The sequence below is a fragment of the Coregonus clupeaformis genome, chromosome 21 (assembly GCF_020615455.1).
Source record: "Coregonus clupeaformis isolate EN_2021a chromosome 21, ASM2061545v1, whole genome shotgun sequence".
Taxonomy (NCBI): Eukaryota; Metazoa; Chordata; class Actinopteri; order Salmoniformes; family Salmonidae; genus Coregonus; species Coregonus clupeaformis.
Window position 1 is genome coordinate 17,180,987 of NC_059212.1, and position 59,479 is coordinate 17,240,465.

General features: G+C 41.6%; 1 protein-coding gene across 1 annotated transcript; it reads left to right on the forward strand.

Annotated features, from left to right (window-relative positions):
• Positions 1-410: 410 nt before the first annotated feature.
• Positions 411-57,435, forward strand: LOC121535252 (sickle tail protein homolog). The gene is made up of 20 exons (XM_041842131.2): positions 411-513; positions 6,248-6,534; positions 10,200-10,395; positions 10,662-10,860; positions 12,030-12,126; positions 21,417-22,213; positions 22,970-23,097; positions 23,243-23,403; positions 24,075-24,259; positions 32,821-32,957; positions 35,983-36,130; positions 36,222-36,747; positions 37,093-37,387; positions 50,962-51,218; positions 51,509-51,691; positions 52,013-52,132; positions 52,816-52,896; positions 53,007-54,719; positions 55,567-55,704; positions 56,344-57,435. Exons 1-20 carry the CDS (start codon positions 468-470, stop codon positions 56,890-56,892), a joined length of 6,243 nt encoding a protein of 2,080 aa, XP_041698065.2. The 5' UTR covers positions 411-467; the 3' UTR covers positions 56,893-57,435.
• The last annotated feature ends 2,044 nt before the right edge of the window (positions 57,436-59,479 follow it).

Below are 59,479 nucleotides of genomic sequence, written 5' to 3' on the forward strand. Positions count from 1 at the left end.
ACAAAGGGTGGCTATTTTAATATATTGATTTGTTTATCACTTTTTTTGGTTACTACATTATTCCATATGTGTTATTTCATAGTTTTGATGTCTTCACTATTATTCTACAATGTAGAAAATAGTACAAAATAAAGAAAAACCCTTAAATTAGTAGGTGTGTCCAAACTTTTGACTGGTACTGTGTGTTAAATCTTTGATAATCTGGAACGTATGTTGTAAAGATATGAATTTGTTCATTAATTGGTTAAGCCATGTATTCCCCAACTTGCAATCATGGGCTGGAAAACAGGGTGTTTGGAAAAGTGAGGACAGCTTTACAATGGAGCTTCCTCAGGAACACACACACACACACACGTTTGTTTTTACCATAACTTTCCACGTATAACCTTGCGCTACAGAAAGACCTGAACACCGTGTGCACTGTCAATGCAGAATTCATAGTGTTTAAGGGAATAGGGTACAAAGTAATGGAATATCAGTACATACGGCATACTCACTGGAGAGGGAGAAGAGGTAAGGCCATAGCATAATGTCATCTAAGTAAAGACTAAATGTTTATCTGTTGATTTTTGTCTCTGTGGTCTTTGCAGTATTCCTCTGGTGGATGTGTTTGGATACTGTGACTGTCATGTTAGTGAATAATTATCCAAGGTGTCATTGAGGAATCACCAGTAAACAGAGCCTGAACTAAAGCAGCAGTCAGAGGTTGTAGTAAGAGAGATTTAAATAATATTCCTGGTATTAGCCAACTAATACACAGTTTTATTTTAATTAAACACTCAGTCAAGTGGGGAACGCTAAGCTTAAATATTTAAAGCAGGATAAAAGACAAGAGGGAGGAGAAGGTTCTCGAGCTGTATCACTGTATTTAGAAACTGTATTACATGGATGGATTAAGCCCATTTCTTGCAAGCTCATCAATTAGTCAGAAACTTTGATATGCAGAAAAGTCTTACAACACTAAGCATATTTCCTGACAAGTATGCCCACATAGGAGCTTATGATGAACTGTAGGTCTGGGTTACAATCCAGAATTGCATATGCCTAACTATAGTGTCAGATTATATTATGCTATGTGTAGACTTTCTGTATCATATTTTGTTTCTTCAACCAGCTGCACATCGAAGTTACATACAGTATAACACCATGTGAGCTGAGATTTGATACAGCACAACCCCCTAGTGAATAACAGGTGAATTACTTGATACCAACTGACCCAGAGTCTATTTCAGGTTAAGGAACTACTGTGCACTCAAATGATACAACAGAAAACAAAATAGTCCTGCCTCTGGTTCAGAGAAATCAACAAAAATATTTTTTTCGTAGCCAAGATGGAAGCACTGGGGAAATTCTCAACAGCTGTGTACATCCCTGCCCGCCCATCCCCACCCCCCTCTGGAGGAGGCTTCACAGCACATTGCACATGCCAGAATGAGTTCCCTCTCTCCCTCGGCTCCTCTTGCCTAATTCCAGGAAGATAAATAGTCCAGCTTGACTACAACTGAGACTCATACATGGGTCTCTGACCTGCCTACTATCTCTGCCTTCTGTCTCTGTTTCCTGAGAGCATGCCTCATGATCTCTTCCTTTATAACCTGAGTATAATAGCAGAGGAAGTATTTCTGATTTAAACTCACACATTTGCTTAATATTATATCCAACTGGATGGGTTGGGATGTACTACAGAGAGTACCTGAATGTGCTATATTCTGGTTACAAGCCCAGCTTTCCTCTGGACTGTAGTAGGACCTTCCTTGACCTCAGTGTGTGTCACACCCTTTGTTGATGTACACTGAACAAAAATATAAACGCAACATGCAACAACAAGATTTTACTGAGTTACACTTCATATAAGGAAATCAGTAAATTGAAATAAATAAATTAGGCCCTAATCTATGGATTTTACATGACTGGGAATACAGATATTCATCTGTTGGTCACAGATACCTTAAGAAAAAAAGGTAGAGGCGTGGATCAGAAAACCAGTCAGTATCTGGTGTGACCACCATTTGCCTCATGCAGTGCGACACATCTCCTTCACATAGAGTTGATCAGGCTGTTGATTGTGGCCTGTGGAATGTTGTCCCACTCCTCTTCAATGGCTGTGCGAAGTTGCTGGATATTGGTGGGAACTAGAACACGCTGTCGTACACGTTGATCCAGAGCATCCCAAACATGCTTAATGGTTGACATGTCTGGTGAGTATGCAGGCAATGGAAGAACTGGGACATTTTCAGCTGCCAGGAATTGTGTACAGATCCTTGCGACATGGAGCCGTGCATTATCATGCTGAAACATTAGGTGATGGCGGCGGATGAATGGCACGACAATGGGCCTCAGGATCCTGTCACGGTATCTCTGTGCATTCAAATTGCCATCGATAAAATGTAATTGTGTTTGTTAGCTTATGCCTGCCCATACCATAACCCCACTGCCACCATGGGGCACTCTGTTCACAACGTTGACATCAGCAAATCGCTCACCCACACAACGCCATACACATGGTCTGCGGTTGTGAGGCCGGTTGGACGTACTGCCAAATTCTCTAAAACGACATAAACCACCTTGGCTTATGGTAGAGAAATTAACATTCCATTTTCTGGCAACAGCTCTGGTGGACATTCCTACAGTCAGCATGCCAATTGTACACTCCCTCAAAACTTGAGACATCTGTGGCATTGTGTTGTGTGACAAAACTGCACATTTTAGTGTGGCCTTTTTTTATCCCCAGCACAAGGTGCACCTGTGTAATGATCATGCTTTTTAATAAGCTTCTTCATATGCCACACCTGTCAGGTGGCTGGATTATCTTGGCAAAGGAGAAATGCTCACTAACAGGGATGTAAACAAATTTGTGCACACAATTTCAGAGAAATAAGCTTTTTGTGCTTATGGAAAATTTCTGGGATCTTTTATTTCAGCTCAAGAAACACGGGACCAACACTTTACATGTTGCGTTTATATTTTGTTCAGCCTATTTGTCCTCCATGCCGTAAGTGGAAAACGTCTCATAACAATCCCCTGGTCTATTCAAGGTGTGGGGTTGAGGATATCCTCTGAGGTGTCCTGCTTGTATCCACTCTGTTTAAAAGCTTAAATGGTGAGGGGACTTGCTCCAGTCTTTGGCTGATTACTGCTTTAGGCCTGCCTGTGTTAGATTGAAGAGATAGCAATCATCTCCCAGACGAACAACACATGCAGATGGGAGTCCATTTTTCCAGCAAAACCAACTTGGGATTGCTTCCTCGTGGGATAGGCATTGTTCTGAGCAGGAAGGAAATCTATGTTGAACATAACCTATAAGATTTCCAGCATTGAATTCTTTCCTATACAGGATTTGTAATTATACTACAACAGATGTGTTCTTACGACACTGCAGCTTTGTGTCGATGCCATTTGTTTCCCGTGACACAACACACACACACCGCCCTTCCAGCCTAATTCTAAAAGTCATTTTCTGCTTAACCGAAAAGGCATACCTTTAGGTCCACTTAAAATGTCAACAAGATGTGTCGCAGCATTCTTTGCCTGAAGTTGTGCAAAATGCTACTCAACAATGTGGACATTAGTCGTTAGTCAAGATGAAGTAAACACAGCTTGTGTATGCTCTGAGTAAAGCATTTATAGCATTTTTAAGTATCTTAATAATTTTGTCAAACTGCTCAAGCACACAGCCTTGTATCGAAAAGAAGGTCATAAAATGTTATCTACCGTACAAAAACCTCTCTAGATGCTTCAACAATGCTCATCCTGATTCCAAAGCCGAATGTCTGACGTAGGGTTCTAGTACGGCCAGTGTTCTGTTTTTACCCAATCACAAGAAGGATATTGGCTATTCATAAGTAGGCCTATTGCATGTACAATTTGATAACTCACAATCAATGAATGTGGCAGAAAATGTGCCAATAAATACACATCACATCTCATAAGACTGGTCATTAAAAATATGACTTATAATATTTCATTTGACTATTTGTTTCAGGCATGCTGTTTATTTCCTAAAAGAAAATCCATGTGTTTGTTCTAATATGAAGCTCGTATACCACCCCACAATCGTGTGATGAAAGTCCAAGAGATTAGATTTTAGATTTTAGTCATTTAGCAGACGCTCTTATCCAGAGCGACTTACAGTTTTTTTTTAGTGAGTGCATACATTTTTCATACTGCCTACATCTCCCCCAACAAGACTACAGACAGTCTGTCTCCAGACTAAATCAGCACTATGTGATAGATATAATGAATAAAGAGGATTAGAACTGCTCTCTCATTTGGTCTGCCTGCTTTGAGGTTCTAAGCCTTCATATTCAAGATACTTAGGTGATACCACCCTTTTCAAAAGCAAACTCCATGGTGGCCTTATCATTCTTAAGCCATACAAGGTCAGATTTTTGCTTTTTTTATCCACATTTCTATGCTGTATCTATAGCATAGTAAAAGTAAGGCACATGCCTGTTTCAGTTTGTTTAAATGTGTTGTGTGTTGTTCACCCTCTGGGTTCATGTTGTAGGTGTTAATTTAGGTAACATACAGTGGGGTCCTGAAATGATTGACACCCTTAATAAAGATGAGCAATAATTACTGTATAAAATAAATCATTCAAATACTGAGCTTTTAACTGCACTGTCCAATTTACAGTAGCTATTACAATGAAAAAATACCATGCTATTGTTTGAGGATAGTGCACAACAACAAAAAAACTTATCACGGCAACTGGTTTGATACATTCACCTCTGAAGGTAAGTAATGTACTTACATTCAGTAATATTGCTCTGATTTGTCATCCTAAGGGTCCCAGAGATAAAATGTAGCATAGTTTTGTTTGATAAAATCAATTTTTATATTCAAATGTAGGAACTGGGTTCTACAGTTTGAACCCCTGCTGTCTCTGGCTCCACACCCACCCCGCCCGGCCATCTAGATTAGTGTATACACCAAGTTAGTGTATAAGCTAATTATCCACCATGTATGACATTCCTGGGAGTGTGTAAACTTACAAAAATTATATGGTAATACGAAATGTATGTTCTCTATAGTTATGTACTTGAAAATGTATTAATTGACCAATTCGGCACATTTGGGCAGACTTGATACAAAATAGTCCAGTATTGCAACGCTTCACCGGATCAATCTGAAACTGTGCACACACTGCTGCCATCTAGTGGCCAAAATCTAAATTGCGCCTAAACTGCAATATTATATTGTGGCCTTTCTCTTGCATTTCAAAGATGATGGAACAAATTAATAAATAGAAAACGCATGTTTTTTTGTTTTGTATTATCTTTTACCAGATCTAATGTGTTATATTCGCCTACATTAATTTCACATTTCCACAAACTTCAAAGTGTTTCCTTTCAAATGGTATCAAGAATATGCATATCCTTGCTTCAGGTCCTGAGCTATAGGTAGTTCGATTTGGGAATGTCATTTTAGGTGAAAATTGAAAAAAAGGGTCCGATCCTTAAGAGGTTTTAACAAGTAATATTTTTTTTCTCAAAAGGTAGGTGTCAAAATTATTGACAAGGATTACGGATAATCCTGAATGAATCGTGAATAATGAGTGAGAAAGTTATGGAGGGTCAAAGATCATACCCCCAAGACATGCTAACCTCCCCTGTTTTTGGTAATGGTGAGAGTTTAGCATGTCTTGGGGGTATGATCTTTGACCCTCTATAACTTTCTCACTCATCATTATTCACAATTCATTCAGGATTATCCGTAAACATGGTAGCATCCTCATTAATGTAGAAGTGTTTAGAAACATGTTATATTCTTATTTACAATAATAGTGACAAATTATTTACCATTCATTTCTATTGGGCACAAAATAATCTGAAACACAACCAAAACAAACTGCAAATGCATTCAAAAAGTTTGTAGAGTCACAAGCTTGATGTAGTCATTGCGTGCTAGGAATATGAGTGCAGCACAGATTGTCATCCATGGAACTCTTAAAGGCAAAACAACTTTCTGAAGGTTCATGAAACGGGCAGCTATGATTACTCATCACATTAAATACTTTTGTACACATCATGCATGGTCTTGTCTTTGGATGTTTGCTTGTCATGATAAACAGTTAACACCCTCATGTAAGAGTTGTGGTTAAAAAAATAAATAAAAAAATAAAAGAGTTGTGGTTTTATTCATAACAACATAATGTGTTTGGTGTGTTTGAATACCGATAACGTAATATATAATTCTCTTTTATATCTGTTGTATTATTACCTCTTTATATCTGTTTTACTAATAGAGTTAGGAAACAACAACCAGAGACTCTCATCACCTGAGGATGTAGAGCGTTTCCACAGGCAGCAGACTGTAGAGAACCAGAACCACCACTCCGAGCTACGTTCCCCCAGCACAGTCCCCAGGAGGTACACCATCGGAGGGCAAGGGCCTCGCAGCGCCAGAGACCCCCTGACCATGCAGCACGCTGACGTAGAGAGGAAGAAAGAGGTGTTCCTGGAGCACCTGAAGCAGAGGTATCCTCACCATGCTGCTGTCATCATGGGCCATCAGGACCGCCTCAGAGACCATGTAAGTGGGAACTCTTTTTTAATTGGTTGGTTCTGATTCCCCTGCATAATGACATGATATACACTGTAGGCTTGTGTTGTTATTGTATTGGTGTGAGTGTATCAACCACTGTATAAGGATTTCAAAGCATATGACACATTTGTCTCACTATGCCTTGAATTGAAGAATTTAATAAATGTAGAATTGAACGAATTGGAAATTGAATTCAATACATGGTGTTTCATCAATACATTCAATACATTCATTCAATACGATGGTGTGGTGTCATGTGTGCCTGGCCTGGAGTGTAGCCTAATGTAAATTATGGAAATAGAGATGTCAATAAGAATAGTCAGTAAACCAGAATAAAGAATGGGAAAACGTCAGTATTAGCCTGCTGTTAAGGCCAGCCTACCTGAAATAGCAGGGACTCTGTGCGCCGGCGAGGGGAGGTGCCGTGCGCGCGCTGATGCTAGAAGTGTGGCCATGTGGTAAAATAAACTGTGACTGTTCTACAAGTTAGACAGGTAAATCCAGACCCGCATTTGGGCTATGTGGAGATCGTTTGCATGGCCACACCTGTCACCTCAAGGAAAGTTAATTTTTACAAGCGAACGCCGTCTTGATGCAGTCATTGCGAAATTATCCAGTTTCTTCTGAATTCAGTAGGACCCATGCAACGTGCGCTCACCCTCGGATTGAGGCTTTGATTTTAAACTACGTTCAAGGTAAAATATCGTTGAAAGTAGGCCTACATTAGACTACTTTATCTAGGTTGCCTCCAGTTGTGCAATTACAGTAGGTAGCCTATAGTGCAGATGATTGTACAGTAGTGATAACGTGTTGGTGGTTTGCAACTTGTTCGATATGAGGATAGCAGATATACGCAATAGCCTGCCCTACACACTTTCCAGTCAGTGTAATCTATGTTACCAGTAGATCAATTTATTTCTACGTATGTTTTTTTTCTTTCATTTGAATTTAGTCTGACGCATACACTCCAACCACATCAATGTCTATTTGCGTTCATTAAGTATTTTTCTTAAAGGGATAGTTCAACCAAATTACCCTGTGAGCAGTCTATGGACAAGGTATGTATGACAGCAATCTATGCTTTGGTTTTATTTCCCAGTCACTGTTTCAAATCACACATCACATTCAACTATTGGTATGATATTAGACATTTTCGCATGATTGTGAAGGTCAAAGTCACTTACAGATGATTTGAAGATGATGCGCAAAACATGCTAATATCAGTACCATGACTTGGGTATTTGTGCCACAAAGCCCACAAAGCTAAAACATTAGCATTTGGAAATAGTTCCAGGGAAACTAAACCAACGCATGTATTGCTGTCATACCTTGTCCATAGACTGCTTACATGGTAGGGAAACCAATATATCATTTTGTAATTTGGGTTAACTATCCCTTTAAATGATAGCCTAGGCCTACAGTTATGTCTTGAAAAAAAGACTATTCTATCTTAAACATTTTGCCTATTGGTATTTATAGATTAATAGGTTTATATATACATATGTATAGAGTTGCTATTAAATGTGTACAATTGTTATAAAATGCTTCACTCTTGTATAATGGAATAGTTTCAATGACTTTAGGAGCAGTGTAACCATAGCCTACTCTTCTTATGTGGTGAAGTCACATTGCTGTGGGAGTAAAATGCTCACCCATCCACCTGTTACCCAGTGTGATCATTCTAATGGTCTGCAACAAAAGGGAGGGGTTGAGGATGAAACATTTGCCAATGCTTTCAAAGACCTGGCATCCCACCAAAGCAGATGAACCATGGTCTGGTCTCTGGTCTCTGCTCATGCATCTTCCAGTGATTAGAGATCAAAGTGGGCCATTTGATGCTTGGCCCTGCTTTCATCCCTAGCGGGCTCACTGTGCTGTGCTCTTCCCTCACTTCACTACGAGGAACACCTTGAACAGTGACTGAGTGCTACCTTATGGTGGAGAGGTATACAATTGTAGCTTTACACATGGGGTCCATATTGGATAGATGGATTCAGTGGTTTTGGGGGCACACCTGGAAGTGGTTTTGTTCTAATGAACTCTTGACAGTCTGGGTCCATCTTGGTCTGAGAGGCGTGTAGCTGAACAAGGTGGCACTTTTGTTTTCACACCTCAGAAATAGCAAGGTCCTTCTAGAGGGGACCTTTTAGAAGATTTAGCTAACCAGATCGGTGAGTCCCACTTTAGTGACGCTGGCTTAAACATTTAGTAGCTACAATGTACTACATTTCCTTTGTTGCTTTATTGTGCCAGCTTCAAACTGGTTTCGCAGTTATAAGCACTATCACAATGTGAACCTGTAATTACACTGTAGTTTCACTGTACCCGTCTGTAATTATTGTGTGTAATACATAGTTTTACTCCCACTTACTAAACAATGGGACAGTTATTTTAGTTCCATAGCCAAGTTAAAACCCCAGTGTAGGAGTCTGTAAAGTCTTTGACTTGTAGGTGCCTTAAACTCCAGCACAGGTAGCTTCTCTAGCTAGCCAAATCTTCCAACGCATTATTAACACAAATATCTGAAACTCATAGGGTCAACCTGAAGTGCATGACAGTTAACGCCCATAATGATCATGCTCGTCAACTGCAAATCTTGTGTTCTTTGAGGTAGGAAATACTGAACATATATTTTCTGAAAGATTAAGTAAATCTATTGGGAAAGAATAACTGGATGTAACCAGTATGTTTTCTAGCCAGTAGCCACAGCTCAAGTTATTAGAGGCCTTTAATGGTACCTTTGAATAACTAAATCAAATTTGCTCTCATGTTTTAGTATTATTGGTAAGGCATTGTCATTATGGGAATGAAAGGAGAGACCAAAACTATGTTGATAGAGAATACACATTAGCCAAAATTGCCATATTATTATTCCATGTTCATTGTTCTTGGATATCTTTATTGGATATATTTATGAGTCTAGTGTAAAAAAAAAACATGTTCAAACAAAGTGTATGTTGACATAGAAATAGACTAGGTCTGTTGTAATGAGATGCAGAGTTGAACAGAATCTGAGTTAAAACTGAAACAAAGCATGTGTACAACTACTACTAGCTATACTGTATTTATGGACTTCATTTATTCAACTTATTTCCTGTGCATCAAATAACGTAATGATAATTATGTGAGTCAAAGTGAAGGGGAGAGGGCACTCTGATCCAGAGCGCTGCCTGAGGTGGTTATTCACAAGAGTGTGTCAGCATAGCCCAGTCAGTGCCAAGCTTAAAATGTAAATGCAGTGAGTGACTCAGTGTGCGTGTTTGTGTGTGTGTGTGTCAGGTTGCAGATGTCCCCAGAAGTAACCCTTACAGAGGCAGGATGCATCAGGGACACATTCACATCAAATTCTGTATTTTTGCCAAACACACAGACCAAGTCCATTAAATCTGCTTTTTTGCAAGTATGACAGTTAATTTGTAGTTGACTTAAAGACATGTTGACAGTTGTTCTTTTACGAAAGTGAGCAAGGTGCCCTTAAGCAGACTGGTCCTACTTAAGCGTAATTCTGTGTGCATGCATGCATGTTTGACAGTAATTTAGTGGAAGTAGATGTTACTTAAGGTTGAATACACCACATCCCTGACTACAGAACTTTTGTGATTGTGTGTTGGTGACTGTTTCTCCATCTTCCATCTCTCCTTCTGTTTCTACAGGCCAGGAGCCCCCAGCACTCTGCCAGCCCCCCGCCCGGTATAGGGGAGCAGCTGGAGCACCTCTCGGTGGCCTCTCTGGAGTCTCTGGAGACCATGTCAGAGGGAGACGGCCTAGCCGCCTTCACCCGGGGCTGCCAGGCACGGGCCAGCCTGCCGGTGGTCCGCTCTGCCAACCAGACCAGGGTCAGATCATTAGGTAGGTACTATGGAGCTCTCAGGGCTCCGAGCTCTTTCTTTCGCATGCTCTCTGTCACATACATACTCTCTCCTTGTACTCCGACACGTTATCTCTCTCACTCAATCTTTTACACGCTCTCTCCTTGAGGTCTCACACGGTTTCTATCTCCCCATCTCTGTCTCTTCTGTCTCTTTCCCTCTCTCTTTCTCTCTTGCTCTCTCTCTCCCTCTCTCTCTCTCTCTACTGTTGATGTTACAAAGTGTTTCCTCACCCTCCCTCTTCAGGTGTGCTCTACCTGCAGTACGCAGAGGAAACCAAGCAGATCCGGATGCCCAATGAGATTACCAGCAAAGACACAATCAGGGCTCTGTTTGTTAGTGCTTTCCCCCAGCAGCTCACCATGAAGATGCTGGAGTCTCCCAGTGTAGCTGTGTACATCAAGGATGAAACCAGGAACATGTACTATGAGCTAACTGATGTCAGGTGTGTTCATCTATCTACTGTACATTAGTGACTCTACCTTCTGTTGTGATTTATTTCTTCAGATGTCTTTTCCCCTCCAATGAGCATGTTTTGTTGCAAGTCCCGTACTGTTTTTGAATGGGCTTCAAGCTTATATCATAAAATTCATGAAAACGTATATTCGTATTTGTGGATTAATTTACTTCTACCTTACGCTTTTCATAAAGGTTATTGATTGCGATTTTGTCATAATCGAAACCTTAATGAAAAGCATCAGGTAGAAGTAAATGAATCCACAAATATGAATATCATTTTACATATATCTTAAATGACCACGTTTTCATGAATTTGATGATATAAGCTTAAAGCCTTTTCAAAAACTGTACAGGACTTGCAACAGGAAGTAGGCGTGACTTTCATAGAGTATAGTTTAACACTTGAAAGACACAAATTGGCACACTTTTACTAAACAAAGGTGGTTGGTACAGTATGATACTACCTAATGCTACGGTAAGTTGGGGGGTTGGGCAAAAAAGGGATTGTCAGGCTTTGTTTGCTGTATAGTAATACAAGTAGCTACAACACTGTTGTTAAAGCATCCGTCTTTTAGTATAGATCTTCAAATTACAGGGGAAGCCTTGCAAGTCATTTTGTCTCTACTTTGGCATTTCAGCGTCCAAAGCGTGACATGAATACTCCTCCACCTCCTGCTCTTTCAGTTTAGGCAGGCAGGCATTGAATGGGGTATTGTTGAGGCAACAAGAGAGGAGGCCCATGTCTGAGCGTATGCTGCTGATGACAGGGTGTCTGCCTTTACCACACCCTAATCTGTACAGACACTCATCTTCAGCAGTGGTTCCATGGATTTGATCTATTCCAGAGCTAGCACACCTGATTCAACTTGTTAAGTAATCATCAAGCCCTTGACTAGGTCAATCAGGTGAGCTAGTTCAGGGCTACAACAATATTGTGAAACGTCTGGGGGTCCCAGAGGAGAGGTTTGAGAACCACTGCTCTACAGTAGACTGAGGAATATAGTACCGTGAGGGCTTGCAATTATACAGTGGAGTGGAGTTCACTGTTAGGCTGTTCGATGTCAACAACCTGTGCTTACAAAATGGTGTGTGTTTACAAAATGGAATAGGGGTTCACACAACCAGTGTAAATTTGGAAGTTTTTCTTTTTTCCAGAAATATTACACCTCGATGCTGTCTGAAGGTGTACCACAAAGACCCTGCACATGCCTTCAATCGCAGCAACGCAAGGCCTAGCAATGCTGAAGGCAGGGTGAGTGAAGCCCACATGGCAACACGGCCAAGCACACAAACTCCCCTAAGTCCCCTAAATCCAGCTGTCTAGTGCGCTACCTTTGACATCAAGGAAGCTTCCGGTCTTAAATCCCTAACCAGGGGCCCTTAGCTCATCATTGTCTGTGTCTCATCACTGACACAGACAGGGATTAAAGCAGCCTTGTGTATTCTCGATTGTAATAGAAGCAGGATCAGATGCAGGGTTTTTCTTCTCTGTGTTTGGGTATAACCTGCCAAGCAGTTATGATGCCCCCTGCGTTGGTTTCCTGCTGATGTTGAGATTCCTAGTCAGAGGAGCCAATCTCTCGTGAGCCTCTAGAATCAACTGGGCAGTGGGCAGACGAGTATGATTCAATTGGATCCTTTTTAGGAAATGTCAGTAATTTAACTCTTAGCTTTTCATTTTACTCTAAGGCAGAGTTTCCCAAACTAGGGGTCGTGACCCCCTGTAGGGTCGCCTGATTTGAAAATCGCAGTTGCTAGATGCGGTTGAAACAGCGGTTTCTGTTTTCTTCCAACAAATGTGGCTCTATCATTTTAACGGTTTAAGCTACAAAATATTATGACACCATCATTGAAAGATAGGACTCTCAGGAACACGTATGTGTCTGTTCTGTTTCCCTCTACAATGCCCACAAGCCACGCAGGACTCATTAGAACACAGTGGACAAGACCAGGCTACCGCACACAGAGCTATCGTAGACAACCCTGATGCTACGGCCGAAGACATGAATAAGTACAAGAAGGCCCACTATGACCACCGCATAGTCATCAAATGAGCGAAAGTACAATATATGAATAAGGTGGAATGATATTACACAGGCTCCGACGCCTGCCGCATGTGGCAGGGGTTACAGTCCATTATGGATTACAAAGGAAGACCCAACTGTGATCTTCCCAACGATGCCTCTCTACTAGACAAACTCAATGTATTTTATGCACGCTTTGACGACAACAACATCGAGCCGGGTGTAAGGGCCATCACCGACTCAGAGGACTGGGTGATTTCGCTCTCCGAGGCCGACGTGAGAAGGGTCTTTAAACAGGTCAACACCCGCAAGGCCGCGGGCCCCGACGGTATTCCAGGGCGCGTTCTCAGAGCATGCGCAGAACAGCTGGCAGGCATATTCACGGTCATTTTCAACCTCTTCTTGTCCCAGTCTGTAATCCCCACATGTTTTAAGATGACCACAATCATTCTTGTTCCTATGAACTCTAAGGCCTCATGCCACAATGATTACTGCCCTGTAGCACTCACTTCTGTAATCATGAAGTGTTTTGAGAGGCTGGTTATGGCACACATTAACTCCACCATCCCAGACACCCTAGACCCACTCCAATAGGCATACCGCCCCAACAGATCCATAGACGACGCAATTTCAGTTGCTCTCCACACTGCCCTCACCCACCTAGATAAGAGGAATACCTATGTGAGAATGCTGTTCATTGACTACAGCTCAGCGTTCAACACCATTGTCCCCTCCAAGCTCGTCACCAAGCTTAGGACTCTGAACACCTCCCTCTGCAACTGGATCCTGGACTTCCTGATGGGCCGACCCCAGGTCCCAGGTGGTTAGGGTAGGCAACATCACTTCCACCACGCTGACCCTTAACACAGGGGTCCCCACAAAGGGGTGTACTTAGTTCCCTCCTGTACTCCCTGTTCACCCACGACTGTGTGGCCACACATGACTCCAACACCATTATCAAGTTCGCTGACGACACGACGGTGGTAGGCCTGATCACCGGCGACGATGAGTCAGCCTACAGGGAGGAGGTTAGTGACCTGGCAGTGTGGTGCCGGAGCAACAACCTCTCCCTCAACGTCAGCAAGACCAAGGAGCTGATCATGGACTACAGGAAAGGGGGAGGGCGAGCACGCCCACATCCACATCGACAGGGCGGCAGTGGAGCATGTAGACAGCTTCAAGTTCCTCAGTGTCCAAATCACTAAAGACTTAAAATGGTCCAAACACACACGCACAGTCGTGAATGGGCCCTCAAATCCTGAAAAGGTTCTACAGCTGTACCATTGAGAGCATATTGACTGCCTGCATCACTGCTTGGTATGGCAATAGCACTGCCCTCGATCGCATGGCACTATAGAGGGTTGTACGGACAGCCCAGTAGATCACTGGGACCGAGCTCCCTGTCATCCAGGACCTCTATATCAGGCGGTGTAAAAGAAGGCCCGGAAAATCGTCAAAGACCCTAACCACCCAAGCCATTGACTATTTTCTCTGCTGCCGCACGGCAAGAGGTACCGGCAGGGGCGGCCTGTTCAATAGGGCGATATGGGCGACGCACTGCCAAACGGGAAAAGGAAGGGATTTTTTTTCTAATCAATTATATCACGGCAACAGTAGTTATCAGTGTTGTAATCTATACGTCTGATCTGCCACAGTGCCACACTGCCACTAAATGTCGAATCAGGCTAAAGTCGTGCTTCAAATGGCTCCCCCCCCTTTTGGGGCGATTTCAGTCAGGTTGAAAATCGCCCAGAAGTCTGTCATAGACTCCCATGTAAAATCTATTTTTTTCAAATTTCAGAGCCTTCAATACAATCTCAATGGGTGTCTGTGGGCTTGCACTTACGCGCTTTCGTCATACGTTACGTAACCATGAACGTAACTGAGAAAAGAGTGGATTGTTTGAAAGAAGTTCCTTTTTGTCGGCGAACAAATGAAGATAAATTGGCAACGAAACAATTAGGACCTCCCAGACCAAATTTAATAATTCAACAGGTTTCTACTAAAGGCGGAAAGTCCTACACCCGAGGATTTTCCAAAAATTGGTACGAACGAAAAAAGACATTGCCACTCACTCAACTGGATGACGAGGGATACAGGCTAGCTGTCCGCCGCCACAACGATGAGGTTAGTGTTGATAATCACAAGTTTACTGGAGAACCAACTGAGACCAAGTAGAGACTTTGGACAGGGTGGATATGGTGTAATAAAGGCAGTTTATTCAGAGGTAAATATATCTGGAATCGCGTTCACGGACCCGTTCGTCAAACTCTTAGGGAGCTATAAATTAAGCCCCATTACTTACCATATCAGATAAGAGAAATTGCTGCAGCTACATATATTTTACATCCTGGCCCTACATAGTTCACTATTTGCATCACTTACCAAAATATTACATGTGGTCATATATGCTTGGAAAGTGGAGATGCCATAGAACGTCAAAAAAGTAAACATTGCTGGAGACACATTGCCGTTTTGGAGAAGACATCGCGTTTGCTAGCGAAGAGATTTGTTGTGGCAAATGAACTTGGGCTGGGAATTGCCAGGAACCTCACGATAAGATATATGCATCAGCATTGCGAGTCTCATGATTCTATACGTATTGCGATTCGATACTGTGATTTTATTGCGCACCATATGTCTGTTGCAGAGGGATCAGAAAGCCATGAGAACGAGTTTTGATCAGTCATGGAAATAAAAGTGCTGAAAACAAATTGGCTCCCAATGTGAAAAGATTGAGAACAAGCTATGAAGGAACAATAATGGTGTTTTGGTGCAGGTACAGCCAACTAGCGCTAAAATATTGCGATATTGTCAATACAGTATATCGTAAAGTATCACTATGTAACTCGATTTCTTTCACCCCAATCCCTCAAATTAACGGTAAATAACTGAATTGTTTGCCCCACATTTAGCTAAGATGATTAGCTAGCCAGCTAAAATGTTTTATTTAGTTAGCAGTCGCATCTACAATAGTTTACTGTCAATAACATGTCTCCAAAAATGACGTGGTGTCTCCAATTGTGTTGACATTTTACAATTGCAATGCGCATCCATGAGTATCCACTTTCTGTAGCTCAGCTGGTAGAGCATGGTGCTTGTAACGCCAAGGTAGTGGGTTCGATCCCCGGGACCACCCATACACAAAAATGTATGCACGCATGACTGTAAGTCGCTTTGGATAAAAGCGTCTGCTAAATGGCATATTATTATTATTATTATTATTATTTCTGAAGAGAGCCCCGAAACATTGTGTGCAGACATTTTATGCAATAAATGAAGTAGGTTCAATCTAGTAGTTCTGATCTTCTGATTGGTCCTGATGAGTTGGGCGAGGTCACCTCCAGGCTACTGTCACTGTTGCATTGGCTCTGAGTCGGGTTCTCTGTCTTCAAATGTTCAGCCTAAGAGAGGGGATTTGTGTGTGTGTGTGTGTGTGTGTGTGTGTGTTTAACAGTGATGATGTGTGTGTGTGTGTGTGTTTAACAGTGATGATGTGTGTGTGTGTGTGTTTGTGTGTGTGTGTGTCCTCAGAGCAAGAACTCGTGAGTTGGAAGAACTGAGAGGCCTATGGCGTGGGTGTTGTCCTTGGCCACCTGCTGACAAGGCTGACAAGATAGGACCCTTTTGTCCATTGTTATTGGATAGGAACAGAACTTATAACCAGCTCCTGACCTAAATAGATCTTAGCACAACATTTTACTCAACATATCATATTCCATATTCACTATAACAAATATATTTACTACGACATTAGCAAGAACCGCCACATCCTCAGCCGGCTAATCCAGTGTGTGAAGTTTTGCGGAGTGTTTGAGTTAGCTTTGCGAGGCAAAGATGAAACTGAGGGCTCCACCAACCCTGGTAAGCCAACACTTTTGAGATCAGTCAATAAATGCTTCTGGTATTGACTTATATGCTGCCCCTGTCTTCATGTTGTTGCTGGACATATCTTTTTTTAAATGTGTGTAGGTCACCTAAATCATCAGAAAAATTGCCCCTCCTGAGAATTTTTTCAGGAGCCGCCACTGGGTACCGGTGTATTAAGTCTGAAAACAACAGGCTCTTGAACAGCTTCTATCCCCCAGCAATACGACTGATAAATAGCTAACAAAATAGCTACACGGACTGAGTTTACCTTGTATCTTTATTGACCTTTTATTTCAATATTTGCACTGTCGTTATGCACACTCACATGGCACTGCACACATAATAATAATAATAATAATAATAATAATAATAATAATAATAATAATAATAATATGCCATTTAGCAGACGCTTTTATCCAAAGCGACTTACATTTTTACGTATGGGTGGTCCCGGGGATCGAACCCACTACCCTGGCGTTACAAGCGCCATGCTCTACCAATTAAGCTACAGAGGACCACACTCACACACACTGTCACTCCAACACACACACAAATACTCCATAATATGCTCATACATTTATACTGACTCTACACACCCGCACACCCACTCACATGCAAGCTGCTGCTACTCTGTTTATCTTATATCCTGTTGCCTAGTCCCCTTACCCCTATACATATCTACCTCCCTCACTCCAGTATCCCTGCACATGTAAATATGGTATTGGATCTGACTTTTTAAATATTTCATGTATATAGTATGCCTACTTACTTACTTACTTTATTGTGTATTTCATATTTCCTATTCTTATTTATCGTGTGTTGTTTTCTAGTAATACATTGTTATTGATTATTGCGTTGTTGCGTTTTGAGTTTGCAAGAAAGGCATTTCACTGTACTTGTGCATGTGACATCAAAACTTGAAACTTGAAGAAAATCATACAGAATTATTGCCGGATGATCTTCTGAACTTCCCAATACCTATCTGGTGCATTTGAGTCACTTCAAACCATACTTCCTTCAGATTGAAATACTGTCAAAAGTACTGTCAGACTGATTTGTAATAGACTTTCATAGCCCCAATTAAAACAGTTAGTTGGCCGTTGATTACCTAACTTTTTTTTACATGGTGGGGTCGCAAATTTTATTTTATATCAAAATAGGGTCGCGGGCCAAAAAAGTATGTTTTCAGGAACTCTTCTGTCATTCAGTCAGTATACCATGACTCTGATAATATGAACAACTCTCATCTTATTGACTCAAGACATTTCAGCTTTTCATTTTTAATCAGTTTGTAAATATTTCTAAAAACATAATTCCACTTTGACATTATGGTCATTGTGTGTAGGCCAGTGACACAAAATCTCAATTTAATCAATTTTAAATGTAAGCTGTAACACAACAAAATGTGGAAAACGTCAAGGGGTGTGAATACTTTCTGAAGGCTCTACCCTACCAAGCAAAAGTGTAGTAACTGCTCATAGAGTGAAACTGAGAAAAATTACTTCAAAGCAGAGGTGGGACAAAGTCATTGTTATGCAAGTCACAAGTAAGTCTCAAGTCTTTGCCCTCGAGTCCCGAGTCAAGTCGAGTCAAAGATGAGGCAAGTCCCAAGTCGAGTCAAAAGTCAAAGCCATCAAGTCTCAAGTCGAGTCCAAAGTCCTACATTTTAGTTTCGAGTCATTTCAAGTCCTCTTAGCAAGCCTTTGCAAGTCATTACAAGTCCTCGTAGCAAGTCTTCTCGAGTCATAAGGCGCAAGTCCAAGTCAAGTCACGAGTCATTGATGTTAAAGTCCAAGTCGAGTTGCAAGTCTTTGTACATTTTGTCGAGTCGAGTCTGAAGTCATCAAATTCATGACTCGAGTCTGACTCGAGTCCAAGTCACATGACTCGAGTCCACACCTCTGCTTCAAAGTGATGTTATTGTCCAGCCAAATGAATTGTAGGCAGATCATTGGAGATGTGGTTGTCTGTTGTCTTACTATTCATATTGACCCTGACCTCTGACATGACCTGTGACCCTAGACTGCAGTTACTGCCTTCTTGCTTGGTACACCCACAGGAATATGCTTCCATGACAATTTCATATATTTATTTGTATGTGGCTGTCAGTGTCATATAGTTTGATACTTGTATCAGAAAGCAGAATCAATAATACCAAGGTAAACCACAGAAGCTGCAGCCCAAAGCTCAGTGAAACCAAGGTAAAAGGCCTGCGGCACTCCAGGAACAGGGTTGCCTACTCCTGCCATAGTGGCATGGTCCATTTAATATGTAGCTGTGTTTGGATATATCTGGCAAAGGGTGCAATGTGTTGTTCATATCCTGCCGCCTTACACACTGGCATGTTTGCATCATATTTCTCAGCAGTTGTCAGGGACTGGGCACTGAAAAAGGGTCTGTAGAGGCTTGAGAAGCATCTCACAGTTCCAGGGATTGGGAGTAGGGTTGCAAAATTACAAGAACTTTCCATACATTCCCTGGTTTTCCCTCCTGATTCCGGGAATCCTCCAACTGGGATTTCGGGAAAACAAGGCACTTTGTTGAATGTTCCAGGAATTTTGCAACCCTAATTGGGAGGCATGTAATCCTGCTGGGAAAGAGCTCAAATTCCTTGGTGGGTGTTGTTCTCAGCACGTTGTGTTGTGGTCTGAGGATAAGTAGTGACTAGGGATCAGAGGCCCTGTTGCTCGGGAAACTAGAGCGTTCTGTTAGATTGACGGATGGACGTACTGTGTACAACCTTGTGTTGCGACACCGAAGGAAGTGCCGGACCATCCTGGACATTCTTTATTCTCAGATCCACTTGATTTAACTCACACCTTAGACACCTTGATTTAACTCACACCTCACAAGATCAGACTATTAAAAAATAAATAAATTGTCACATACACCAGATAGGTGCAGTGAAATGTGTTGTTTTACAGGGTCAGCCATAGTAGTAAGTCGCCCCAGGATTAAGTGCCTTGCTCGGGTGTTCGAATCAGCAACCTTTCGGTTACTGGGCCAACACTCTAACCGCTAGGCTACCTGCCGCCCATAAATGCATGTGATGTCAGTGGTAGTGCAGATCTTCCTCTTCACCGAGAGAAAAAACGGTGCTATCTAGAACCTAAAAGGGTTATTCGGTTTTCCCAATAGGAGAACCCTTTGAATAACCCTTTTTGGCTCCAAGTAAAAGGGTTCTACCTGAAACCCAAAAGGGTTATCCTATGTGGACAACCGCATAACTCTTTGGGAACCCTTTTTTCTAAGAGTGTAGGCACAGAGACCTTTAGGCCCGTGTATGAAAGATGATAACACATGTCGACATGAAAATGTGTCTTTGTTTAAGTTTATTACTGTACCCACTGGTGGTCAGCCCAGCATGTTTTTCCATAGATGGAATAGCCCCATGTGTTTCTGACCAGATAAGATTGATAATGCCATACTCTCAAAATATTTCCTGTTTGAGGCACTCCTGTTGTTTTTGCACAGGTTGAGATAAGGTGAATGGGGGAAAACAAGATAAGAACATTTTCATTGTAGCAGGCCTATGTTAAATGTCTGTCTGCTTTGTTGTGGAAATATTTAGGTATCAATGTTATGCACAAAAGGTCATGAAGAGAATTTTGCTAGAATTATGCACAAACTGAGTTTAAAATACTACAACAAGCATAGCAGATGACTTGTTGTGTATGAATGAGCTGCTCTCTTACAACCGGTTTTCACTTTATTCACAGTCATTGTGAATTAGGTCACCTGTTTGACTCTAGGTTTATTGTAGAATATTCAAAATGCAGTTTTATCTGTTATGACAAGCCACCTTATGAAAAGTGAATAGATAATCCCTATGAAAAAGCAGAAAGCAAAGTTAGCCAACACCCCTCTTGTATCATGCAACGGTTCTATAACTTTCTGATCACTGTTCAAATCTGCTGAACTGCTGAAGGTAAAGCATGTACCTGCAGCACAAGGACTAGGAAGAGTGTGAGTACCATCAAAAGTATGTTCTTGAGACTATAGTCAACTATTACTGGCTATTGTAATTTTGCTTAGATTAGCTCCAGTTCAGTGATCTGCATGTTTTACACATCAAATGACAATGCTTGATTAATGGACTTTTTCACGGAATCGTGTCAAGATCCCATTTTACCTGACATTATGATCTAAACAAGTTGTCTTTAGATTGTTGTCGTGAAAAGGCTCTGAAATGAATACAGAGAAAGATGCAGATTAGAGAGAATTATGTGTCAATGGTAATGTTGGGAGTTACTCATACAGTGTATTGAACTAGTCCTGCACGCACAGCATACACAACAAACGCTCTGTGTCTTCACTCTGCACAGTGAGGCATGACTGTGCAACAAAGACATGTCTAAACAGATAGTGTTGTTTACCTATGGTACAATTCCACCTTTGTGGATGTGGTTTTCCTCTCTTTTTCTCTCACACTCTGTGTATAGCCTTTGTCAAAACAGATGCACATTCTGTCTATGATTTGTCATTTTGAAAGCAACATTTGATTTATTGATTTATTGTTGGGGGGACAGACATACCGTTAACCTAATGTCTGAGAGTCTCTCTGCATAGCACATCAAGTTTTGTGTCTTTTCTAGTCTCTTTCCATTGACTTTGACTATCTTTTCTCTGATTTTCCTCCTGTCTCCAGATACCAAGGGAGATACTGTATGGAAGTCATAGCCCTGTGCACACTTTACAATCCACCTGCAGTCCTGTCCACACCATACAGGGGTCCATGTCTCCCCCCACGGTCCGCTCCATGCCCTCCTCCCCCTCCAGGATCCCCTACGTCCCCCGAACTGGGGGAGGGGTGCCAGGCAGTGCCACCCTCCCCAGGGCCGGCATGTCCAGTGGGCCCCCCAGCAGGTCCGTCACCCCCTGCCCCAGTGCCATCCAGGAGAGAAGAGACGTCAAACCTGACGAGGACCTAAGCAGTAAAAGTATAGCGCTGGTGCGTGCCGACGGGTTGTATGTCAACGTCACTGACCGTTACGCTGTCCAGGAGGGCCGGCTGAGTATCGCCTCCTCCAAGGGGGGCGGCCACACGGGGAACATGGTCGACATGGGTGGTGGTAGCCTCCACTGGGCCTCGGTCAAGTCCACAACCTCCTATACAGAGAACCCGGAGCAGCAGCACTCCCTCTACAGGCAGAAGTCCCGGAGGTACGGGGAAAGCCAGGGACTACCGCCGCTTGACACCAAAACCCCGCCCCCTTCCCCTCACAGATTGAACGACAACCACGGTCCTGTGGCCACGGAGAGGGACTCTCCAATTCGCCGGTCTCTGCGGAAGGAGAGTAATGGTAATACAGTGGAGGTGGTGAACAGGACCAGGGGTAGTGTGTCCTCTATGTCCTCCTCTCCTGTGTTCGTGGAGCTCCCCCCAGGGCTCTATGGGGACAGGCTGTTTCAGGGTCACCTCACCCCCAATAACCCCCAGACCAGGTGAGACTCACAGACATATAATTAATAATTCTATAACTATGTTGAGACTCACATAACAGAGGGCTCATTATATTTGTTTAGTCAGGATAGTCCACTCAGTAACGATTGCCTCTGTTTTCCAGATAGACCTAGGTGACTAACTACCACTTGAACTTTGGGTTTTTGATAAAGCACATTAGAAATACAATGCATTGTTATTATTATTATGTATTATAGGTAACTGCCAAAATAATGTAAATGAGGGATACAAAGTATATTGAAAGCAGGTGCTTCCACACAGGTTTGGTTCCTGAGTTAATTAAGCTATTAACATCAAATCATGCTTAGGGTCATGTATGGAAAATCCTGGGCAGGCCATTATTTTGGCTATCATGGCAACACCCCCATCCACAGCACACTAGTTGTCACTGAATGGTTTGATGAGCATAAAAACAATGTAAACCATATGTCATGGCCGTCTCAGTCACCAGATCTCAACCCAATTGAACACTTATGGGGGATTCTGGAGCGGTGCCTGAGACAGCGTTTTCCATCAACAACATTTCTTGTGAATTTCTTGTGAAAGAATGGTGTCGCGTCCCTCCAATAGAGTTCCAGCCACTTGTAGAATCTATGTGAAGGTTTATTGAAGCTGTTCTGGCTCGTGGTGGCCCAATGCCCTATTAAGACACTTAATGTTGGTGTTTACTTTATTTTGGCAGTTACCTGTACATAGCACAGTATTGTTTTGGGCCAAACATGTATTGTGTTTTGCAGTGAGCGAATGAAGGCCATGGAACAACAGATTGCCAGTCTGGCTGGCCTTGTTCAGCATGCACTTGCTATTGGGCCAGCTGAGAAAGATAGGAGGACTGCTTCTCCTTTCCATGTCAACAACAGTACAGGTGCTGTTATTACACAACTATTAGTGTTACAAAGTCAAATTAGGATTAGTTTTTTGTGGATGATGAAAGTTATTTTGAATCTGCCCTATTTTAATCTCTCATTACAGTAACTCATAGAGTTGTGTCTCACTGATCTGATGTGTAGGAGTGTCACCAGTTCCTGCAGCCAGCCTCCTTGCAGACAGCTCCAATGCTCTAGTCTCTCAGGCCCCTCCCCCTGACCCCACCCTGCAGGTCACACTGACCACGGTCAGGAGGAACGTCACTGACCTCCGACAGCAGCTTCACCAACTCAAACAGCTACAGGTACTCAAGCCACCCGCACATTACATTCATCCATTATCAGAATTGTTTAAAGATGCACTATGCAGAAATCGCTCTGCCCTTTCCTGGTTGCAAAAATTCGAATAGTTCGCCTAATTTTAGTTTATGTGACAAAACAAGCAAGTATAGTGTAGAGAATCATTGTACCATTTAAACTGCTGTGAAATATATGTTCCATAACCACAAATATTGTATTTTCAGCTGTTTGAAGCTGGTGTACAAAACCGAAAGTCAAAGACGCAAAAACGAAACTTAAGAACGGGAAGAATAGAAATAACGCACATAGAACAGATCTACCGCTTCTTAGACTTGCTTTCAATGAGAATGACAGATCTATATACATTTATAACACACATTTCTATGTGAATTTGGTTGGGTTGCTCAAAACATTTCCTATTGCAGCTTTAAGTGATACATCTTGTCATCCAAGCACCATAAGTGAAAACACAAACGTAAAAGACAGATGTGCAATATTCACAATAGTGGTATCTGAGAGAATCTGCATCTGTCTAGATCCAATATATACAGTATACCTTGACATGGTGTGTGTTCATATTATGTACTCCATTATATTCCTCCATCACATATAGTGCATCTCATTAATCGGTGTGTGTTGTAATGCCACTGAAACCAATGTGTATGGTCATTATCAGATGCAGAACCAGGACAGTGTGAGGGGGATGCTGAAGAGAGCAGAGGAGGAGCTAGCTGAGGTGATGTCTGAGACCCTACAGAGACAACAGCAGGAGACAGAGCCTGGCCAGAGACAGAGGACCACGGTGGATGAGGAGAGACACAAGTACCAGGCCATGGAGGAGAGAGTGCTGGCTCAGCTCAGGTAAGGATTTAGAACTATTGTAGAGCCCCACACACTGACTGACAGGATATGTCATTTATTGAAGGCATTGACTTTGTTGAGCCCATCTTACTTTTGCACGGCTATTGGTACTAACAAGAGTACAGATTATATCCTATGGCAACAAAAATAGAAATAATCTACTTCCTACAATAAACAGTGATCAGACGATAGTAATACGTAATTGCTCCAGATGCCCTATTCTGTTTTTTTATTTGGCTAAACTGCAGATACTGAAGCTAACTTTGTGAGCGTGATCTTATGTTGCAATGTGAAGTAATTAGTTGCAGCTAAAGTGGGATTAGTTCATCTACTCTGATTTTGTAATCAGAACAGATTCCAGTGAACCAAAGCACAGTCTATCTACCGGCATGTGGTACATACAGTAACTCAGCTATGGAATGAGTCATTGGTGTTCTGCCAAACATTGCTAATAATGTTGCACAATGTTTAAATGAATGCTAATGAGGCTGTTTAGTGTGTGATCTGGTGGGACTGTGGTACCGACGTTGATAGGAGAGATTAGTAATGGAGTCAAAGCCAATGTCTTACTTTAACTTTACTAATGTCAGATCATTGGGCCAAATTCATCTTGGAGAATGGGGGGGATACTGTATGTGTTAAACAACTGTGTTATCGTATACTGTATGTAGCTGTTATGTAATCTTGAGAGCACCGTTTAGGTGGGAAAACAGATATTGGGAAACAGCTATTTCTCACACTCTCACGCTTAACATACACTATATATACAAAAGTATGTGGTCACCCCTTCAAATGAGTGGATTCGGCTATTTCAGCCACAACGGTTGCTGACAGGTATAGAATCGAGCACACACCCATGCAATCTCCATAGACAAACACTGGCAGTAGAATGGCCTTACTGAAGAGCTCAGTGACTTTCAACTTGGCACCGTCATAGGGTGCCACCTTTCCAACAAGTCCGTTCGTCAAATTTCTGCCCTGCTAGAGCTGCCCCGGTCAACTGTAAGTGCAGTTATTGTGAAGTGGAAATGTCTAGAAGCAACAACGGCTCAGCCGCGAAGTCGTAGGTCACACAAGCTCACTGAACAGGACCGCCGAGTGCTGAATCGTCTGTCCTCGGTTGCAATACTCACTCCTGAGTTCCAAACTGCCTCTGGAAGCAACGTCAGCACAATAACTGTTTGTCGGGAGCTTAATAACATGGGTTTCCATGGCCGAGCAGCCGCACACAAGCCTAATATCACCATGCGCAATACCAAGCATTAGCTGGAGTGGTGTAAAGCACGCCGCCATTGGACTCTGGAGCAGTGGAAACGTGTTCTCTGGAGTGATGAATCACGCTTCACCATCTGGCAGTCTGACGGACTAATCTGGGTTTGGCGGATGCCAGGTGAACGCTACATGCCCCAATGCATAGTGCCAACTGTAAAGTTTGGTGGAGGAGGAATAATGGTCTGGGGCTGTTTTTCATGGTTCGAGCTAGGCCCCTTAGTTCCAGTGAATGGAAATCTTAATGCTACAGCATACAATGACAATCTAGACGATTCTGTGCTTCCAACTTTGTGGCAACAGTTTGGGGAAGGCCCTTTCCTGTTTCAGCATGACAATGCCCCCGTGCACAAAGCGAGGTCCATACAGAAATGGTTTGTCAAGATCGGTGTGGAAGAACTTGACTGGCCTGCACAGAGCCTTGACCTCAACCCCCTCGAACACCTTTGAGATTAATTGGAACGCCGACAGCGAGCCAGGCCTAATAGCCCAGCATCAATGCCCGACCTCACTAATGCTCTTGTGGCTGAATGGAAGCAAGTCCCCCCAGCAAGGTTCCAACATCTAGTGGAAATCCTTCCCAGAAGAGTGGAGTCTGTTATAGCAGCAAAGGGGGGACCAACTCCATATTAATGCCCATTATTTTGGAATGAGATGTTCAACAAGCAGGTGTCCATATACTTTTGGTCATATAGTGTAGACGGATGGGTTATTTAGCAACAAAACCAATGTGTGCGCAATCCTGGGGCAAAACAGACTGGGTTGGCTTAGAATCAAAGGATTGTTATCAACATGTAAACTATATTTCCTCTCCAAATTGATTGAAAACAGAAATACATTTTCACATTGAGGACATCTCTCAAATGCATCATTACAGTTGTCGGTTAGCTAGCTAGCAAATTTTTTGCCATATTGGCATAGACGTGACATGAGTCAAAACTCCTCAAAACAAGACATGGTATCAATATCAAGATACAACAAGCTGAAATGAGCCGCCTGCGATTCCCCACATGGCAGCTTCTTGTCATTGTTGCTAGCTATCTGTCCATCCAGAATCATAACAACGCATGGCCTTCTGCGATGCACATGCATCGTTTTCATGACTTTGTCAGGCAACCCGAATATAGTTTTTATGGATAGTGAGTCCTTTCTAGGTCCAGACATGCATGTACTTTCTTTGTGACTTTGGATTAAACATAGTCACTTCAAAGAATCCAACCATTATGGTCCCTTTATATTCGTCTTAACCATTTAATCAGGAAATTAATTGACTAAAATACTTTTAGATTGGTCATTGTTCTGCATCTGGCCATCAAACACCTGTTTTGAGTGTTCTTTTCTGTGGAGTACTTTGATTGCAGAAGCTGACACAGAGACTGCTCTTGTCAGACTGTTGTCAACAAACAGCTTCTGACTGAGCATGTCAAACAGCTTTCTACTCTGTCAGCAACAGTGCGTTTTGAAGTTTGAAATCCCCTCCTGACATAAAACATCAGTGCTGGCTTAGAACTAGATAGAAGGTTAATGGGAAGCTTAGGTTTTGAAACATTATCTTGTCTGTAACTACGGAAGCCCTGAAGCCCAAGGCAAACAAAATCAATAAAACGTAGACTCTTGGAATTATTTCGTTTGAACGACTTAGTATCTCGTTATATATATTTTTTTACTACGTCGTTCAGATGAGATACTAAGTCATTTAAAAGAGATATTAAGTCGTTTGAACAACTTAATTGTTATTTTGTCTAATTAGGCCACATTTTTGTTATGCAGCTTGTCAGACCGTGTAACGGTTGCTGCAGCCATTCATTCACAGATTCCATCAATTTATATGATTATTTATTGACAGTTCTTTGATAGCCTAAAGCAGGGCTGCTTTTAATGCCAGAGTATATAAGTGGGCGAGTGTGAACGAAGGAGGAGAGTGTAATTCGAGCAGATTTTAAAAATGTTGTCGGCCTTCTCTCCCGCTCCAATTTGGCTCTGGTACTGCTCAACCACAAGCTCTGGGCATGCTCTGCCTAGCATTTTTAATTTCCTTTATCACTATTCTTTTAATTAGGCCTATCCGGTTGTAATTATTTAGCTTACCCCACCCAAAGTAACATATACAGTGGGGAAAAAAAGTATTTAGCCAGCCACCAATTGTGCAAGTTCTCCCACTTAAAAAGATGAGAGAGGCCTGTAATTTTCATCATAGGTACACGTCAACTATGACAGACAAAATGAGAAACAAAATTCCAGAAAATCACATTGTAGGATTTTTAATGAATTTATTTGCAAATTATGGTGGAAAATAAGTATTTGGTCAATAACAAAAGTTTCTCAATACTTTGTTATATACCCTTTGTTGGCAATGACACAGGTCAAACGTTTTCTGTAAGTCTTCACAAGGTTTTCACACACTGTTGCTTATATTTTGGCCCATTCCTCCATGCAGATCTCCTCTAGAGCAGTGATGTTTTGGGGCTGTCGCTGGGCAACACGGACTTTCAACTCCCTCCAAAGATTTTCTATGGGGTTGAGATCTGGAGACTGGCTAGGCCACTCCAGGACCTTGAAATGCTTCTTACGAAGCCACTCCTTCGTTGCCCGGGCGGTGTGTTTGGGATCATTGTCATGCTGAAAGACCCAGCCACGTTTCATCTTCAATGCCCTTGCTGATGGAAGGAGGTTTTCACTTAAAATCTCATGATACATGGCCCCATTCATTCTTTCCTTTACACGGATCAGTCGTCCTGGTCCCTTTGCAGAAAAACAGCCCCAAAGAATGATGTTTCCACCCCCATGCTTCACAGTAGGTATGGTGTTCTTTGGATGCAACTCAGCATTCTTTGTCCTCCAAACACGACGAGTTGAGTTTTTACCAAAAAGTTATATTTTGGTTTCATCTGACCATATGACATTCTCCCCAATCCTCTTCTGGATCATCCAAATGCACTCTAGCAAACTTCAGACGGGCCTGGACATGTACTGGCTTAAGCAGGGGGACACGTCTGGCACTGCAGGATTTGAGTCCCTGGCGGCGTAGTGTGTTACTGATGGTAGGCTTTGTTACTTTGGTCCCAGCTCTCTGCAGGTCATTCACTAGGTCCCCCCGTGTGGTTCTGGGATTTTTGCTCACCGTTCTTGTGATCATTTTGACCCCACGGGGTGAGATCTTGCGTGGAGCCCCAGATCGAGGGAGATTATCAGTGGTCTTGTATGTCTTCCATTTCCTAATAATTGCTCCCACAGTTGATTTCTTCAAACCAAGCTGCTTACCTATTGCAGATTCAGTCTTCCCAGCCTGGTGCAGGTCTACAATTTTGTTTCTGGTGTCCTTTGACAGCTCTTTGGTCTTGGCCATAGTGGAGTTTGGAGTGTGACTGTTTGAGGTTGTGGACAGGTGTCTTTTATACTGATAACAAGTTCAAACAGGTGCCATTAATACAGGTAACGAGTGGAGGACAGAGGAGGCTCTTAAAGAAGAAGTTACAGGTCTGTGAGAGCCAGGAATCTTGCTTGTTTGTAGGTGACCAAATACTTATTTTCCACCATAATTTCCAAATAAATTCATTAAAAATCCTACAATGTGATTTTCTGGATTTTCTTTCCTCAATTTGTCTGTCATAGTTGACGTGTACCTATGATGAAAATTACAGGCCTCTCTCATCTTTTTAAGTGGGAGAACTTGCACAATTGGTGGCTGACTAAATACTTTTTTCCCCCACTGTATCTATACCGAACTGAAATATTAACACAACATGCAACAATTTCTAAGATTTTACTGAGTTACAGTTCAATCAACTGAAATTAACTAATTAGGCCCTAATCTATTTCACATGACTGGGAATACAGATATGCATATGTTGGTCACAGATACCTTAAAAAAAAGGTAGGGGCGTGCATCCAAAAACCAGTCAGTATCTGGTGTGACCACCATTTGCCTCGTGCAGCGCAACACATCTTCTTCGCTTAGAGTTGATCAGGCTGTGATTGTGGCCTGTGGAATGTTGTCCCACTCCTCTTGAATGGCTGTGCGAAGTTGCTGGATATTGGCGGGAACTGGAACACGCTGTCGTACACGTCAATCCAAAGCATCCCAAACATGCTCAATGTACCATCTAAACCGTTGTGAAATATATTTTTCTTTTTGAATCTAGTGTACAAAACCGAAAGTAAAAACTTAAGAATGGGAAGCATAGAAATAGTACACATAGAACATATCTACCGCTTCTTAGACTTGCTTTCAAGTCGAATGATAGATCTATAACTCTCATTTCTATGTGAATTTGGTCAGGTCACCCATAAAGTTACATATTGCCATTTTAATTAAGCTAAAATATCATAAATAAATCATACATAATAAAGGACAGTATCAGCTTCTTTTCATAAAGAAAAGGGAATAAATCATCTCAAACTGCAGCAGTCAAATGATTTACGCACAGAAGGAAGGACCAACTAACTTCACATGTGCATTGAGCTTGGGAAATGCGCTCTACAAATGAAATATTACTATTACTGATATTATAAAGACAGAAGAATACACAAGGGAGGCACTGTTACTGTACAATACTACACTGTCTATAAAACGTAAGTACTCAGGCAACTGAATGATCAGATGTTCTATATGAGACTAACTACAAACCCCACAAAACAGCTTTAGGCTGTAATCGAACAGACTGTCACAGAGGGCATGCGCAATGGTGATATTGCCAATAGAGAACACAGATTATTGGTGTGTAAAAACAGCACCGCACTGGTAATCTGCAGTCCCTAAAATACTGTTTAATGATCAAAATCCCCAAAGGGACAGGACGAATCTTCTTTGCGACATCAGACCAGGTTTATCAGAAGGCATGAAGATCACTGCTTGGCTTCAAATGCCCTGATTAATAAATGTGCCACTAATTAGACATTAGTTAAACTTCTTCCCGCTAATGAAAACAACTCCACAAAGCATTATTGTCCAAATAATCTGTGCACACCTCAGAATAATTTTGCCCAGTAGGTGGCTTTTGACTCCTGGTAGCCTAATTGGTCTGTGTCCGAATAGTAAAGTAGTCATATATTTTGTATTATTATTATTACTGCCACTACTGCATGAGGCTATAAAACTGCAACGATTTATTTTGCAACCTGTCCGCCAAATCCATCCATTACGCACGGTTCTCCCTCTCAATCGCTCCTTCTCAAGGATGCTTTCAGATCAATATTTTTTGCTTTGCTTTATCATCAAATGAATAGGTTTTTGTCATTGGTGCTATTGAAACTCGGATAGCTTCCTTATGTTTCAGTAAACCATTAGCCAACACTTCAAAGATTAAGCGTGAATGTTTACTATCTCTTTATTTTATTTGGGTGATTAAATGTATCTTTTCCTGTTATTGTGAACGGTAGGCTATAACAAGTTAAACCTTTCAATTGAAAGCCTATCACAAACCTCTTTTGTAGGCGATTGTTCGCAGTATACACCAGCCTATTATCTCTGAAGTTCATTAATTTATGGGTGATGGATACTTTAACTGTACGTTTAGGCTACTGTTAAAGCGCTCACATAGGCTCTACATTGATTCTATTGATGGAAAACGGTTGTTTACCTCTTGTGTCGCACACATTTCATTCAACATTTCATTCTAGCTCACAATCAAGGACGGCGGTGTATTCCCTCCAGCAGTGAAGTGTAGGCCTATGACTATGTAGCCTTGTGACACTATCCTACTGGACTCTGTGCTGGTCCCTACTTAAATGTTTTTTGAAATAGTATCCACACACGGTGGCGCCTTCATCTCAATGTATTTTTAGATTTTAGGCTTTCCAAATATATTCCATTCTCCTTTCGCTTGTTTGTATTGTGGCTATATTCCCACTAATATTCCTTTATGTAATTAAGCTTTGACATGTATATTTTTCTGTCTTTGTATTAATAATAATCATATGTAATTTGTAGAGCGCATTTCCCAAGCTCAATGCACATGTGAAGCTTGTTGTTGGTTGTTTCTGTGCTCAAATCATTTGACCGCTGCAGTTTGAGATGATTTATTCCCTTTTCTTTATGAAAAGAAGCTGATACTGTCCTTTATTATTTATGGTTTATTTATGATATTTTAGCTTCATTAAATTGATTTATATTATGATTTTTTTATTCCAAGAGAAACTAAAATACTGTTTACAGTAGCCTATGTATTGCCTGCCTAAAACATCTGTTAATATATTTGAAGTCCTAGAAAAAAATAGAAACGATATATCTTAATGTTAGAAAGTAGAATATAAACAAGATTTAGGCTACTGTGGTGGGGTAGGCTAAATAATTACCACCGAATAGGCCTAATTAAAAGAATAGTGATAAAGGAAATAAAAAATGCTAGGCAGAGCATGCCCAGAGCTTGTGGCTGAGCAGTACCAGAGCCAAATTGAAGGCCAACATCATTTTTTTATCTGCTCAATTATGCTCTGCTCCTCACTCCACACACGCCCACTTACATGCTCTGTCATTCAAAAGCAGCCCTACTTTAGGTTATCAAAGAACTGTCAATGAATAATTATATCAATGTATGGAATCAGTGAATAAATGGCTACAGCAACCATTACAGCACTAATGTGTTGTGAAATCTGTTGTGAATGTATTGTAATGTTTTTAAATTGTATAACTGCCTTCTGTGGTCCTCTGTAGCTCAGCTGGTAGAGCACGGCGCTTGTAACGCCAAGGTAGTGGGTTCGATCCCCGGGACCACCCATACACACAAAAAATGTATGCACGCATGACTGTAAGTCGCTTTGGATAAAAGCGTCTGCTAAATGGCGTATTATTATTATTCATTTTGCTGGATCCCAGGAAGAGTAGCTGCTGCCGTGGCAGGATTCATTCACTGACAAGCTGCAGAACAAATTAGGCCTAATTAGACAAAATAACAATTAAGTCATTCAAACAAGATACTAAGTTGTTTAACAACTTATTATCTCTTTTGAACGACTTAGTATCTTGTTTGAATGACTGAGTATATTATGTTTTTACATTCCATACTTCCATACTATTATATTTTACTGCAAAGGTTTGAAAATCTGTTTTATGTCTTGAACTCAACGTTTACTTCGCTGCCATCTTGTGTTTATTGCTCGTTATTACATTAGGAGAAATCACCATGCAAAAACTACAGTGCCTGGGAGAAGATGCAAAAACTGAACAATTTATTAATTGAACAGTGAGCACCGTCATAAATATGCCAATCACCAATGTCTTTCCTTGTCATGCCAAGCATGACCATTGGTTTTACTGTAATGTTATGACCAGATGTGGAACCTGTGTCTCTCAGGAAGCTGGAGGAGTATGTGGACCATCTGAGGAGAGACTCGTCCTCTGGCAAAGGTCAGCCGTCAGTCACCCTCAGGGACGTGGAGGAGGGAGCTGTCAACCTCAGGAGGGTGGGAGAGTCCTTAGCTGGACTTAAAGGTGAGTACTGTCTGGGGCTGCAGCTAGAGGTTAGCACATCATTGACCACAGGTAGAAGACGTTCAAGTGATTGAGTTACCAATAGCAGGAGGTACTCCATAGCCACAGTAGCAGCATTAATCATATACAACCTGTGGATAACCACAGTCAGTTCTGTAATGTTTTAAGATACAGTACCAGTCAAAAGATTGGACACACCTACAGTGGGGAAAAAAATTATTTAGTCAGCCACCAATTCTGCAAGTTCTCCCACTTAAAAAGATGAGAGAGGCCTGTAATTTTCATCATAGGTACACGTCAACTATGACATACAAAATGAGGGAAAAAAATCCAGAAAATCACATTGTAGGATTTTTAATGAATTTATTTGCAAATTATGGTGGAAAATAAGTATTTGGTCAATAACAAAAGTTTCTCAATACTTTGTTATATACCCTTTGTTGGCAATGACACAGGTCAAACGTTTTCTGTAAGTCTTCACAAGGTTTTCACACACTGTTGCTGGTATTATGGCCCATTCCTCCATGCAGATCTCCTCTAGAGCAGTGATGTTTTGGGGCTGTCGCTGGGCAACACGGACTTTCAACTCCCTCCAATGATTTTCTATGGGGTTGAGATCTGGAGACTGGCTAGGCCACTCCAGGACCTTGAAATGCTTCTTACGAAGCCACTCCTTCGTTGCCCGGGCGGTGTGTTTGGGATCATTGTCATGCTGAAAGACCCAGCCATGTTTCATCTTCAATGCCCTTGCTGATGGAAGGTTTTCACTCAAAATCTCACGATACATGGCCCCATTCATTCTTTCCTTTACACGGATCAGTCGTCCTGGTCCCTTTGCAGAAAAACAGTCCCAAAGCATGATGCTTCCACCCCCATGCTTCACAGTAGGTATAGTGTTCTTTGGATGCAACTCAGCATTCTTTGTCCTCCAAACACGACGAGTTGAGTTTTTACCAAAAAGTTCTATTTTGGTTTCATCTGACCATATGACATTCTCCCAATCCTCTTTTGGATCATCCAAATGCACTCTAGAAAACTTCACACGGGCCTGGACATGTACTGGCTTAAGCAGGGGAACACGTCTGGCACTGCATGATTTGAGTCCCTGGCGGCGTAGTGTGTTACTGATGGTAGGCTTTGTTACTTTGGTCCCAGCTCTCTGCAGGTCATTCACTAGGTCCCCCCGTGTGGTTCTGGGATTTTTGCTCACCGTTCTTGTGATCATTTTGACCCCACGGGGTGAGATCTTGCGTGGAGCCCCAGATCGAGGGAGATTATCAGTGGTCTTGTATGTCTTCCATTTCCTAATAATTGCTCCCACAGTTGATTTCTTCAAACCAAGCTGCTTACCTATTGCAGATTCAGTCTTCCCAGCCTGGTGCAGGTCTACAATTTAGTTTCTGGTGTCCTTTGACAGCTCTTTCGTCTTGGCCATAGTGGAGTTTGGAGTGTGACTGTTTGAGGTTGTGGACAGGTGTCTTTTATACTGATAACAAGTTCAAACAGGTGCCATTAATACAGGTAACGATTGGAGGACAGAGGAGCCTCTTAAAGAAGAAGTTACAGGTCTGTGAGAGCCAGAAATCTTGCTTGTTTGTAGGTGACCAAATACTTATTTTCCACCATAATTTGCTAATAAATTCATTAAAAATCCTACAATGTGATTTTCTGGAGAAAAAAAATCTCAATTTGTCTGTCATAGTTGACGTGTACCTATGATGAAAATTACAGGCCTCTCTCATCTTTTTAAGTGGGAGAACTTGCACAATTGGTGGCTGACTAAATACTTTTTTTCCCCACTGTACTCATTCAAGGGTTTTTCTTTATTTTTAAAATGTTTTACTTTGTAGAATAATAGTGAAGACATCAAAACTATTAAATAACACTTAGGGAATTATGTAGTAACCAAAAAATTGTTAAACAAATCAAAATATATTTTATATTTGAGATTCTTCAAATAGCCACCTTTTGCCTTGATGACAGCTTTGCACACTCTTGGCATTCTCTCAATCAGCTTCACCTGGAATGCTTTTCCAACAATCTTGAAGGAGTTCCCACATATGCTGAGTACTTGTTGGCTGCTTTTCCTTCACTCTGCCGTCCGACTCATTCCAAACCATCTCAATTGGGTTGAGGTCAGGGGATTGTGGAGGCCAGGTCATCTGATGCAGCACTCCATCACTCTCCTTCTTGGTCAAATAGCCCTTACACAGCCTGGAGGTGTGTTGGGTCATTGTCCTGTTGAAAAACAAATGATAGTCTCACTAAGCCAGATGGGATGGCGTATCGCTGCAGAATGCTGTGGTAGCCATGCTTGTTAAGTGTGCCTTGAACTCTAAATAAATCACTGACAGTGTCACCAGAAAAGCACCCCACACCCCCACACCATAACACCTCCTCCTCCATGCTTTACGGTGGGAACTACACATGCGGAGATCGTCCGTTCACCAACACCGCGTCTCACAAAGACATGGCGGTTGGAACCAATAATCTCCAATTTGGACTCCAGACCAAAGGACACATTTCCACCGGTCTAATGTCCATTGCTCGTGTTTCTTGGCCCTAGCAGGTCTCTTCTTCTTATTGGTGTTCTTTAGTAGTGGTTTCTTTGCAGCAATTCAACCATGAAGGCCTGATTCACACAGTTCCCTCTGAACAGTTGATGTTGAGATGTGTCTGTTACTTGAACTCTGTGTAGCATTTATTTGGGCTGCAATTTCTGAGGCTGGCAACTCTAATAAACGTATCCTCTGCAGCAGAGGTAACTCTGGGTCTTCCATTCCTGTGGCGGTCCTCATGAGAGCCAGTTTCATCATAGCGCTTGATGGTTTTTGTGACTGCACGTGAAGAAACTTTCAAAGTTCTTGACATTTTCCGGATTGACTGACCATGTCTTTGCTTATTTGAGCTGTTCTTGCCATAATATGGACTTGGTCTTTTACCAAATAGGGCTATCTTCTGTATACCCCCCCCCCCCCTATCTTCTGGTCCCTCCCTCCTCCACTACCTCCCTCCCCTCTGTCAGGTGAGTTCCCAAGCCTGCATGGGAAGATGCGGACGGTGCTGTGTGTGGAGGTGGAGGCGGTGCGCTTCCTGAAGGAGGAGCCTCAAAAGATGGACAGCATGCTTAAGAGGGTCAAAGCCCTGACAGAGGCTCTCAGCGGTCTCAGAAGGTACATGCTGACCCTGTATATCATCCAGGACATGTAAGAGGATGACTGATGATCTGAGTAGTCAAATAAAGTAATACTGTGTTCCCTTCAGATGTGTCACAGAGAATCATCCTCATGATCCCAAGCCTGGAGCAGCCAAAGCAGCCACAGCAGAGGGGGGTGTAAAGCCTGCCATTGACCAGTCTGAACCCCCCCGGAAGAATCTCCCCACAATGGAATCCCCCAAACCTCAGCCCAGGACCTCTGTCAGACCCCCCCAGCCCCAGGTCAAGAACCCTGCAGGCAGGCCAGACACGGCCTCCACCTCACCTGACGTCGTCCACCGTGTGAAGAGCTCTCCCATCAACATGCAGCCGTGTCAGCACTTAGCAGCTCTGCCACACCACCACCCCAGCCCCCCACTGACTCCCACCCACGGCCGAGACTCCCCCACCGTGGCCAAGGTCAGTCCCCGCAGCCGGGAGAACAGCCCAGCCCTGCAGAAGAGAATGGTCCCCTGGTGCGGCGATGGACCGGCACCCATGGCCAGCAGCACTGAGACCACCACACAACCACCTGGCTCAGAGGAGATCCACACCAACAGTGGCAGCATCAAACACATAGTCATGGACATTGAGGTAGTCATAGTCAGTCTGATAATCCTAGTAATTATTTAATTGTCTGTAAAAACACATAGAACACATAGAAAGAAAAAAAATCTTTCAATGGAGATTCTTTTTAGTCTAAGACTGGACTTAATCTGGGTCCAGGAAACTTGCTCAAGGTGGCTGAGTTGAGATGAAGAATGTCTTTAAAACTGAGATGACTGTTACTTACTGTGTAATGTAATATAGACCACACTATCACTCAAGATGATTAAACAGAGCCCTCTGCCAGTTCTCAGTAAATCTCAGTAAAGCGCATCTACATTTCTGATCGGTAGGCATTGAGACGTCTGGTCCTCTCTCTTTTCCACCCCACAGGCTGCAGAGAGAGAGAGGGACCTGGAGGAGGGGAGGTCATCACAGAACTCAGTAGCCACCTCTGCTGGGAGTGAGTTTGAACAGATTCTCCAGGAGGCCCAGGCCAGCCTGATGAGGGCCATACCCGACCTGGAGGTGACTGAGACAGGGAGGAGGGAGGCTCAGTCCTCCCCTCCACCCCTAGCTCCAGACCATCCATCTCTCCCCCAGCCTCTCCCAGACCCAGAGCTGCCCCTCAACACTCCACTGCAAGACGAAGTAGATGCCCCTCAACCTACTGAGGCATCTCTTCCAGGTAAGAAACTATGGAAGTTAATAGACCCATTAAATTGTTGGAAGCATCAAGATTACCAGTGTGCTGTAATTGTCCTTATTTTTGTAAGAAACTCTGGAAGGACGCAGAATGCAGAACTATTGTACAAACTGGCTGCTTTTTCATCATCCCCAAACAAAACTAAAGGTGTAATCATAATGATACATAAGGAATGTGGAAATCACCATCTTGGGTAAAGGCGAAGACCAAGAAGGCAGAATCACTCTCCTTAAATGTATCCATAATGGAAAGAAAATTGCCTTTATTAATGTGTATGCTCCAAATTTATATGATCCTACATTTTTATTATTCGCGGAACAGCATATTGTTAGAATGAACTTAATTCCATCTGGTTATTGGGACAGACATGAATGCCATTTTGGACATGCGGGACAAATCTAATAAGACTAACTGCAATCTACACGTGACCAAGACTCTCCAACATATACTCTCTAATTACAACCTCAATGATGCCTGGCGAGCACATAATCCAAAAGCAAATGAGTAAATGTTATACGCAAACAGGCATAAAACATATCCTGAATCGATTTTATATAATTTATCTACACCTCTATTTTCTAAAATTAAGAAAATAGAAAGTCGACATATGAGTTTGTCGGATCACCACGCCTACTACTGCCAATTACAAATGTCAGATTCTCCTCCCTTTAAGAGTGTGCTCCTAATCTTAGCTCGTTACCTGTATAAAAGACACCTGGGAGCCAGAAATCTTTCTGATTGAGAGGGGGTCAAATACTTATTTCCCTCATTAAAATGCAAATCAATTTATAACATTTTTGACATGCGTTTTTCTGGATTTTTTTTTTGTTATTCTGTCTCTCACTGTTCAGATAAACCTACCATTAAAATTATAGACTGATCATTTCTTTGTCAGTGGGCAAACGTACAAAATCAGCAGGGGATCAAATACTTTTTTCCCTCACTGTACAGTCGTGGTCAAAAATTTTGAGAATGACACAAGTATTTGTCTTCACAAAGTTAGCTGCTTCAGTGTTATGAGATATTTTTGTCAGATGTTACTATGGTATACTGAAGTATAATTACAAGCATTCCATAAGTGTCAAAGGCTTTTATTAACAATTACATTAAGTTTATGCAAAGAGTCAATATTTGCAGTGTTGACCCTTCTTTTTCAAGACCTCTGCAACCCGCCCTGGCATGCTGTCAATTAACTTCTGGGCCACATCCTGACTGATGGCAGCCCATTCTTGCATAATCAATGCTTGGAGTTTGTCCGATTTTGTAGGTTTTTGTTTGTCCACCCGCCTCTTGAGGATCGACCACAAGTTCTCAGTGGGATTAAGGTCTGGGGAGTTTCCTGGCCAAAATGTCTATGTTTTGTTCCCTGAGCCACTTAGTTATCACTTTTACCTTATGGCAAGGTGCTCCATCATGCTGGAAAAGGCATTGGTCGTCACCAAACTGTTATTGGATGGTTGGGAGAAGTTTCTCTCGGAGGATGTGTTGGTACCATTCTTTATTCATGGATGTGTTCTTAGGCAAAATTGTGAGTGAGCCCACTCCCTTGGCTGAGAAGCAACCCCACACATGAATGGTCTCAGGATGCTTTACTGTTGACATGACACAGGACTGATGGTAGCGCTCACCTTGTCTTCTCCGGACAAGGTGTTTTCCGGATGCCCCAAACAATCGGAAAGGTGATTCATCAGAGAAAATAACTTTACCCCAGTCCTCAGCAGTCCAATCCCTGTACCTTTTGCAAAATATCAGTCTGTCCCTGATGTTTTCCTGGAGAGAAGTGGCTTCTTTGCTGCCCTTCTTGACACCAGGCCATCCTCCAAAACATCTTTGCCTCACTGTGCGTGCAGATGCACTCACAACTGCCTGCTGCCATTCCTGAGCAAGCTCTGCACTGGTGGTGCCCCAATCCCACAGCTGAATCAACTTTAGGAGACGGTCCTGGCGCTTGCTGGACTTCCTTGGGCGCCCGCTGGACTTTCTTGGGCGCCCTGACGCCTTCTTCACAACAAGTTCTTGATGTTCCGATAAATGGTTGATTTAGGTGCAATCTTAATAGCAGCAATATCCTTGCCTGTGAAGCCCTTTTTGTGCAAAGCAATGATGACGGCACGTGTTTCCTTGCAGGTAACCATGGTTAACAGAGGAAGAACAATGATTTCAAGCACCACCCTCCTTTTAAAGCTTCCAGTCTGTTATTCTAACTCAATCAGCATGACAGAGTGATCTCCAGCCTTGTCCTCGTCAACAACGAGAGAATCACTGACATGATGGCAGCTGGTCCTTTTGTGGCAGGGCTGAAATGCAGTGGAAATGTTTCTTTGGGATTAAGTTCATTTTCATGGCAAAGAGGGACTTTGCAATTAATTGCAATTCATCTGATCACTCTTCATGACATTCTGGAGTGTATGCAAATTGCCATCATCAAAACTGAGGCAGCAGACTTTGTGAAAATTTGTATTTGTGTCATTCTCAAAACTTTTGACCACGACTGTAGTTCTGTCCTTGAGCTGTTCTTGTCTATTAATGTTCTGTATTATGTCATGTTTCATGTTTTATGTGGACCGACCCCAGGAAGAGTAGCTGCTGCTTTCGCAACAGCTAACGGGGATCCTAACAAAGTACCAAATACAGTGAGGGAAAAAAGTATTTGATCCCCTGCTGATTTTGTACGTTTGCCCACTGACAAAGAAATGATCAGTTTATAATTTTAATGGTAGTGAGAGACAGAATAACAACAAAAAAATCCAGAAAAACGCATGTCAAAAATGTTATAAATTGATTTGCATTTTAATGAGGGAAATAAGTATTTGACCCCCTCTCAATCAGAAATATTTTTGGCTCCCAGGTGTCTTTTATACAGGTAACGAGTTAAGATTAGGATCACACTCTTAAAGGGAGACACCTGTCCACAGAAGCAATCAATCAGATTCCAAACTTTCCACCATGGCCAAGACCAAAGAGCTCTCCAAGGATGTAGACCTACACAAAGCTGAAAATGGGCAACAAGACCATCGCCAAGCAGCTTGGTGAGAAGGTGACAACAGTTGGTGCGATAATTTGCAAATGGAAGAAACACAAAAGAACTGTCAATCTCCCTCGGCCTGGGGCTCCATGCAAGATCTCACCTCGTGGAGTTGCAATGATCATGAGAACGGTGAGGAATCAGCCCAGAACTACACGGGAGGATCTTGTCAATGATCTTAAGGCAGCTGGGACCATAGTCACCAAGAAAACAATAGGTAACACACTACGCCGCGAAGGACTGAAATCCTGCAGCGCCCGCAAAGTCCCCCTGCTCAAGAAAGCACATATACAGGCCCGGCTGAAGTTTGCCAATGAACATCTGAATGATTTAGAGGAGAACTGGGTGAAAGTGTTGTGGTCAGATGAGACCAAAATGGAGCTCTTTGGCATCAACTCAACTCGCCGTGTTTGGAGGAGGCGGAATGCTGCCTATGACCCCAAGAACACCATCCCCACCGTCAAACATGGAGGTGGAAACATTATGCTTTGGGGGTGTTTTTCTGCTAAGGGGACAGGACAACTTCACCGCATCAAAGTGACGATGGACGGGGCCATGTACTGTCAAATCTTGGGTGAGAACCTCCTTCCGTCAGCCAGGGCATTGAAAATGGGTTGTGGATTGGTATTCCAGCATGACAATGACCCAAAACACACGGCCAAGGCAACAAAGGAGTGGCTCAAGAAGAAGCACATTATGGTCCTGGAGTGGCCTAGCCAGTCTTGCCAAACGTCAGCCTCGAAACGTTAATGACTTGGAGAAGATCTGCAAAGAGGAGTGGGACAAAATCCCTCCTGAGATGTGTGCAAACCTCGTGGCCAACTACAAGAAACGTCTGACCTCTGTGATTGCCAAAAAGGGTTTTGCCACCAAGTACTAAGTCATGTTTTGCAGAGGGGTCAAATACTTATTTCCCTCATTAAAATGCAAATCAATTTATAACATTTTTGACATGCGTTTTTCTGGATTTTGTTGTTGTTATTCTGTCTCTCACTGTTCAAATAAACCTACCATTAAAATTATAGACTGATCATGTCTTTGTCAGTGGGCAAACGTACAAAATCAGCAGGGGATCAAATCTTTTTTTCCCTCACTGTACTGCCTCTCAGGACCCCGATGGAGTACTCCATCCTCTACTTATGGAATCCCAATCATTTACCATTTTAAATATTTGGGAGTAGATATATTTCCTTCCTTAGATAAAACCATTGCCAGAAACTTTAACAGAACACACAAATCAATTCAATCCGACAGTAGATGGACTAACATCCCAGTTGCTGTGAACTGCAGAATATCAATTGTCAAAATGAGTATATTGCCAAGGCTGAATTTCTGTAGTTCAATGCTTCCCATGTCTCCCCCTTCTGGCTATTGGGATGAAATTCATAGTGCGGTTTTAAAATTGATATGGAAAGGTAAACGATCCCAGATAAAATTAACAAACTTACAAAGAGGGAAAGACGTAAGAGGACTAACCGTACCAAACTTTAAATTGTATTTCCAGGCATTAGCATTTAATCTATCCTAAATAGTTTAGACATGATTCTTCCCACCCCTGGCTGAGTATAGAGAGAAATATGGTGTCTCCTAATGCCCTGGAAGAGGTGGTCTTCACTGATATATCCCTTAAACAATGTAAACTACGCTTTGGTCCTATAATTGCTCCCACAATTTATATTTGGTGCAAAGATTTTAAACATTGTAACTGGGAATCAAAATGGCATGCCCATACTCCAATATGTCACAATAATGCCTTGGGATCTGGAGGGCGACCTTTTGCATCCCCCCAATGGTCCAAATGTGGAATCCGTACCCTTGCCGATATCATGGACAGTAATGGTTTGAGAACATTCCAAGATTTGAAAGACACATACACATTACCAGGCAACTCCTTTTTTCTATATTTACAACTTAAGTTAGCTACAGTGCCTTCAGAAAGTATTCATACCCCTTGACTTATTCCACATTTTGTTGTGTTACAGCCTGAATTCAAAATGGATTAAATAGATTTAGTTTCTCACCCATCTACACACAATACCCCATAATGGGCTCCCGAGTGGCGCAGCGGTCTAAGGCACTGCATCTCAGTGCTTGAGGCATCACTACAAACCCCCTGGTTCGATTCCAGGCTGTATCACAACCGGCCGTGATTGGGAGTCCCATAGGGCGGCGCACAATTGGCCCAGGGTCGTCCGGGTTTGGCTGGTGTAGGCCATCATTGTAAATAAGAATTTGTTCTTAACTGACTTGCCTAGTTAAATAAACAATAATAAAAAAATGACTTAGAACACCTACTCATTCAAGGGTTGTTCTTTATTTTCTACATTGTAGAATAATAGTGAAGACATCAAAACTATGAAATAACACATATGGAATCATGTAGTAGCCAAAAAAGTGTTAAACAAATCAAAATTATATTTTATATTTGAGATTCTTCAAATAGCCACCTTTTGCCTTGATGACAGCTTTGCACACTCTTGGCATTCTCTCAACCAGCTTCATGAAGTAGTCACCTGGAATGCATTTCAATTAACAGGTGTGCTTAACACTTTTTTGTTTACCACGTGATTTCATATGTGTTATTTCATAGTTTTGATGTCTTCACTATTATTCTACAATGTAGAAAATAGTAAAAATAATGAAAATCCTTTGAATGAGTAGGTGTTCTAAAACTTTTGACCGGTATTGTAAGTATTCACACCCCAGCCAATACTTTGTAGAAGCACCTTTGGCAGTGATTACAGCTGTGAGTCTTTCTGGGTAAGTCTCTAAGAGCTTTCCACACCTGGATTGTGCAACATTTGCTCATTATTCTTTTCAAAATTCTTCAAGCTTTGTCAAATTGCTAGACAGCGATGTGCGATGTTCAGATCATGCCATAGATTTTCAAGTAGATTTAATTCTAAACTGTAACTCGGCCACTCGGGAACATTCACTGTCTTCTTGGCTCCAGTGTAGATTGTGTTTTAGGTTATTGTCCTGCTGAAAGGTGAGGTCATCTCCCAGTGTCTGCTGGACAGCAGACTGAACCAGGTTTTCCTCTAGGATTTTGCCTGTGCTTAGCTCCATTCCATAATTTTTTATCCTGAAAAACTCCCCAGTCCTTAATGATTACAAGCATACCCATAGCATGATGCAGCCACCACTATGCTTTAAGTGGTAGCTTAGTGGTTAAGAGCGTTGTGCCAGTAACCGAAAGGTCGCTGGTTCTAATCCCCGAGCCGACTAGGTGAAAAATCTGTCGATGTGCCCTTGAGCAAGGCACTTATCCCTAATTGCTCCTGTAAGTCGCTCTGGATAAGAGCGTCTGCTAAATGACAAAAAAAATATATATATATGGGGAGTGGTACTCAGTAATGTGTTGTATTGGATTTGCCCGAAAACATAACACTTGTATTCAGGACAAAAAGTAAATTGGTTTGCCACATTTTTTGCAGTATTACTTTAGTGCCTTGTTGCGAACAGGATGTTCAGAATGTTTTTATTCTGTACAGGCTTCCTTCTGTCAATTAGGTTATTATTGTGGAGTAACTACAATGTTGTTGATCTATCCTCAGTTTTCTCCTATCACAGCCATTCAACTCTGAGCGGTTTTCTTCCTCTACGGCAACTGAGTTAGGAAGGACGCTTGCATCTTTTGTATTGACTGGGTGTATTGATACACCATCCAAAGTGTAATTCATAACTTCACCATGCTCAAAGGGATATTCAATGTCTGCTTATTATTTATTTTTTATTTTTTATTTTTCTTATTTTTTATTTTTTATTTTTTTTATTTTTTTGGGGGGGGGGGATGGATCAGCTTAATATTGCAGATAGATTGTATCTTCTATCAATGTAATTGTCTGCATCACTTCCAATCCCCCATTTATTTTTATTTTTTTATATATATATTCCCCTTTATTACTTTTCAACCCCACCATCCTTTCCCTACTTGGAGTAAATTAGTGAACAACAACGCCCAGGCCTCTACTTCCGGTCTATACTTACTATCTACACCTTATGGACAGAGTTAATTTTACAATAATTCTATATCTATATATATATATATATATATATTTATTAATTTTTTTGCTCCTGAACTTCTTCTACTCTCAACCTCTCCGATCATTTTCATGATGTCCATCCGGTTTGCTTCTAAATGCCATATCTTTCTAACTGTGCTCTTTCCCAAAAGCTCCCAACATACAACCTATATACTTATTATGGACACAGTATGCTTACATTATTAGCTATCTTTGTTATTATTTGTTGTTATTTGTTATTAGTCCCATCCTTCAACTCTATTCAATACCTCCCATCTATCTCTTAACACCATCCATATAGGATTTCTATTTGCCATATATATTTCGACCGTACTGTGATGTTTTACAAAAGTTCTGAACCTTTCTATTCTCATTGCTTCTACAGATTGTGAATTAAAAATAAACATTTTTGCTAAAAGTATTATTATATTATTGATTGATTGACTATGACTTTTCAGATCACCCAGTAATGCTATCTGCAAGGTTAGTTCCAGGTAAATATTGGAATCCTTTAGCCATTCCTGGACCTGTGTCCAAAAACAAGCTACAAATGGACAGAACCAAAACAAATGATCTAATGATTCTATCTCTTCACAGCAAAATCTGCAGAGCTGGGAAGATTGTATCCCCCATATAAATAACATTCTATTGGTAGCAAGAATTTTATATAATAATTTAAATTGAAAGATTCAAATTTTTTGAATCCGGTGTCGTTTTGCGTGTCAGTTCATAAACACTATGCCATGGGATCGGTACGTCAAAGATCTCTTCCCAACTATTTTGCAATCTATATGGGACGGCTGTCAATCCTTTGGTCCTTAAGTGAAACTGATATACTTTTTTATTTATCACAGTTTTCCTTAACCAATTATGTTCTTTAATGCAAGGCCGGCAGACAAGTTCCTTACTTTCTCCCCCTTCAACTTTCCTCTTCCACTTTTGCGGTAAGGCTGCAATTATTTGGTTGTAATTCTGGGTAGAGCAGACATTTCCATATGTTTTTGTTAGCTGCATGTGCGACATAACTCCACCAGTCCTACCGATGATATCATTTACGAAGATTATACCTTTTTTAAACATTCTGTCAAAAAATAAAGGTTTTTTGTCAATTAGTATATTTGAATTTAACCACAATATTTGTTGCATTATTTGTTCTGTCGTTTCTGGAGGATTAAATTGAAATTGCAACCAACTTTCTATGGCTTGTTTTAGAAATAGTGACATTTGGGAGATTATTTCCTTTTCAAATAACTGAAAGTGAGAGGTTGTAATCTGAATAAAGGGAAAAAGGCCTTTCTTGAACAGTGGGTGAGACAATCTTACTAATTTGCTTGAGAACCAGTTCGGATTTAAGTATAACTTTTGGATGACTGAAGATTTTAGTGATAGGTCTAATGCTTTAATATTTAATAATTTCTGTCCTCCGAATTCATATTCATTATATAAATATGCTCTTTTAATTTTGTCTGGCTTGCCGTTCAAATAAAATTGAATATTTTTTTCTCATATAATTTAAAAAACTGTTTGCTAGGCGTAGGCAAGACCATAAGCAAATAGGTAAACTGGGATAATACTAAAGAGTTAATCAGGGTGATTTTTCCACAAATTGACAGGTATTTTCCTTTCCATGGTAGTAAGATTTTATCTATTTTTGCTAACTTTCTATTAAAATTTATTGAAGTGAGATCATTTATTTCCTTTGGGATATGTATTCCGAGTATATCTACATCACCATCAGACCATTTTATTGGTAAACTACATGGTAATGTAAAAATTGTATTTTTAGTGATCCAATACGTAATATAGTACATTTGTCATAATTTGGTTTTAATCCAGAGAGGTTAGAAAATGTATCTAGATCCTCTATGAGGCTGTGGAGGGATTCTAGTTGTGGATCTAAAAGAAAACATGAATCATCTGCGTACAATGACACCTTTGTTTTTAAGCCCTGTATTTCTAATCCTCTGATATTATTATTGGATCTGATTTTAATAGCTAACATCTCGATGGCCACAATAAATAGATATGCCGATAGTGGACAACCTTGTTTCACTCCTCTTGACAGTTTAAAACTTTCTGAGAAATAGCCATTATTTACTATTTTACACCTAGGGTTACTATACATGATTTTGACCCATTTTATAAGAGATTCTCCAAAATTGAAATGCTCCAGGCATTTATATATAAATTCCAGTCGAACTTTATCAAATGCCTTTTCGAAGTCTGCTATGAATAGCAGGCCTGGTTTCCCATATTTTTCATAGTGTTCTATTGTTTCCAATACTTGCCTTATATTATCTCCAATGTATCTTCCATGTAAAAAACCTGTCTGATTAGAATGAATAATATCCGACAATACCTTTTTAATTCTATGCGCTATACATTTTGCTAGGATTTTTGCATCACAACACTGAAGTGTAAGGGGCCTCCAATTTTGTAAATGGACTGGATCTTTATATTTTCCACTTGTATCCTGTTTCAGTAATAATGAGATCAGACCTTCTTCTTGAGTGTCAGATAATCTACCATTTACATAGGAGTGGTTAAAACATGCTAATAACGGTCCTCTTAGTATATCAAAAAAGGTTTGGTATACCTCGATTGGTATGCCATCCAACCCTGGAGTTTTCCCGGACTTAAAGTCTTTAATTGTATCCAGAAGTTCCTCCTCTGTAATTTCACCTTCACATGAGTCTTTCTGTGTGGCTGTTAATTTGACATTATCAATAGAAAAAAAATCTCTACAATTAGCTTCAGTTAGAGGAGATGGAGGCGACTGAAAAGAAAACATATGCTTAAAATACTTTGTTTCTTCCTTCAAAATATCATTAGGTGAATTATGGGTGACTCCGTCAATTGTAACCAGTTTCATTAAGTTCTTTTTGGTAGCATTCCTATGTTGAAGATTAAAAAGAATTTTGTGCATTTTTCCCCATATTCCATCCAGTTTGCTTTATTTTTATAATATATTACACTTGATCTTTCTTGAATAAGTTTTTCCATTTCTTTTTGTTTTTCCTCTAATTTATTCTGAGCCTCTATGTTACAGTTTTTATTGCCATCTATCTGTTCTGTTAGACTTTCTATTTCCTTTCTTAGTATAAACTCTTTTGACCTAAATTGCTTTTGTTTTCGAGATGAGTACTGAATTGCATGGCCTCTAAAGGCACATTTAAAGGTGTCCCATACAATAAGGGGATTCGCTGTACCTATGTTATCTTGGAAAAAGTCAGTTATAAATTCCTTTGTTCTAATTATAAATAAATTATCATCTAATAGGCTTTGATTAAATTTCCAATATCCTCGCCCACGTGGAAATTCAGTCAGAGTAATGTATATGCCTATTATATGATGGTCCGACCGCATTCTGTCCCCTATCAACACTTTTTTTACTTTTGGTGCCAACGAGAATGAGATAAGAAAGAAGTCAAGACGACTAGCTTGATTCAGTCTCCGCCATGTATATCTCACTAGATCAGCATATTTAAGCCTCCATATATCTACTAGTTCTAATGTATCCATGACATTCACAATTTCCTTAAGAGCATGTGGGTGATTGTTTGTGGTGTGATTTCCTTTTCGGTCCATTGAGCTATTTAAAACAGTATTATAATCCCCCCACCATAATAATATTGTCTTGAGTTGCTTGCAGGCTTGATAATTTATTATATATATTGTCAAAGAATTGTGGATCATCATTATTTGGTCCGTAAAGGTTAATGAGCCATATCTGTTTATGGTCCAATACCATATTTAAAATAATCCATCTACCTTGCGTATCTATTTGGACAATTTGCACATTCGGATCGAAATTACTATTAATTAATATCATCACCCCTTTTGAATTTCTTTGCCCATGGGAGAAGTATATTTCCCCCATTCTTTTTTCCACGCTACTTCATCTCGAATTGTTGAATGAGTTTCCTGTATACAATAGATATTATATTCCTTCTCTTTGAGCCATGTAAATATTGTTCTTCTTTTGTTATTATCAGCTAAGCCATTACAATTATAACTGGCTATACTTATTTCACCATACACCATAATGAGATACAAGTTTCAAGTCTATTTATCATTATATATGTTTGTAAATTTACCAATAAAAAATTGCGTAATGATTGAGTGTCCATATAGCTGTACCGTGATATTTGCATTGCTACGGAGTAACCCTTCAATTGTTCTCCACTAATTCCCCCGCTAAAGCCCCTCCCCATCCCAAGTTGAGCCGTCATCCCAGTGATCAGCATCCCACCCACGTCCCTCCGTATCCCTAAGGCCCCGAGAGGCCAGGACCCATCCATCGAAAACAGCACACAGTGCCACCCACAAAACAGAAGCAGGTTAACCGCCAAAAGCATTTCCAATGCTTTCACCTCTATATATATCTATATAACTATTATTATTTTTTTAATTATGCATATCCTATTTTCCATCATTATCAATTAATATGCGTAATAATGTCGGCAGTTCACGCATAGGATTCTAACATATAACCAGGATTGCCATTGTATTACATTTAATTCATTGACAAGCAATTATTATCCTAGCAAATAATTCCCGCGGTCCATCCCATACCCCCCCCCCCCAACACCCCCCCACAACAGATGCCAGACAAGCACACACGCACATACTCACATACTCCAACACACTCAACCCCCCTCCTCCACAATCCACCATAAAATCCGATACTCAACGGCTGTTATATCCCAGAGCCCAACTCGAGAAATAACTTGATCTACGAGTGCACATACAGTTAAAGCTGATTGAGAAAGCATGCAGATTGAGCAGAAATTGATAACAATGTGAGATTTGATTAATCTACTTAATCTATGTCAAGTCCTAGGTGATGGAGATCAGATCCACCCTCTTCACCTGAGACACAAACACTCTGATCCCCTGTTGTAACCCTTTTCCCAAGCATCTCCATGCGGTCAGACCTTTGATTATTTTGTGCCACCTGGGCCACAATGATAAACCCCCTCTCTGATTGTCCGAGTGTGACCCCCTCCCCATGGGTTACTGCAGCCAGTGTTGCCAGCACTGCCACTACCTGGGTGGGCGTACCCCACCGGAATCCCCACCGGCTAGGTAAAAGGTCGTCTGCTTTTTTTTACCAATCTGCCCTTCTTTGCGAGGCATTGGAAAACTTCCCTGGTCTTTCTGGTTGAATCTGTGCTTGAAATTCACTGCTCGACTGACGGACCTTACATATAATTGTGTGTGTAGGGTACAGAGATGAGGTAGTCATTCAAAAATCATGTTAAACACTATTGTGCACACAGAGTGAGTTCATGCAACTTATTATGTGACTTGTTAAGCACATTTTTACACCTGAACGTATTTAGGCTTGCCATTACAAAGGAGTTGAAAACGTATTAACTCAAGACATTTCAGCTTTTAATTTTTAATTAATTGGTAAAAACCCAACGAACCATCCAATGATGGGATTTACAAATAAATGATCTGGGCTCCAAAAAGGACTGATCTCTATAATATATAAACAACATTTGGAAAGTTCATATTCTGGGCTAGCCATTAAAAAAGTATGGTCCACAGATCTAAGAGAATCTGAATAACCCTTTAACTGGAACAGAATATGGAAAAATATGACCTTGGCATCCTGTAATCTGAACCATCAATTTATACATTCTAAGTTTGTTCACAGACTGTATTTAACACCAAAGAAAAGTTTGATGATGACATTTCCCCCAACTCCCAACTGTTCACTGTGTCCCCTAAAACATTCCTTCATTTGATGTTGGAGTGCCCTGCAGTTAAATGCTTCTGGGACAAAGTTACAAAATTAATTTTGAAGTGCATGAATGTAAATATTCAATGCGTTGCATCTACTATGTTACTTAATGATGATAGCTCCTTGAATCTCTCAATCAATCACAGATGATTACTGCTGGCAGGCAGCACTTCAGCAAAAAAAGATGCTGGCTCTTAGATGGAAAACACCCCGCTCTTTCACAATTCGCCAGTGGATACAGTTACTATTAGAAGTCATAACATTAGAATTATCGACAGCGAGAATTTATGGTTCTAGTCAAGGAACAATTGAGGCCTGGACAAATATACTTGACTCTGTAAAGAATAATCTCAGCTAAAGCCCAACACATACAAATAAACAATCTATAAACCCCAACAGATACATACAAACAAAATATATACAGTGAAACTGCCATATATATACTGTACCTATCTTTGCTTTCAGGCCCACAGGGAAGGGGTGGTATGGGGAGGGTTTTCTCTGGTCGTCGGGAGGGGGGGCGGGAGGGTGGATGTAAAAGCATCCTCAGTTAGGGGATAAGGGGTAGGCGGTGGGGTGTGGGTAGATAGAGATATGGGGGGGTGGACTGACAACCAACCTGTGTTGCTAGGCGGGGTGGTAAGGGGTGGAAAACATGGTTTAATTGACATTTAGTAAAGATGTGTATGTATTATTTATGCTCTACATACAGTGTACTGTACATTGTCTGTGTATGTGTGTCGTCATCTGACAGAACCCACTCAGCCAGCTAATGTGGCTGCTGAGGTGACTGTTCAGGCCAGCCCTGAGCGACCACATAGGCCTATGGTTGAGAAGCCTCGCAGGCCCAGTGTGGAGAGGGAGATGAAGAATAGCCCAGAGAAGGCAGGGAAGTCTCCTCCACCACCCCCACCACGGAGGTTCTTCCCTTCACTGTCAGGCCCAGGGCTGACCACAGGGAGGTCTGGAGAAGTCATCTTTACTACCAGGAAGGAAGCCGCCACCGCACAGGTGTGTGACTCATTTGTTCGGCAGTATCACTAGTCAAGCAGCAATCCCAGACAGGATAACCTCATAATATTTGTAACACTGCCAGTCAAATGGCTGTCTTTAGTAAGATGTATGCACACATGACTGTAAGTCACTTTGGATAAAAGTGTCTGCTAAATGGCTTATTATTATTAGTAGTAGTAGTGTATGCACACATGACCTAGTGGGGGATACAGTGCCAATTTATCCAAGCCACTTTTGCTCTGTCAAGTTTTCCGGTGTCCAAGTCAGTGTGTCGCTATCCCCTTCAGGATGATGAAGAGGAGGTGGTCCCTCAACCCAGTCCCAAACCCACCAGACAGCCCCCAGAGGTCAAGCCCAAGCCCCAAACCACTCCTGTTTCCACAGCCTCAGCTGAGACAGAGGAAAAGGAGGACGAAGAAGAAGAGGATGATGATGATGAGGAGGAGGATCAATTCATGAAGGAACTACAGGTAAATAAACACTGTCAGATGAATACCACAAATATGTACAAAGCATTTGTCCATTTTTAACCTTTTAACATAAACAGTAGCACTATTGTACGTGATATTATCTTACATGCATTACTACTAAAACCTCATGAAAATGTGTTTATGTCGCCCTCTGTTGTTCAAAGGAAGAATGGGTTTTGTCTGTGTGAACAAGAATATGCCCAGCCAAATACATCAGTTAGTGTGATATTTAACTCAGTCTTTGTTGTACAGCCACCGAGCCCTTGTCATGATATACGATCTGGAATCTGTGATCTAATCAGTGCACTTTGACCTCTTCAGGTGTTTCAGAAGTGCACTCTTAGAGATGTAAGCACGAAGTGTGACATAGACCTTACAAGCACTGCATCCCAAGTCAGACAGATAGAGCCAGAGCTCTCCCTCTCACCCAAAGACCCAAAGGTAACAGATGTGGTGCCCTTTTACTAACCCGCTTTGTGTGGTGTGCCCATGGTCTGACCTTAGGCCTGCACTCACTGCTTATCTGGCCTCTAACACTAATCTGATCTGGGGCCTGCCTGTCTGTGCTTACAGCTTAATCAGACTCTGAATCTGGTCTGAGCTTGGATCTAAAGCTTGCTTTTGATTGAATGTGCTTCTGAACACTGGTCTGACTGCCACTCAGTGCTTGGATATTAGTATTGGAATGGCCTGGGGGCCGGAGGTTTGGTGTTTCCTCTGGTGTTTCCTGTCTGTCATGTTATCAATGCCTTTCAGAGAATTGGCTGATGTCTCATATAAAAGGTGTATGGTGTCTCTTGGCGTTGGAAAATGTTTGCTCTTGATTTCCAAATGTGATGTTATCTTCAATTAATTTCCATTTCCTTCCACTCTGAGATTGCGGACTTATCATTCACACTGTGCAGTGTTCTTGCCTGGCTCTGTGAATGAATCTGCATCTGATATTTTGTAGCATATCTCTCTTATCACATGGTGCTTGACTCTATTTCCCTCAGTTCTCTAAGCATGCTTTCTTGGCTGCCATGCCTGGTCTCTCTCTTGGCTGCCATGGCTGTAAATTGAAGTGTAAACTGTACTCAAAGAGCTGTTGTGCAATGATGTTATTCCCTAAACTGTCCTAGCAGAGTCAGGAGAACAAGGGTAAAGAGAAAAGTGTGCTCAACACTGATGAAAACAGATTTGACACTGTTCCAAAGAGTCCCAGGGTAAGTCTTAACTCCCCCATATAACCCATGTTCCTCAGTCAGAATACAGTATATACAGTATATTGTGTATTTGTGATATTGATAGCTATTTCCCGGATTTTTTTTTCCAGGTCATGTATTATGTCACAGGACAGTTATCCAATGAGAAGCCTCCATCGGGAAAAACAGACCAATCGGAAGGCAGGGAGGGAACAGTGTCCCCCTCACAGGTGGCAGACACAAATACATTTGACTCCCAGCAGCCAGAGTTACTAATAGCAGACAGGTCACCTCTAGTATCATGTAACTCAGTGCTGGAAAGCCAAGATTGTCCTCCTAATACACAGAAGATAGCAGTTGGAGAAGATAGTGAGAAGGAGAGCCTCGTAGATGAGAATGTCCGGAAGGATCCTGTTCAGAGTCAGAAAGTGAGGGTAGTTGAACCTGTGTCTCCTCCAATACCTGCAGAGAAGCAGGACATATCTGAAGCCTCTCAACAAGACTGTTATCTTACTAACAGTATAACATCATCATCTTTGTCAACATCACAACCACCATATTCACCAGCATCACTACCACCACCACCATCATCTTCACCACCACCAGTACCAGTAATCAAGTCTGTGACTAGTACAGGCCAGGAGGTTTCAGGTAATCCAGGGTCTCCTCCACCAGAGAGCAGGGGCCTGGATGACAGCCAGAGCCCGCAGGTAGTGTTGAGGTCCTCCAGAGGAAGAGCACCACGGTATGTAGAGGAGGGCAGCAGCCTGAGCCCTGACCTCCCAGATGAGGAGGGCCCTCCTCCCCCTGAGAACATCTCCTTCATGATGATCACCAGCAACAGAGTGCAGGCTCTGTCCGCTGGGGAGTACCAGGAGATAGTGAATGGTACCAACGTGTCCGAGGTTCAGACCGTCAATGTGGGGAACGACACCACCAGTATCAGCCAGGAGCACTGTGGCTTCGACAGGAAGCCTGTGATCATCATATTCGACGAGCCCATGGACATCCGGTCGGCCTACAAGCGTATGTCCACCATCTTTGAGTGTGAAGAGGAGCTGGATAGGCTGCTGCACCAGCAGAGCATCAAGGAGGAAGCAGAGGAGGCAGCGTCAGAGAAGAGTGTACCTCAGGTAAAGCCTAACACTGAACTACATCAGGCAAACAAGACAGCAGTGACAGAAAACACTGCAAGCCGTCACAATAATAGTCCTGCTGTGGTTGCGCAACAGAAGAGTACAGCAGAGTGCTCATCGCCAGAACAGTCTAAAACAGAGCCCTCAAACAGCAGCAAACCAGAGACCAAAAATAAGTTCAAATTCAAGTTCCCCAAAAATAAGTTGGCGGCTATCAGCCAAGCGATTCGCACTGGGACCAAAACAGGCAGGAAGACGCTCCAGGTGGTGGTCTATGAGGACAAGGAGGAGTGGGACGGACACATGAAGGAGACCGAAAGGTTTGAGATCAACAGCAGTAGCATACACCAAACTGACTCCAGTCACCTCACCACTGTGAATAACATCACATCACCAAGCACTCTCACCCAGTCAAACTCTAAACGCAGGACAGAGGAGATCTGTAAGAATGCCTACGAGTCCATAACCAGTCTAGAGGAGACCATTAAACAGCTGGAGATCACTGTGGACAATATAAGCCCCACAGCGCCTAAGACAGACTCCTGTGAAGAGTCTCCAGCCGCTGTGAAACCCAAACGAGAGAGGGAGGGCAGTCCCTCCAAGAGGCCTGCCCCTCCTCAGGTCTCGAAGTCCCTGAAGCATCCTCAGAGTAAGAAGTCCAAACCACAGCTTCCCAGGCCGTCCGTCACAAGCAGCTCCAAGAAACAGGTCTCTCTTAAAGCTCCTTCCCCCTAACGCTGCACTGGTGGCTGGGTCCCTCTGAGGGCTGGGCTGGTGGCTGGGTCCCTTCTCTCCCTCTAACCACAACAGATTAACAGGTTTTTCAGGTGCTGCTGGGGTACAGCTGGGATCTACCTCTGCTTATAAGCTGTCTTTGTGGTGTCAGCTGACATGATTGTTGTCCTTTGGGATCTGGGTTGCTATGACGTGTGTTTGTCTCCTAATTGTGGACTTTGAACAGTGCACTTTGTCTGGTTCAAAGTGACTGGCTTTAAAATGACTGGCTTTATATTGTGGTCGTGGTTCCGTTGTGCATGCTCTGTTCTCAGTGTTGGTGCAGGTTGGTCAGTGGTTGCTGAACTTTTAAAAAAAATTAGGACCCCTAACTTGACTCACCAGCTCTCTACATATACCCAAAGCCTGTATCAACGGCAATATAACGTTATAACTTTATAAGAAAATCTCTGGCATACCTCAACACCATAAATAAATCTTCTTTGTTATTAACCATCAATTACAAGGGTGCTAATTTATCCTCAACTGATAGTAAAATAACTTAATTAGCTTTTACTAATAATGTCCAAACAGCATGTGAAACTGTAAGTGCAAAATAAAAAAAAGAATACAGCTGAACACAAAATCCCCCATTACAGTCTCAGACTACCCCCTGGAGCTGGTACCCCTACTAGGACCTCCGTTTGGGGGAAGCATACTGCCATCTTATCTCTGGATACATGTATTTTTGGTTGTTGTTGCTTTGGCTCTTAGGTGTTTTCACAATCCGTCCTGAATATATTACTTTTATGTTTATTTTTGTCTGTTTGAATATTTACAGAATACAAGTGGCTCTCCTTCTTCGAATCGGATGTCTCTTTCTGTGTCTGCAAAGTCCTGGCAGCAACCAGCTGGGTCAGCTGACAAACCAGGAGGAAAAACTCAGAAGCTCCAGGCCAATCAGAAGCAGTTTCCACAGGTAGTTTTACTATAAGATGGCCTGTGTTAGGAAGTATTGGAGCAACTACTTTCATGATTTCGAGAGGTTTACGTGAAGCATTGGAAACTACAATAATAGGATATGTGTGTTGAATCCACTCGCTCTCTGTCTTGTTCTCCTATGTCTTCAAGACCTTTTGACTGTTACCATCTGTACCCTCTTCTTCACCTCCATATGCTCACCATGTAACTGTAATTCACTTGGAGATGGAGGCAAGGATAGAAGATTTGCAAGGATATATTCACTTCACTTTTTGAACATCTCCAACCTTAAACTAAATCAACTAAACTAAACCTATTTTCAAACTAAACTCACCCAGTGTCAGCTGTCCAAGTATTCTTTAACCCTCTTTATCTTGCCCTGAGAAGCATGATATTTATGTCATAAACATTGCATGTGCGTGATGAGTTAGTGCATTGAATTAGTGAATTACTGGGCATCATTAACCCTTTAGAATTAGATCATTTCCAGACTTCATATTTTCTATTAATCATCTATAATTAGTGTATTTTAGTGCCATCTGTTTGCTTTCTAACATGATGCTTATTAATCTTTGTATAATAACCCTTATTTTGCCTTTCTTGACATTCCATATCTCCCGCCATCTTTGTTTCGCAGGCTAACAGAAGTGCTAAGAAAGCTGGTGGGGATAGTAACCATTATTTCCTTGCTTTACCTGCTTCTAAGATCCCAGCCTTTTGTCATAGCTCTGGAAAAAATATGTCATCGCCCGGTTCAAACTCTGTGTCTAACCCTATTAAATCACCTTCCTCCTCCCCGTCCTCCTCACACAAGTCTTTCATCCCGTCTCTTAATCTGAGTCGTCTCATCCCTCCTAGTCCTTCTCTCAATAACAGACGTCAAAATCTTTCCCTCTCATCACAAACCCAAAATGGCCGACCCAGCCCTTTCTCTTACTGCTCATCTTCCTCTTCCTCCTCCACCTCCCCCTCTTCCAACTCCTCCTCTTTGTCCCCCACATCCACGTCTTCCACCTCCTCCTCCCCTCCCTCTCCCGCCCTCCTCTCCCCAACTGCCATGAGTCAAGGTGCGAGGAGTATCCACCGCATTGCACATATACCCAGCTTCACCGGTCACAAGATGCAAGGTGGACACAGCAGCAAAACCACACACATACCAGCAGTTTCTTCGTCCAAGGACATATGATGATCTTTTTATATGTATATGTAAAGTTAAGAACGTACCGTAAACTCATGCCACAGCTAGCTTGAAATGTCGCGGATGGAGCCATCCAATTTGTACCTTTTAGGTGGCTCAACCCGTTGGAACGTTGTCAAGGAGGCCGGTTACGTGTGTTGCAAAGCAGAGGATCACTGGTTGGAGCCCAGTATGGGGCAGTCGGACAGTGGAGGAAGCTAAGCTGTTAGCAGCACATGGACCCCTGTTACATAACGGTATATAAAGTATAGTGGAGGGAAATGCTGTTTTAATGGCAACATAATACAATTGCAGGGCATTCTCTCATTTCTCTCTAACTTTGATACGTTTTTGATCATGATCAATTTGAGTTCACATACAAAAACAGAAAATAGCTTGAGCTGGTTTTCATTCAATGCTCCCTTTGAGCAAGGGGACCTTTTTATTTCTGCCTCAGCTTTTGGGTTGTTCCGCGAAAAGAGCGCCTTTTGCGTCCCTTTGATATTTTAAATAGAAATTGTGCACCAATATTGAATTGTAAAAGCCTGTTATATTAAATGAAGTGCCCTTTAATATAGACTCCATGGAGAATTCAATGTTTTTTTTAAATATGAATAAAGGCTTGCTAAAGTGCCAATTCAGCATTTTGACATGTTCCTCCATCAACCCTGTGTCACTTCTAGGAAGATTTCAACCCACTTAATCCAAAGATTTCACCATAATTTCACCATCATTGTAAAGCTCTAGTTATTGTTGCTTTGACTGTCATTTCTGAAGATTATTATTTATTTAATGTGATTAGTGATTCATTTACATCTATCTCTCATTTTGGAGGCAGGTAGCTTAGCAGTTAAGCACGATGGGCCAGTAACCGAAAGATCGCTGGTTCGAATCCCCGAGCAGACTAGGTGAAAATTCTGTCTGTGCCTTTGAGCAAGGCACTTAACCCTAATTGCTCATGTAAGTCGCTCTGGATAAGAGCGTCTGCTAAATGACAAAACATTTACATTTTAAGGTCTACCTGTTACGTTAACTGAAATCTGGTTTTAATATGGTGAAACTATTCCTTAAAAAAAAAAATCGACATAAAAATGTAACAGTCAAATCATAGTGTAAAAGCAGTTGAGACGTTTCTACTATTTTTGGCAATTTTCTGGTGTTTAGTGGTGGAAAACTGAATGGGTCGAGCAATAACACATAGACAGACAGGCTAGAAATGTTTTAGCTATTTCAATGTTTTTGTGAAGCTTGAATTTAATTGCCACTCCCTGTTGCACACAACAAGCTTCCATTCCCCCTGTCACGAGGGGATTTATGGCTGATTTAAGATGAAATCGTCAACCCTGTTACTTTTTTTGGCACTTAATAGGCACTTAACATAGTCAGTTGAACATGTGCATTTTATGACAGAATGTAAAAATTAAGTGAAATCAAAGTTTTCTTTTACCAAGTTACACTTCTCAAAAGGCACCGAATTGGTGGAAGGACCCTGTTGTATGATGATAACCATATTCACAAGATGACTACGTTGCTTTACAAATGATCAACACAAAAAGGTGCAAACATTCTAGAGTTAATGCTAATGTAGTTTAGTGGTGCTGGAAATCTGGTTAAATTTGTATTGATGTGAGAAGTCTGTGATTTTAATTGATGGTATTGAATATATATTTTATACGAATTTGAGTGGCACTTAATAATATACAGATTTGATCTAAAATAACAATTTATTATGTAAAGAAATCAAATCATTTATTTACATTTTTATGGTGGATGAAGGCATAGATGCAGTCTATTTCATCTAGCATCAGTCATTCAGATGTCATCTCTCTTATGCCATGATCTTAGATGTGTAGAGTTGTGCGAGTGGAACTTTGAAGAACAAATTGCTTGGTGATTTCCCAAGCTTCCTATGCACTGCCAAATCCTTTGAGCTAACAAGATATCTACTGTACATGCAAAATAATGTTTAGAGGCCTTTTAAGGCAGTAGATGTACTAAAATGCTTGTGCTAAAGTGTTTGGTTTTACAGATCATGTATCTAATACATGCACTGTGTGGACATTGTAATGTGTACCTTTGGGATGGCAACTGACTTATATTCATATTAGTAACTGGTGTTTACATTCATAATTAGTGACAGAAGTTTACATGCAAGTGCATGTATTTAAGAGGGTTTTGTCTTCAGAAAGTATTTTGTTAACTTGCCAAACTATGCATGCCTTTTCGAGATTTTAGATATTTATCTGTCATATTAGAGAACTATTGTGTTTGCAGATCTCTGTAAATATTTAGTGTACTCTGATTTTGTAAAGCTGTAAACCATGTTGTAAAAAGGTATTGTAGAATTCAATGCTTGTGAGGTTGAGAAACTAATAAAGGGCTTTCTGTTAGTGATTTGCTGAATGCTTTATGTGTTCATGTTATATTCATCTGTGTGATTGTATGACAATAGCTTCACTGACATATTGTAGGTTCACTGACATAATGCAAAATCAGTTTGCGCTTCCTATTATTGCCCGACAGAGGTCAATATACACATGCAATTATACAGGAAAGAGGGCAGCCAGCCAGCTAAACTCAGGTTTGCGTACCAGTA

Excerpts from the sequence above, each read along its gene's own strand:
- LOC121535252 (XM_041842131.2), top strand. The coding sequence starts at position 468 with ATGGAATATCAGTACATACGGCATACTCACTGGAGAGGGAGAAGAG. Across the intron at positions 23,098-23,242 it reads CCATGTCAACAACAGTACAG|GAGTGTCACCAGTTCCTGCA; the intron begins GTGCTGTTATTA and ends TCTGATGTGTAG. Across the intron at positions 51,692-52,012 it reads AATTCATGAAGGAACTACAG|GTGTTTCAGAAGTGCACTCT; the intron begins GTAAATAAACAC and ends TGACCTCTTCAG.